Source organism: Manis pentadactyla, chromosome 4 (assembly GCF_030020395.1).
Source record: "Manis pentadactyla isolate mManPen7 chromosome 4, mManPen7.hap1, whole genome shotgun sequence".
Classification (NCBI taxonomy): Eukaryota; Metazoa; Chordata; class Mammalia; order Pholidota; family Manidae; genus Manis; species Manis pentadactyla.
Genome location: NC_080022.1, coordinates 165,257,811 through 165,326,522, shown reverse-complemented (window position 1 = coordinate 165,326,522; position 68,712 = coordinate 165,257,811). Strand labels below are relative to the sequence as shown.

The window sequence follows — 68,712 nt, the reverse complement described above, 5'->3', positions numbered from 1 at the left end:
CTAGACTGGATTGTCCTTGGGAAGGCCTGCAAACTCCCCTGCCGACTGTTCTCTGGGAGAGCCCCTGGGACCCCCTTCACAGGAGGGAGCACCAGCTTCCCTGAGAAGGTCATTGTTGGCTATAGCCTACACAGCCCGGGGCTGAGGGCAGGAGTCATTACAGAATGGGGCTCCCACATGGTGATGGGGACAGTGGAGCCTGTAACAGAAGTCAGGTGTCAGAGGCAGCCAGAGGTCTTGACTCTCAAGAGCCATGGAAGTGGTTAATAGGATGTGATGTTCCTGGAGGCAAGATAGATGGGCAGACAGAAAGAGTATTGCTTAACTTATTTAAAAATAACCAGCCACCTCCATAAAAAGCCATAATCCCTTGTCCAGCTCCCAGCTACGGCAAGACCCAGAACTTACTGAATAAAGCAGGTCTCTGCATCACCTGGCAGATGTGTAGGTTAAGGCTCCCCCTTGCCCTCTCGCAGGAAGAACTGGGGTGTTACTTGAGTGATCATATACTGGGGCAAGAGGACTACCCAGACACTGTGAGAACCTTTCGACCCAAAGTCCAAGCTGACACTGACACCCAGGGATCTGAAGCATCATCAGGTCCCCTTGTTAGAGTGAAGGCTTTTGGGTCAGGTACTAAGTAAGTGCCACCCTAGTCCATGGCCAGCTTTACAGTGGGTCTGTCAGGGCCACAGACCCACTGGTAGTCATTCTCCTGGTCTCTCGGTATACAGTTGGAATAGATGCAGTGAGAGCTGGCAGAATCTTTGACTCGGTCCCTTGGCCTACGGCATAAGGGCCATGACAGTGAGGCAGGGACAGCAGAAACCTCTGAAACTCTCCCACCCCTGCCAACCAAAACCATGTCTCATCCTGGGATGGGGGGTGGGGCGTGGCAGAGATTAGTGCCCCCTTGAAGACCTAAAGACAGGCTTCTGTCATTTTTCCCATTTAGTTCCTCAGTCTGACCCCTCTGTCATCCACCACTGTTGAATCATGCCTCCCCTTTTGATTGCATCTATAGCCACCTTGGCTTGGAAGGTGGGGGGCTTATAGCCAGCTGACAAGAAAAAGACCATGGATGATTTGGTATGTGGTGAAAGCCACTGAGGGACTACAGCTGCGCCAGAGCTCTACCCACGTGGCCCTGTCATTCCGATGGGCGGAGATTCAGGCGGTACATCCGGCCCCCCGCTTTGCGTACAAAGAGTAGTGGTCTAACAGCAGAACATACGTGGATGTGGTGGCGGGGCTGGAGAGTCAGGGACTTGGGGAAACATTCGAGATTAGGGAAAGGAAGTCTGAGGGAAAAGGCATGTGGATAGGTCTGTGGGAGGGGGCGTGAAGAGTGACAATGTTGTATCACGTGTTAATGAGAACCAGACAGGGGCTGGGGGAAGCCAGTCCCACCTGGTCAGAGAGAAGGGATAAAGGATGCTGGGAGGCAGAGACCCCAGATGCCTGCTACAGTGACAAATTTCTCTGGGGAACACATAGCCAAGAAAAATTTTCCTAGATTCTTATTTCTAAGATGGGCTTGAGAGATCATTTCATCCAGTTTCTCATCAAAAAGATAATTAACCAGCCTCCATTTGAACACTTTCAAAGAGGCTGCTCATCACCTCTCCAAGCAACCTGATTCCCTTTAGGGCATTTGCAACTGTTCATCAGGTTTTCCTTCTGTGGCAGGCTGGGGGTTTCTCTTTCTACTCTCCGAGGAGGTGGGTGCACCTCCTCCTCCCCCACCTCTAGGCTCCATGCCCAGCTAGGATATAGAAGAAAGTATTTTGGTAAGGTGAAGAGAAGTGACAGAACCTTTCGTTAGCAGAATCATCCGGTGAAGTTCTGCTGCAAGAAATGATCCACTTTAGTAAGACAAAGAACTATTGGTAAAATGTTTCATCTGGAAAGAACTAAAGCCCTCTCCCACTCACACAAACCACCTCCACTTCCATTGAGAGAAAACCCAGAAAGAACCATTTGGCTGAGAGCCTAGAATGGGGAAGCAAATGGATAAAATGACACAGGGACTGGATGAGGGTGTGGGGTATAGGGGAGAGGAAGAGAACAAGGAGGAGCCAGAGAGGGAGATTCTGAATGGCCCCTGGGTCGGGCTCAGTGGAAAAAGGAGTTTTCTATACTATTCTTGAGGCTCTGACTGTACGGTTGATTGTCTCATGACCAGGTTTTACCTTCCCACCCTCTCAAATGTGAAGGGTTATACTTACCTTTACCTTAAACCAGTACTAATTTTTTCCGAGTATAACCCACAGCTCTAGATAGAGCCAAATTAAGGAGAAAGCCAGCATGGCAGTTGCCTGGGGTGAACCCCTGACATTAATGAGAAAGATGATGCCAGCTAACTCGGGTTTCTACAAGTGGCTCCTTACATAAGAGACAAGATGTAAATTATCCCCATTCCTGCCAGAGTGGGCAATGCCCTTGGGTGCAAATTTTAAAATACTGTTTATCAGCCTCAAATAATTTCTGTTGAGAATTTCTACCAACATGTAAATCAAAGGGACAGCCATAGCCATACCACCAACTCTAAAACCAGCCAGCAGCCTCTGATACACTTCCCTGAGGACAGCAGCTGCAGTCAGCTGAAATTATGAAACCAGATCACACAGGGGAGCACTGCTTCCCCAGGAGGAGAGATTTATTTTATTGTCTAATATGCCTCCCAATAAATTGAATGGGTTTGGAAAAGAGCATGTAACAAACTTATGCAATAAATCCCTCATTCTTAACATAAAGGATTATATATACAGATTTTATTAACAGAGCATGTGTTTCTTTCCATCTGCAATTAACAAGCATTTAGAGAATGTTGGTTTGAAGGGAATCCCACATCTCAGTCCCCCTGACCCCTGACCTCAATAGCTTGAGACACAAATGAGGCCACGTTATCATTAATGCCCAAACCACAGAAGCTCTTTGCTTGGCCTGTGGTACCTGACACGCTTGGCCACCCCCTCACCAGCATCTCTGAGTGAGGGGCCTCTCTGTGCCCAAGGACAAGTCACCCTGCCTCACCCCAGCCAGCCAGTGCCACATGATTCTCTGAGCTGTTTCTGGAGCTGCAGTGACCAAGGCCTCTCCTGATGCCCCCAGGCCAACTGGTCTTTGCTGACCCACCCAGAGCCCTCGGCCATGAAGGCTGCTGAGGTCTGTAGAGACCTGGAGGTGGAGAAGCGGAGGGAGACTGGCTCCTTCTCAGCAACACACCACGTCCTGTCCTCGGGCCTCCAGAGGCAGAGGGGTGTTCAGAGTCACCCCACATCCTTCAGCTCATGGCCTGCACCTTCTCCATCAAGGCTCTAAACCAGTTCCTTGGCTGGGCCAGGGGATGCGGGCCATTCAGTTCCCTTCTCCTCCTGTCTCACTTCCCCCTTCTCCTGATTTTCTTCCATGCTAATGTGCACGTGTGTGCATGCACACACATGCACATATGCATACACACACACACACGAATGTAAGTTCCATGAAAACAGGGGACTTTTCACCCATTTTATTTACTATTGTCTCTAGTGCCCAGAACAATGCCTAGCACATAATAGATGCTCAAGAAACTTTGTAGAATGAATGGGAAAAAAGTGAATCCAAGAAACCCTTCAGCCTCCTCCTTTAACACAAAAGCCCATGCCCCTGTGTGTATCATTTCAGACAAAGAGAACCCACAGGGTCCCCAGGCCTCCAATTCTACAGCTCAGCCAGGCTCAGTTGGGACCCCAGCGTCATGAGGATGCTGTCGCTGTCATGTCGTCAGCCTGCCCTGGCCTCAGCAGCTTGGGCCTCTAAAGTGAGCCCAAAGATCATTTGAGTCCATCCACTCAACTGTAGGAGGTGTGGCCTTCCCCAGTGCTCTTGGGATCCAGGGGCAGTGTGGACATGCTCCCTTACACCATCCTGTGCTCCTGCTGCCTCACCCTGCCATCTGCCCCTACTGCTGCCCCACTATCTCCACCCACCCACTGCCCACTCCAAGCCCGTTGCCTGCCTCCCTCAAGCTGACCGTCCTCATCCCCAGCCCTGCCCAGACCCTTCTGAGAGTTTGACACAATAGTAGGAGGTTAGGTTCTAATCACTATAAAGACTTTGCTGAAAGCTTGAGGGAAGATAAGGAAAGCAGAAGATAGAGGAACACTTCCTACTGCCTCTCCATGACCAGGGCCCATCCTCCAGGGCCTCCAACATCTCTCTGGCCACCCGGGTGGCTGCTGTGTGCAGGGCAACTGCCCTCAAGCACCTGATCTGGCCTTGGCTACCACTCCAACCTCATTTCCTCCCCTTGCTCATCCACCTGCTGCCCCTTGAGGCTTTACTCTGTCTCAACAATGCACAGATTCATTCCCACTGCAGGGCTTTTGCTTGTCCTGGGACACACCCCAGGATCTTTGCCTGGCTGGCTTCTTCTGATGGTTATTTCCTCTCTTAATGTTGCTGCAGGAGGCCTTCTTAGACACACCACCTACAATAACCACCCAGGCCCCTGATGCTACCTCAGTCTGTTTCATGGTCCTCATAACATCTACCACTATTTGAATCTCTCTTATTCATTGATTTTTGCTTATGTATCATCTGTCTCTCTTCAGTAGACGGTAAGCCCCATGAGAGCCAGGACTTTGTTCCATTCTTCATATATCCCAATGCATAGTAGGTACTCAGTTAAAACCCACTGGATTTGAACATTGACTATTCTCCCTACTTGGAGCCCTGGTCCAACAACCAGCAAGCCCAAAAAGAGGTGAGCTTTTCCCTCCTCCCAGCTTCAGGTCCACCTGGGTGGCCCTGGCCCTTCCCAGCATACCTGATGGTGGAACTGCTGACCTCCCTCAGGGGAACCCCACCCAAAAGAGCTATGGTCTCCCCTTAGCCCCAGCCAACCCAGACAGAATTCCCAATGTCAGGACATTCCCAAGTGACTGACGGTCATTTAGGGTTGAAGACCATTATGCAAGGACATCAGCAGGCTGGTCAAAGCTCAGCCCTGCCAGGTCCCAACCAGTTTCTTTTTAGTCAGTCAAAGCCAGAGTCAGGCCTGTGAGAGCTTCCTCAGAGCCTCTGTGCCCCTGGTCCATGCATGCATGGACAAGACATAAACACACATACACGCAAGCACGCACACACACGCCACTAGACACAGACCATCGAAATCCATTCTGAGAAGCTCCTTAGTCTGTGGACTGAAGTCCAGTTCTGCGCAAACATGCACCCCATTAACACTTGGAAGTAGACCACTTCCCTCTCTCTGGGCAGGGAATGGGGAGGGACAGGTGGGAACTTGCCAGTCATCCATGTTACTCACATTTCCTCCTGGTGTTTTCCCCGGAACAAAAATCAGCCCTGGTGCAAAGGTGAATTCAAGCATCCTCCAGCACTGGCCCTACTCTATAGGAGGCAGTGTCTTCGGGTCCAGCCCTCCAGCTTTCAGGCCTGCAGGCCCTCCTCGTCGCCCCCTCACAGCACCACCCTGGGCCCTGATGCCTGTGAAGTGCCGCTCACCTACACTACCTCCTCTGCCTGCACAAACATGAGGGAGGCTTGATTAACAGGGAATGGCGTTAGCTGATTTAGCCTCTTTTTGATAATTTTAAAATATTAAAAGCACAGAAGATGGCTCTTTTAAGTGTTTTCACAATGAGAAATCAAAGGGGAGGAGGAAAGCTTTTAAAATCAAAATAGACCAAGAGTGGAGCACATGCCCAACAAATGCATGAATGCACACTGATGACGGGTGTTGCAGTGCACAGGGAGCATGGGGGAAATGTGTGGTCCTCTGCCTGGATGAGGGGTGCGCTCAGGACTAGGGGGCTGGAGGGAGGCTGGAAGCTGCATTTAAAGATGAGGTAGTGTTCGCAGATCACATGTTCAAGACAAAGCAGGAGATGCTGGCTACCCAGGGAGTCCTCCTCCCTCAGAAGGCAAGGGCTAGAGGCCAGGCTGGCCTGAGGGATGATGAGGTGAGAGTGCACCCCTAACCTTCCCTCCAGCCTCGGCATACCTGCGGCTTTCAGACCACCCCAAGTGTACTGTGGATGACTGGCTGGTCACACTTGGCACAGCCACCAAGAAGCCCTGAGAAGCAGCTGGTGGCTCCCTGAAGCAGAAAAGCAGACCACCACCCTGCCAAGAAATCCCCAAAACCTTTTACTAACTTATTTGCAATGGTTATATTTTCTTGATAATTTTAAAATAATAAAACTCGATTTTTTCTGTTTCTAAAAATTCATCGGTGGAGGGGGCACGAAGTCTGCAGTACTCAGCTGTGGCTGTTCAGCTCCTGCTGCGTCCCCCTCCTCCAGGACTGCCTGATGTCTGAGATCATTCCCTGCTGTGTGCTCTGTCAATTTACCTCAGTGCCTGTGGTCTGAACCTGAATAATCCTCGGAGAAAGATTCAGGCAGGAACTCTTAGCAACCTCCCACCCGTGGCTTGGCCCCATCCTGACTCGACGTGTTGTTGGGTAGGCAAAACGTAGTATCCTTTTCTCTCCCTCCTAAGTGGAGGGCCATTTGAGAAACAGGTCACAGGAATTGGGCAGCTGGAGATCAAAATGTCATGTTTATCACTGACAAAAGGCACTGGAGAAGGTGGCTTTACCTACTTAGACAAATGGGCTCCCTAGTCATTCACACTTGAACTAGACAGACTTTGCCATCAGCCCCTGGTAACACTGCTGTCTGCAGGGCCAAGTCAATCCCTGGCAGGCAAACAGCAGCCCAGAAAACTCTCTCGGAGGAGCTGAGCCACATTCATCAATCCGATAAGACATCCCCCGAGGAGTGAGCAACAGTCACTGTCCCTGGCTCGGCCCCACCGGGCTTCCAGCTCTAATCTCACCTCCACATGGAAAAATGAAACCAGGGAAACAAGGATTCTACCCTGTCAGCCATACTGGGCAGACAGGCTTTCCTCTGTGACAAGGAGGCAAAGGAAAGCTCATAGGATTTGGGAGGATTCTGCAGCTCAAAAGATAAACATCCCTGAAGGTTCTGAGGAAGCTGCCTCTCTGGGGTTAAAAAAAAAAATTTACTGCAGGACAAGTGTTTTAAAAATCATCTGAATATTTGACTCGAATTCTCAGAAAGATTCCAGGGGCTCTGGAAAAGATCTAGAAACTCGAAAAGATCATAATAAAGAGGCAGAAATCTGAGAGCAGTAACTAGAGCAGGGAGACAAAACCCGCAACAGCTGGGTGCAAACCCACACTGTAGGCTGCAAATAGCAGACAAGACACTGAAGGGAATATAATTCACACGGCCAAGGGGAAAACAATAACGAGATGAAAAGGAAAGAGGCAAGCAGTCAGGCACAGGGGATACAACCTGGGAATAACAGGAATTCTGGAGAGAAACAGAATAGATACTGCAAAAGCAGCAATCAAAGACAAGGGAGGAGAAAACTTTCCCAGTGTACAGGAGGAACTCAGTTGGAAACAGAATATGCTCTGAGTATGATGGAAGAGGACCACATTTAGACACACAATGGTGGAATTATCCAAGTAGACAAAGTTGACAATGAAATACACACACGCACCCCCAGGAACAGGGATTTCAAGTAGACAGCTTTTACTTTTCTTTTAATATCCTTTGTTCTGTTGTGGTGTGTTTTTAAAGTATGTGCATATATTTACTTCATTAAAAACAAGCTTAAATTGGAAGGAGGGTTAAAAAGTAAGGATCTTATAGATAAATGAGGAAAAAAAACAGAGCCAAAATTAAAATGATCTGAGATTTCTCACAACAGCCAAAGTAAATGTCATTTTTTTTTACCTCATCGTTAGAAATACATTTTACTTTGCAATCCATAATATACATATATATTATTAAAACAGGGTACAGGATATTTAAAGAATTAAATCTACCTCTTACTTAGATCTTCAGACATTCATGATACAATAATTGCCCTTACTACATTCAGTGCACTTTAATATTTCCTACTCTTGTCTAAAAATGCAGTCACAGTCTGCTAAATTGACCTGCACTGTGGAATACACTGATCTAGAAAAGCCTAAAGGAAAAGCCAGGCTGTCATTCATGGACGAAGGCAAAACAGAAAGTTTCTTCCATGTGTGGGAGTTGGTTAAAAAATAATGGCTCCAGTGTACTCTGTTTGAAAAATCACAGTCTCTACTTGAAAATGTATGCTAGGGCACTAGGGAAAAAGTCAGATGCAAAAATTCATGAACAAAAACAAAATCCAACTTGAAGCACCTGCTTAGAAGTTTAGGGAAGAGAGAATTCTCACGTAGTCTCAAAAGAATGTGAATTGTTTTTTAAAACAATCTTCTGGCAACATCTGTTAAAAATTAAAATGTACATACTCATCTCACTCTTGGAAGCCTGTCATACAAAAATAAAGACACCAGTATATAAGGATAAATGAACCGAGGTGATTCTTGCAGAATATGTGTCAAGGCAAAAGAACTAGCAATGACCTACACATTCAACAAGTTAATGGCTTAATACATATGGTGCCTCTACATTCAGGTAATAAACATCATGTAGCTATTTCTAATAAATTAGCTATATATGTATTAACCTGGAAAACTGTCTATGATAAGGTGAACCTAGAATAAAATGATGATCTTAAAAGGCAGGTAGTTGAATAATTTCTGTAGGATCCCATTTCTCTAAAAAATAGAGTTGGGGGGTGGAACTTCTTAAAGGGTTTATATCTGCATGTATTTATGAGAGCAGAAAGACAGATGTGGAAGGAACAAAGCAAACTGTCAAGGCTGGTTAATTCTAAAGTGGAATTAACTTTATAATTTAACGTTAATTTAAATTAACTGTAATTTAAATTAAATTAAAGTTACTTTAATTTAAATTAAAGCCAGGGGGAAAGGGAGATCGTGGGCTGTTCTGAAACACTTTTGAACTGACTTGTTGCAATAAATACATCTTCCTTTTGAAATTTCAAATCTAATTTCAAAAATGATCTACTTGGTAAAGGGCATTAAACTTAACTTATAACTTAAAAATTATGTTATACAACTTAAAGCTAATATACATGCATTACTCTAAATAACTGGTTTTTAAAAATTGTTTTAAATTGAAGATTCAAAGGAAGCATTTATTCCTTTTAAAAGAGATTAGCTATTATAAACAAAAGTGACCAAGTTTATAATCCCAGATGAAATTAAGAAAAAGTGGGAATGCATGGGGAAAAACTTAAGTGTCCACAACAGGGAATAAAACTTAGTTCTATGTAAACTGCGATCAACGAATACCATATCAAAAACATGTGAAAACCTCTAAATTAAGCACAAGTAGATTTAATAAAGAATTCTAAGTCTTGCCCTCTAAATTATTGAGCAGCACAGTAAACTGTCTATACAAAACTAAAAAGAATATTAACAGCAAAATGTGTGTTAGGTCTAAAACTAAGGCCCAATATTAAATACTGCCCTGCCATGTGGTGAAATTAGGAGGTCCTTGAATGGCCTACCCACAGGTATCTCTCCCCACTCTGCACCCCGGATAAGCTTCAGCAGCCAAACAACTCTATCAAGGAACAGGTCCTGCTTATTCCTGAGAAGCAGGTTGCAGTTCCCTGCTAGCTTGCATTATTATTTAAACAAGCCAATAACTTCCTTTCATGAAAACCAGGAGTCACCTCACCCATTTGATACTATAAAGCCTGCCTCCCACAGCCCCTAGTTGTTCACTCTGTTCCTGAGCACAATCCCCATAGGACCCTGCATAATGGGGTGTTGTTCCCTCCTCCCCTGGGCAGTGAGTATATGTGACTAATAAACTGCCCAGGATTGGGTGTCATGTGGTTCGCCATCCCCATAACCCTAGGGCAGAAATGGGGTGAATAGGAGATGATTAAAACACAAGAAGATGTAAAAAAGCAGATAGCATCAAATAAATTGGCAAAAGCAGTAGCAATCCTGGTACTTCTGTAAGAGGAAAGGAAAATAGAAAATTTTATCAATTCATAGAAGGTAGGAAAGGAGAAAAAAGGTAGAGGATAAAGGGTGGTAATCAGAAAGTACAGCATAATAGTAAAAGAAAGTCCAAATAAATCATTAGTAGCAATAAATGTGAACTGATCAAACACACTTAGGAAGACACAGATGATCAGACTGGGTGAAAAATGCAAATACTGTTCTGCTGTTAATTTTTCTTCAATGATGGAAAAAACCTCAGTTTCATATCTGCAATATTATTTCCATGCCATTTTCTTTATTCTTTTCTTCCGGAAGTCCTATTGGACATATTTTGGAATCTCAATCTGTTCTCCTGTTCTTTAGACTGTCCTCTCTTATTTTTAATCTCTTTGTTTCTCTTTGCTACATTCTGTGTAGATTTTTTAGAATTATCTTCTAATTCACTAATTTTAGCTTCAACTACATCCAGTCTAAAATTCATCCCATTGTTTGAAATGTTTTTACGACTATATTTTTTTCTGAGATTTATAATTGCTTTATTTCACATCAATGTGTTCATTTCATTTTCATCTGCATTGTTTCATAATTTTTTGCCAAATGACATCTTCATTTATCTCTTTAAGCATCCTCATTTTCAAGTCCTTGCCAGATTAGTCCAAAAAAATGAACTTCATCTTTGAGCTCATATTTCAATTGAGTTGGTTGTGTTTTTTAGCATCTGATTTCTTCATATGCTTTGGAATTTGGGTTTCCAGGCTCATTATGCCTGGGAATTTTTTATATTGCTTTGTGCTGTTTTTCTTTTTTCTTTCTTGTCTGGTGAGTTTAGTTTTGTGGTTGCCTCCACACAGCTAGTCCAGAACTGGTCTTCTGATGGCAGCTATGAACATATGCTCTTCACTGATGTGAGGATCTTGCAGTCACTGGGTTAGCAGATGTTTTGACCCAGTTCTCAGCTGTCAAGCTGTCTTTGCTCTGCTGCTCCCTTAGGCCCATGGTTTTGCCCATAGCTTCTAATGGTTGGTCAGTTGCCATTTTTTTCCCAGCCTACTTTCTGGAGTGAGGGGGCCTAACTGCAGTCCCTGGCTTCAGCCAGAGTCTGGCTCTATCCTCATCCCATGTACATTTTAGCTTCCGCTAATCCAGAGACCCTTGGCTTTGGCTCTACTCATCACTTTGGTTTCCAGTTACTTCTCTTTTTTGCCCACTGAGATATTATCCTGTTTTTTAGACTGTTTATGTGTTATTTATGTATTTAAAAATTTTTTATTTCATTTTGATGTGTTTGGATAGTAGAGAGTATGTCAAAGCATGAACTTTCCAACCTTCCTGTTAACATTTAAGTAACTTGGAGGCAGAGTTTTTTACTTCTCACAGTGCAAACATACTAGCAGAGAGAGTTTGGGGGTGAAAGAGATGAATGCTGAGACTGCCACCCTGGGAGTCCAAGTAATGAACATTTGACTGGGCTTAGTAGGCTGGGCAAGGATGTGGACCAGATTAGTAAAAGCCCATATGGACACCTTCTAATTATGGACCAGCTTTCTACAGCGACCCCATGTGGCAGTAAGATGATTTGCAGGAGCAGAATGTTCCACACGAAGTGCTTTCCTGCTTGGGGGTGGAAGCCCAAGAGACACCCCATTTGCCAAGGGCATGTGCTCACCAGTCCTCTTAAGGGACTCAGAAGACCAGAGAAAAAGCTCATGTTGCTACATGGACTCTCTTTCTATGCAGCTGGCTAAGTAGAAAAATGAAAGCGATGCAACCCTTTCATTTTGGAACAATTCATACCGTTGACATACAATATAAACAAAATAACTGAGAAAGAAAAATAAGATGTGGTAGAGTGTTTAAATGCTTGTCCAGAAAAAGATTCATAAATATCAACATTGTTCCTTCCCCCCAAAAAAGGCACAAAATTCTGAATAGACCAATAACCAAGAAGGAAGAAAATAGAGGTTACCAAAGAATTGACTCCCTAAAGGACTCCTGGTCTAGATGCTTTTGCTGGCAAGGCTTCTGTAATGTTTAAGGAACAGCAGTATCTTTTGTTGTAGAAATTATTTCAGAACACAGAATAAAGAAAGCATGCTCCTCAATTTTTGTTGTAAACTGACATAATTCGGAGTCGATCTACCAAAAAAAAAAATGAAAAAAGAAAACCATGGACGACAGTTTGCAAACGTGTCTGTAAGAGCCAGACATAATATAAATGGGTGAAGTTGATGGATTGTAAAATGACAGGAAAAAGTGGGAGCCATAAGAACTGGAGAGTATGTACCCCTTCATCAGGGACTCAAAATTAAATGCTTTAAAATCCTAGGCTGGTAAATAAACAAGTCCTTTGAGTCACCAGTTTGCAGTTTCTGGTATAGGTTGATCTCTTTTCTAAACACCAATGTAAAAATCCTAAATAAAACAGTGTAAGTCCAACTCAACCTATATTACAACTTAAAAAAAACCCTACTAAGACCAAGTTACATTTCTCTAAGTGTTGCAAAAACATCTCAATATGTGGATATTATTTAAAAAATAATCCATTATCTCTGTAGGTCACAGTAGAAAAATCCATATGATCATTTCAATAGATGTTGGAATTTATTTTCTGGTGAGCAGAAGCCCAGAGATCCTGAGCTGGTTGGGTGTGGGATGGCAGAGGCTGTACCAATGCTGCATCTAGGGATAAAGCCAACCCCAGGCCCAGCAGACAGCCCAGTGAAGTGTCAATCCAAGGAATGGGACAGAGAAGCAGAAACCAGATAAAGGTGAGAAGACAAAGCCTGGGGAGATGTTTGGAGGCACAGCCTGTGGGCTTTACTGCTGTCCTGAGCCAAGTTGAACCCTAGCTACTAAGAATACATTTGAAAACATTCAGCATCCATGCCTCATAAAATAATGCCTAAAACTAAGACTCTAAGAATAATGCTTTCACATAAGAAAGGATGTATCACACAAGCAGCCCATTTAAACTTTTAAAAAATGCTTTCCTGTTCTGATTTTCTCAGGAGCCATTTTGTATTTTCAAGACTGTTTACAATAAAGGGAGGGGGGAAGCATAATGGAAGTTATAAGGGAACCTGAAGACGAGACAGTGGGAGCAATGACCCTTGCATTTCATATGGTCAGATCTAAAGGAATCTATGCATGTCATACCCCAATTACAGATTTGTTAAAAAGGATAGTAAAATCTAACTGGATACTAATAAAGTGACTGGGAATTAAGTGCTAAATAAAGACTTCCTCATAAAACAGACAATATCAAACTGAACATGGATTAAAGGCATAAATGTAAAAATGTAAAATAAAATTTGTAGGAGAAAATATATGAGACAATACACTTTATCAGGAATTGGGAAGATCTACTATATCAGATCAGAAAATGAGAAGCCACAAAACAAGAGGAATATATTTGATCCCCCTAAAAGCTAAAAATTTTAGAAAGGTCTGAAAAAGTTGAGGGAAACTTTAAAATTTAAAAAGATGAAAAACTCTTTAATAAAAACTGATAAGACACCTCAACAAACAAAAAGCAAATAATCCAGTTAAAAAATGGGCAGAAGAACTGAAGAGACCATTCTCCAAAGAAGAAATTCAGATGGCCAACAGGCACGTGAAAAGATGCTCCACATCGCTAATCATCAGAGAAATGCAAATTAAAACCAGTGAGATATCACCTCACACCAGTTAGGATGGCCACCATCCAAAAGACAAACAACAACAAATATTGGCAAGGATGTGGAGAAAGGGGAACCCTCCTATCCTGCTGGTGGGAATGTAAATTAGTTCAACTATTGTGGAAAGCAGTATGGAGGTTTCTCAAAAAACTAAAAATAGAAATACGATTTGACCCAGGAATTCCACTTCTAGGAATTTACCCTAAGAATGCAGGAGCCCAGTTTGAAAAAGACATATGCACCCCTATGTTTATTGCAGCACTATTCACAATAGCCAAGAAATGGAAGCAACCTAAGTGTCCATCAGTAGATGAATGGATAAAGAAGATGTGGTACATATACACAATGGAATATTATTCAGCCAGAAGAAAACAAATCTTACCATTTGCAACAAAATAGTTGGAGCTACAGGGTATTATGGTCAGTGAAATAAGCCAGGCAGAGAAAGACAAGACCAAATGATTTCACTCATATGTGGAGTATAAGAACAAAGAAAAAAACTGAAGGAACAAAACAGCAGCAGAATCACAGAACCCAAGAATGGACCAACAGTTACCAAAGGGAAAGGGACTGGGGAGGATGAGTGGGAAGGGAGGGATGAGGGGAAAAAAGGGCATTACTATTAGCACACATAATGTAGGTGGGGGGGCACGGGGAAGGCAGTATAGCACAGAGAAGACAATTAGTGATTCTATAGATCTTACTATGCTGATGGACAGTGACTATAATGGGGTATGTGGTGGGGACTTGATAATGGGGGGAGTCTAGTAACCACAATGTTGCTCATGTAATTGTATATTAATGATACAAAAATAAACAAAACTGAAAAGAAAAAGACAAATAATGCAATAGCAATAAACTCATGAAAATTATGAAGAGGCAATTCTGGGAAGAACAAATCCAGTCAAGAAACTAATTAACAGACACTCCCAGTAGAGAACCACAATTTAAAAAGCCGAGGAAGACATTTCTCACCTATCAGATTAGTAAATATTAAAAACAGCAAAAAACACCTGTTGCTGGAAAAGACGCAGGGAAACAAAGCTTTCATTGCTGTTGGAACTGTGAATTGCCACAGCATTTTGGGAAAGCAATCTGGCAACAGCTATAAAAATTTTTAATTCCTTTTTCTCTAGTAATCCCGTTCCTGGGAAACTCTACCACTAGCTCTAAAGGCATCAGATCAGTGCACAGAGATGTTCCTAGAGCCATGTTTATTATAGCCTTGTGGTAGTGGCAAGAACTGGAAACCAAGTAAATGTCCATTCAAGGCGAGAGTAGGATATTATGTAGCCATGGAAAAAGAATGAGTTAGACCTGTCCTCTCCCACTTGAGGGAATTTCTACTATGTATTTATGGTTAAGGTAGAAAGCAAAATGCAGATAAATGTATGTAATATAATTCAACTTTTTAAATATAACACTCCTTCCCCTTCCAAAAAAAGTGTGTGTGTGTGTGTGTGTGTGTGTTGTGTGTGCGCATGCACATTACAGAGAAAGGTGGGAGAAAGGAAGTTAGGAAGGAATAAATGAAGCAAGCAAGCCAGCCAGCCTGTTAACATAAAGAAGGGGAGAGAAATACTTAATAAACTAAGTTTCTATATTTAAAAACCACCTGTGTAATGTGACCCTATCCATACAAAATTACACATACACACACACACACACACACACACACAAAGAGATGGTGGAAAGGATGGTCATCAAAATATTAATGAGGGTTATCTCAGGGGGTGGGATTGCAGGTAACTTACTTTTTCCCTTCCATTTTTGAAGTTTGAAATGTTATACATAAAAATATACAGTATTTATAAAATTAGCGGAAAATCAAGCTATTTTCATTGTTGGGTAGGGCGGAGTATTGGCAGGTAGGTGTCCCTAGAGGACATGATTTAAGGAGCACACAAGTTCAATATTTAATTAACATATCAATTGTTGGCATGTCAACTGATTTCCAAAATCCTTGGGGGGTAGATTCTCCTAAGTAGTCAAACTTGTCATCTGAAACAAAGTTTACAATTCTCCCATTTAACTAAAGCTGAAGAATGGAATGGTCATAAAAACCAGAGGTAAGAGACAAAGGAGGTTTTACTGAAGTGCCATCAAATAACTGGATGTCCTGTACTCATCACAGTTTGGAATTGCTTCACCAGGCTAAATCTCCTGGCAACTTAAAACCCCTTTATCATTGCCTTTAAACTTTTTTTAAAAAAAACCTTTTCTTTTTCCAGCCCACTCTGTAGTGGTTCTTAAAATCTTCATTTTAAATCCTCAAGCTTGGTTTTGCTCTTTGTGTTGCTTCCTTCTCGTGGTGTTTGGTGTCACCTACTGGGCATGCACCTTGCTTGTGAGCATGGCTTTCCCCCTTGTCCTCTTCCCTCCCTCCGCGGACCTACCAGGTTCAAGAGAGGGCTGCAGGTGCCCAGACCTTGTCTGTATGGTGCTTGATCATGCCAGGCTCTCACAAACTGTTGGGGTCAGCTGATTAAACAGGAAGTTGGGCTTCACCTGCCCTTTCTTTTGCAACATATTTGAGCATTGCCGGACGTCCTGTATCGGGCTAAGAAGTCAAAGGTGAATAAGGTATAATCACAGAGAAATCACACCAGCTATGTGATCACTGCTCGACCGTACAGGGCTGGGGAAGCACTTGGGGAGGGTGCCATTGACAAGGCCGGGGAAAGGAGGTGGGGAACAGCTGTTGGACTTGGCAAAGGGAACAGCATGTGCAAAGGTCTAGTGATCCTCCACATGTGGTCCAAGACTAGCAGCAGCAGCATCTGGAAACTTGTTTAAAATCTAATTCTCGGGCCCTACTCTAGACCTATCAAGGCAGAAAACTCTGGAGGTGGAGACCAGCAATCCCTTTTATCAAGTCCTCCAGCTGATTCTGGCACAACCTCGAATTTGGGAAGCAAGGTTCGGTTCTAGCACAGGCCTGAGGATCCTGTGGATGAGAAGAAGAGGAGAAAGAACACTCGGCTTTCTATAATGCGCGCTGGTGCAGAAGCTGGTGCAGTGCTACAAGCTGGCGATCGCCACGGCGTCGGCCATCCTGCTGCTGCAGGGCCTGGTGGTGTGGAGCCAGTCAAGGGGGTTAGACTTTGCCCCATAGGTGCGGCCTCTGGGGTTTTTGAGCAGGGGCCTGTGGCACTAACACAATCTCTCTCAACTCGGCGTTTCCGGGAGCCCTAGCATTCTCTGTGCGCCCTGGGACCCAGAGGTTATCTGTTGATAATGAGTTACCTTACATCCCACGACACCAGGCGGCGAGCAAAAGAGAGGTCGGGCCGGTACAATAAGTGTGCCGTCCAGGAGGGGAGCACACGCAGGAGCTGGGCACGCACAGAGATGGGAACTGCATTGGCGGGGACGCAGACCCGTCCCCAGAAGCCCGCTCCGCGTCCCAAGCCCACCGCGGCCAGGGGAGGCGGTGCTGCGGGCCCAGACTCCGCCCCGGGCCTACGGGGCGCGGCCTTAAGGGCCCGCGAGCCCCGCCCTTGGCCCCGCCCCGGCGCGCAACCAGCCCGCCTCCCGTAGGGGGAGTCGGCTCTGTCCGCGCCCATGCGCGCGCTCGCGGCCGGGTTGCAGGGCTGGGCGCGCGCCCCGCGTCCCGGGCAGGAAGATGGTGGCGAGCGCGCGGGTGCAGAAGCTGGTGCGGCGCTACAAGCTGGCGATCGCCACGGCGTTGGCCATCCTGCTGCTGCAGGGTCTGGTGGTGTGGAGCTTCAGCGGCCTGGAGGAGGACGAGCCGGGAGAGGTGCTCCGACAGCCGGGCGGACAGGCGGGCAGGCCGGGCGCGGGGGCGCGCGTGGTCCTGGCGGGGCGGCTGGCGGCCCCGGCCGGGGAAGTGGGGCACTGGACGCTTACGTACCTGGCGCGGGCGGCAGCCTCGAATGGGGCGTCGGACTTCGGGCGCCCCCTTCTCTGAAGGGCCCCGGGGAGTGCGCGCGGGGTCCGTGCGTGGCCCCGAGGCCCGGGCTGCGGGCAGGTAGGGGGCTGGAGCTGGAGGAACGGGTCTTGGTGGGGTCGTCTCTGGCCCGGGAAGCAATGAAGGTCAGGCGCACGGAGCGGGGCCGGGAGGCAGGGCTGGGTCTGAGGCTTCTTGGAGGTGGGGAGCCCCAGGCCAAACTTTCTGAAGTTAGGAGGGGGCGAGGGTGTGCGCGCGGTGGGCGGAGGAGCGGGCCGGAGGGACCCCCAGCAACCGCGCCCAGCTGCGCCTGACGGGCAGCGGCTGGTGGGGAAGTGGAGCTCGGAGCTGGAACTCAGTCCGGCAACTGCGGGAACAGGGACTGACCCCAAGGGAGAGAACTGGAATATCCCCGAGGCGTGGCTTTCTCAGTCAGCGGTCTGAACAACCTGCGTGGGTCTTTAGGAGGGTATGGCGGAGGGAATGAGCTGGTGAGTTGGCCTCTGGACCTTTGAATTGGAGAGAGGCCCCTCCTGGCTCTTAGGAAATGGTTTAGGAGTGCCCTGGCCGTAGAGCAGGGGTAAACCCATCCTGCTCAGTTACTGGGTCCCTGTCCCGAGGGTCTCAGTCACCGTTGGCTGACCGTGGTTCCAGCCGGAACCCCAGACATGTTCTCCCCAGTGTGGTAAGGAAGGGTCCAGTCCTGGGAGGATAGGCCAAGCCCTACCCCAAAGCTGTGGGCCAGGGGGCAGGTCTTCCCAGCCCCCACCCTCACCCCTTGGTTCTGGTGCCTCTGGGGCCCTGAGTCAGATGCTCTGCTTGCCATGTCCTCTTGGGCATCTTCCCATGGTAATGTGAAGGCCAAGGGAGCCCCAGTGTCCACTTTCCCCTCCTGCACCCAGGCAGAAAGGAAGACCTAGTGTGAGGACTGGGAGAACCAGAAGGTTGGGGTGGTGAGGGGATCTGGGACAGTCCCGTGCCACCGTGACTCCACATGGAGCTTAGGGTAGTGGTGGGAAGAGGCTGGCTCTGTGACATCTGAAGCAGGTGAGCTTGTTCTGTGTGGACCAATAAGTAAGAGGAAGAGGAGGAGAGTGTAAGAAGATTCTTTGGGCAGATGAGACATTCTAAGATGGAATGGGCTGCCAAGGCAGGTTGGAAGCCCTCAGACCCTGGAGTATGTGAGCAGAGGCCTGGTGAACACTCAGAAGAGGCATGGCAAAATGAGGCTTCTCAGAAATCAGTGGCCGTGGCCCTGCCCTGCATGGCTCTGTGAGTCTCTGGATGGACTGAGAGATTGTCCAGGCCTCAAGTCCCTGCTGCCCAGCCCACAGCCTGGGGAGGAGCTGGGATCCACCTCCTCCTCCAGCTTCCTGGCAGAAGCTGATGGGGGAATCCCTGGACTGGAATGGAAGAGGGTCCTCAGTGACTGCAAGGTTGTACAGTTCAAGCAGCCGTCAGTACTTAGACCCTTCAGGAGCCACCTTACCGGACTTTGGGTTGCCAGGCAGAGCTTAGGAAGATGGGCACTGAAGTTGGACCCCACTTCACCATCCTATGTCCCTTTCTAGCTCTGCTTCTAAGTAGTGCTGTGACCACTAGCAAATCACCTGCCCTGTTTCTGTGTCCTCATCAGTATTTGCCCTCAAGATGGGGATAATATTAGCACCTCTCTGGTTGGGTGATTATAAAGATTAAGTGAAAATGATGCCAGTGAAGTATTTGCAGGAGTTCCTGGCACATGCTAAGCCATCAGTAAATAACTCTTTTTTATCTCAGCACTGCACACTGGAAGTAGGGATTCATTCACTCAGTCAGTCAGTCAACAAATATTTATTAAGTCCTATTTTGTACCAGGTACTGTGCTAATACTGCGGGTACAGAAATAAACAAAATAGACAAGGTGTCAGCCCTCATGGGCAGACAGTCTGCAGGGAGAGACTGACAGTGGAAAGGAAACTTGTAGCATAACAAGAGGGCTGGTTTAGGTCAGGTGGATGGAGAAGGCTTCGGCAGGAAGTGGCATGTGAGCTAAAGAATCCAGTCATCATGGGCACGAGGTGGGCAGAGTTTGGCAAAAGGCCCTGAGGAGAAGGAGCTTAGCTAGGTGGCTTTGAGGAATGGAAAGGAGGGTGTGGTGTGTTCCCTAGAAGGTTCAAGAGTTAGTCCAGGGAACATACTAGCAACTGCAGTGAGGGGCTAGGGTTTTACTCTAAGTGCAATAGGAGAGCACCAAAGGGGTTTCAGCAGCAGTGGGATCAGATGTACATTTCAGACACATTAGAGGGGCTAGAGTGGAGACCAGGGACGAGCATTAACATCCAAAGAGCCACTTTATGGTTTTTAAAGCTTTCACATCGTCTTCACCACTTACGTTAAACACAGTCGGAGAAGCCTGGAGGTGGTGGGGTCGGGGTAAGTGTTTCTGTGTTCTCTGACTCTGGGGGTCAGAGCAGGAGTCTGGGAGGAGCTGCAGAGCCAGGAAGTGGCAGAGGACTCTGAATGCCTCCTCCGTGGAAAAGAGGAGACCTCTGAGGCCAGAATGCTTCCAGGCCAAAGGTTAGAGGGCCAGTCCCACCCTCAGTAATCAGAGGGGACCCTGACTTCAGGGACTACAGGGTACAGCTTCTCTAGGCACATAAGTATGGGGCCCTGCTCATGTCCATGTGAACACACTGCCTGCTGGGAAACCCCCTCTCCCAATTCCCCACTGCTGTCTCCCGGCCCCCAGCCTCCTTTGGGACTGTCCTTCTCAGGGTCAGCCAGCTCCCTGCTGCAGTGCAGGGCACCAACCAGCCCATCTTCTCCCACATCCTGTTCCCCACCACAGCCAGCCTGGCCCTGTGCCCCATGCCCTGCCCTCTTGACCAGCTTCCTGACTTGCTGATACTGGCTTCCACGTCGAGAGCCCACACAGCTCCTCTGCCACCTCTACAAACTAAGCTTGAGCATGTCTTTCTCTGCCCACTGTGTGACCAGGTCAGACACCACCAGGGTAATAGACACTCGGCTCAGTGGGGCTGTGTTCACCTTTCCTGGGGGCTACCCAGTCCAGGGTGCCCTCCCCAGTGTGGGTGCAGAATGAGGTCTGCTCTCTTCTCCCCACTCTGCCTTCCCTCCTCCCTGCAACTGGAGACACTCAGTAAATATTTCTCAGAGGTCTGCAGGATAGCAGCATTTATTGAATGCTGGACCTATGCAAAGAACTTTACTTCATTCATTTATTCATTCAGCAAGTATTTACTGAGTGTCTCCAGTTGCCAGGGAGGAGGAGGGAAGGCAGAGTGGGGAGGAGAGAGCAGACCTCATTCAGGTGTTGCTTCTCAGAATAGATGCCTCCTAGTTCTCATTGGACACCCCTCTAGAGGTTAGAGGGCTCACTGGGTACTGGGCACAGAGTGCATGAATGCTAGGGTGTAACGATAGGGCTCTGGCCCTAAAGTAGCTGTGAGACTGACATGTGAGGTGTGTGCCATGCTCTGATGGGAGGGGGGAATGTTTTAGGGAGGGGATGGGCAGGGAAACTCATCTCAAGAGAGTTCAAAGTGTCTAAGGGCCTTTGTCACTCTCCTGACATGACATTTGACTATTTCCTACTCCTCTTCCAATAATAATAATAATAATTAATTAATAATAATAATAAAAGGATAGCAGCATTTATTGAATGCTGGGCCTATGCAAAGAACTTTACTTCATTCATTTATTCATTCAGCAAGTATTTACTGAGTGTCTCCAGTTGCCAGACATTCTTCTGGGTTCTAGGAATACATTAGTGAACAACAAAAAGCCTTGTCCTCATGGACATTACATTCTTGTAAGGGGAGAGACATAGAGTAACACATTATAAATAAATACATTATATGATGAGAGAAGGTAATAAGTGCTATGGGAAAAATAAAGTGGAGATTGAGGGAGGGCTGGAGTTTTAAATACAGTAGTCAGGGTGGGCCTTACTGAGAAGATGCCATCTGAGCGAAGAACTGAAAGGCAAAGAACAAGCTATGGGGACATCAGAGGAGGGCATTCCAGCCCCAGGGACAGTGAGTGCCGCCTGGCATGGAGGGAGGCTGAGGAGGCCCTGGGCTGGAGGAGAGTGGGCATGAGGAGCGGTTAGCAGGAGATGAGGTCAGGAAAGGGAGGAGCAGCGGGAGGGGGCAGCCAGCCGCAGCTCACACGGCCTTTGTAGGCTCCTGTAAGGGCCGTGGGCTTGACCCTCAGAGGGGAAGCCATGCGTGATTTCAAGTGGAGGAGTAGTGGCAGAACTTGTTATAATAGGAACACTGGCTGCTGGGATGAGAACAACTATCCCGAAACTGGAGTAGGAGTGGGGAGACCAGGGCTCCAGGCCAGGGTGGCAGAGATGGGGGCCGTGAGGAGCGAGTGGACTCTGGCTGTGTCTTGAAGGCAGCCCCAACGGGACTGATGATAGACTGGGGGTAGTGTGGGAGGAAAACGCGTCAAATATGACTCCCAAAAGTTTGTGGCCTGAGCAACATGAGGACGGGAAAAACTGATGCAGAAGCAGGTTGGGGAGGAAGATCAAGAGTTCGCTTTGGGACTTGTGGATTTGAGAGGTCTGTCTCCCAGAAGAGATGTCAAGGGGGTGGGCAGTTAAACACCTATGGGTCCAGGCAATCCAGGCCAGAGAGGGAAATGGGGGAATGGGGCTTAGAGACTGAATGAGATCAGCTGGGAAGCTAGGACAAGGAAGGCCCCAGGGTGGCCTTGGGAGATAAGGAAGAGTCAGCCAAGGAGACTGATAAGGAGTGACCATGGAGGCTGGGGAAACAGCAGGAGGGCATCCTGAAAGCCCAGTGGTGGGGCGCTTCAAGGAGAGGCTGTGGTCCAGTAAGTCATGCTCCCGAAAGGCTAGCCAGAAGAGAGGTGGTAGCACTTGTGGAATGAGGGGCGACCCATGGAGTGGGCTTACAGGGAATTCAAGAGAGGAATGGGGCGGCTGGTGAGACAGCCCTTCCTGGCCGCACTATCTCACACTCTATCTCATTTGACACTCACGCTTCCCTCCGGTATTTTACAGCTGAGGGAACATGCTCAGAGAGGGAGCTGCCAGGAAGTGGCTGCACCAGGAGTAGAGCCCAGGTGACTCCAGAGAGGTCACACCGGGCCTCTTGCTCCTCCATCCCTTCCGTGTCTCATCCCCTCTGTGCCAGCTATTCCACCGGTGACATGGGCTGACATGACTTCTCTCCCCATGGAGCTCGGTCTGCTGGAGGAATACATTAGTGAACAACAAAAAGCCTTGTCCTCATGGACATTACATTCTTGTAAGGGGAGAGACATAGAGTAACACATTATAAATAAATACATTTTATGATGAGAGAAGGTAATAAGTGCTATGGGAAAAATAAAATGGAGATTGAGGGAGTTTTAAATACAGTAGTCAGGGTGGGCCTTACTGAGAAGATGCCATCTGAGCGAAGAACTGAAAGGCAAAGAACAAGCTATGGGGACATCAGAGGAGGGCATTCCAGCTCCAGGGACAGTGACAAATGGGATGGCTTCGCACAAGAGGACTTGGTGATGGATCTTGAAGGATGGGTGAGATTTGGCCAAGCAGGGAAGAGGGAATCAAGATAGGGGGACAGTGAGAGCTGAGGAGGAGCCTTTCAAGTGACTGGGCCATCTGAGGAAGAGTCTGGGTTTGAGAGAGGCAGCAGGAGCCCAGAAGCACAGTGCGGCAGCCATGGAGGCACGCCACTCATATTCTGCTTCTAGAATGAACCTGCCCTAGGGAGTGGTTAGTTGCCAGCCTCCAACTGTGGGTGCGTTCAGGCTCGGCCTCAGCCTCCCAGCCACAGCCAGGCACTTCTGGGCAGCCCCTGGCCGGGGACTGAGTGTGGTGGTGGTGCAAGGGCTCATGTCTACGGGCTGTCTGCGTGCCGGAGTTTCCCGTTAGCTGCCAGGGCTCTTCCTGAGCCGTGCTGCAGTCTGAAGCTCTTCCTTCCTCCCCTCCTTGCCCCGGTGTCAGGCTGGCTTGGCGGTCTGGAGGCTTTGCTGCTGACTTCTGCTCCCACTCGCCACTGTGCACAGGTGTTACGCCCAATGAAAATCAGGACAGTACTCTGACTGTCTTGGTCTCTGCCTCCCAGAGAACCCAACCAAAATTAGGGTGTCTGGTTTCTCCAGCCCACCAGGCAAGACCTTTTCATGGTGTTGTAGCCTCTGTGATCTCACATGGAAATGCTGTAGTTTGCAGAATGCTTTCCTTCTGTCTGTCCCAGCCAGGCTTGGGTGGGAGTGCTGGGTGGACGCTCTTGTATCCTCTGCAGGGTCTCTACACCCTTTTCTTGTGATACATGTGGCCGTTCATTTTCATATACACTGAGAAAGAAAGTGGGGTCTGAGTTCACGAAGTGCCCTGTGGTCTGTGATAGCGGGTACATGGGTGTGATGGTGTCATGGCGGGAAGACATGGCTTCCTCGGGTGGCTGGTTGGGTTGCCTCCCAGCAAAGGTGGAACTTCTCTAGGTAAAGGATGTTAGGTGGTTCTGGGCTGGAGGCCAGCGGGGAGCTAAAGGAGCAGCAGGAGAGCAAATGTCCCAGTGACCCGTGTCTGCCTCTTACAGAAAGGAAGGCAGAGGAAGCCGCGACCGCTGGATCCCGGCGAGGGCTCCAAGGACACCGACAGTTCAGCCGGGCGGCGGGGCAGTGCAGGCAGAAGGCATGGACGCTGGCGGGGCCACGCTGAGGGCCCAGGTGTGCCCGTGGCCAAGGTGGTGCGGGCAGTAACCAGCCGGCACAGAGTCAGCAGGCGGGTCCCACCTGCCCCACCCCCGGAGGCCCCAGGCCGCCAGAACTTGAGTGGGGCGGCAGCCGGGGAGTCGCTGGTCGGGGCAGCTGGCTTCCCACCACATGGAGACACAGGGAGTGTGGAGGGCGCCCCCCAGCCCACAGACAACGGCTTCACCCCCAAGTGCGAGATTGTGGGCAAGGATGCGCTGTCTGCCCTGGCTCGGGCCAGCTCCAAGCAGTGCCAGCAGGAGATTGCCAACGTGGTGTGCCTGCACCAGGCCGGGAACCTCATGCCCCAGGCTGTGCCCCGGCACTGCCAGTTGGCTGGTAAGAGACAGGCATGGGTGGAGAGCTGGCAGCCCTAGGAGGTGGCATAGCAGGGCTCCCCACTCCCATTTCTCAGAGGAAGAAAGCTCAGGGGTCCCACTTCCCTGGCCAACTTGGTGATAAGGGCACAAAGTGGCAGAGGCAGCCTGGGACCCAGGAGCACAGGGCTCCAAATCTAGGGTTCTTCCTTTGGAAGCCTGGCAGCCCCCTCTTCCCATGTCGCTCCCACTCTGTGACTTGGGGTGGGGGCCTCGCTGATGCTCCCGTTCTCTACTCTCAGGGAAGATGAGTCCTGGTGTCCAGTGGGACGAGGTTCGGGCCCAGCTGCCCGTGGATGGCCCCCCAGTACGAATCGCCTATATGCTGGTGGTTCATGGCCGCGCCATCCGCCAGCTGAAGCGTCTCCTCAAGGCTGTCTACCATGAGCAGCACTTCTTTTATATCCATGTGGACAAGGTACTGTGGGGCGGTGGGGGAGGCAGGGAGGAGACTAAAGGGATCTGAGTGAGCAGAGCAGAAAGGCCACCAACAGACGGGTCTCTGGCCTGCTCAGGTGGGCCAGAGATAGGGGAACAGGCCTAGGATGGGGGAGCAGCCAGCACAAGGTGACATGGCCAGTTAGGAGCTAGAACCCTACCCTGTGCTCTCCCTTCCATGACAGATGCACTCTGTCCGGGGTTGCGGAGGGGTCGGGAGGCTGTATGCTGGGGGTTCACTTACAGCTCCTGATATTCACCCCCCACCCCATCCTGCAGCGCTCCAACTACCTGCACCGTGAGGTGGTGGAGCTGGCCCAGCAGTATGATAATGTGCGGGTGACGTCCTGGCGCATGGTCACCATCTGGGGTGGGGCCAGCCTGCTGAGGATGTATCTGCGGAGCATGCAGGACCTGCTGGAGGTGCCTGGCTGGGCCTGGGACTTCTTCATCAACCTCAGTGCCACCGACTACCCAACCAGGTGTGGGGTGGTGCTCTGAACCTTCCAGATGAGTGCAGATGGGAGGAGGATCCCATCTGGGTTCTCGGGGTTGGAGGGTCCTAATGGACTCTGTCCCCCCACAAGCCTTATTCTGGGGTCAACCGAGCCTAGACATGGTCCCTTGGCCCAGCCATATTTTAAGGGAGGGCTTGGTGAAAGACGATATGAGGATTGACAGTGATGAGAGATGGAGAGCCAGAGGTCTGTACCTGGGGGTGCTACGGTCAGACAGCAAAGGGTGGAGGAAGGACAGGGTGCTCTTCCTAGAGGCCCTCAGGTGCCCGCCACCTCGCAGCATCAACCGAGGTTAGGGCACAGGGCCAGGACAGCCGCCAGTGAGAAAGGAAGGGGCCAGCGGGTGCAGGGGGTCATGCTGGAGGGTGTCTGTCCTGGGCTGCCAACTGAGCAAGTCCCCTCGCACATGCTGCTCACACCCCGTTTGCTCTCCAGGACCAACGAGGAGCTGGTGGCTTTCCTGTCCAAGAACCGAGACAAGAATTTCCTGAAGTCGCATGGCCGGGACAACTCCAGGTGAGATGAGGGAGGAGGCCCTGGCTCTGGGGTCTTAACACAGCCAGCCACAGACTGCAGAGTGCTGGTTCCCAGGCAGATGAGAGAGCTTGGGCCCCATCTGCATGACCCTCAGCCATGGCTGCTCTGCTACCCACAGGTTCATCAAGAAACAGGGCCTGGACCGGCTCTTCCATGAGTGCGACTCACACATGTGGCGCCTGGGCGAGCGGCAGATCCCAGCAGGCATTGTGGTGGATGGTGGCTCTGACTGGTTCGTGCTGACACGCAGCTTTGTGGAGTATGTGGTGTACACAGACGACCCGCTTGTGGCCCAGCTACGCCAGTTCTACACGTACACGCTGCTCCCAGCTGAGGTGGGTGAGCCAGGCCGCACTGAGGCCAGGAGGGTACGTGTGGTTTGCCCACAGCCCACCCGCCACCCTGCCTTGCCGCCTACAGTCCTTCTTCCACACGGTGCTGGAGAACAGCCTGGCCTGTGAGACCCTCGTGGACAACAACCTGCGGGTCACCAACTGGAACCGCAAACTGGGCTGCAAGTGCCAGTACAAGCACATCGTGGACTGGTGTGGCTGCTCCCCCAACGACTTCAAGCCGCAGGACTTCCTGCGGCTGCAGGTGCTTCCCCGGGCCCCCTGGCTAGGGCTGCCCCCAGCTGTTCACCTTATGCTTTCCAGGGTCAAAAGGATTCTGGGTGGGCTGGTCAGAGGGTCTGGGGGCCTCCCCTGGAGCAGCCTTCGGGGCTCTGGGGTTACAGTGGTGGCAGGAAAAGCCTCGGGAGGCAGGTCTGTGGGCAGTTTGGAAGAGGCCCACTCCCCAGCCATGCTCTCTGGGTCCTCCAGCCCCTTCACCCTCCTTGCCTCTCCCACTGCAGCAAGTCTCCAGACCCACCTTCTTCGCCCGGAAGTTTGAGTCCACCGTCAACCAGGAGGTACTGGAAATCCTGGACTTCCACCTGTATGGCAGCTATCCCCCAGGCACACCAGCCCTCAAAGCCTACTGGGAGAACACCTATGACGTGGCCGATGGCCCCAGTGGGCTCAGTGATGTCATGCTCACTGCTTACTCCGCCTTCGCCCGCCTCAGCCTGAGCCATGTCGCCACTGCTGCGCCCCCACTGGCCACCGCACTCTGCAGGTGAGACCTCCTGACATACTGCAGACCCTCAGGGTGTGGTGCCCTATGGAGAGGCCAATCAAAAAGGGACAGCCCCTCCCCCTGGGGTGCACCCAGTCTGAGGCAGAGAAAAATGCAGATAAAGATGGCCAGAGCCAGGCATATAGGAGCTGTGGGCATGAGATGTGGGGCAGAGGATGTGGCTCCTGGGGATGGGATGCCCCACAGCCCTCTCTCCCTGGGACTCCAGGCCAAGTCAGGTTTGCTGATGGCCTCTCCCTTTCTCCCTGCTGGAACCTTCTTAGGTTTGAGCCCAGGGGCTTGCCGTCCAGCGTGCATCTCTATTTCTATGACGACCATTTCCAGGGCTACCTGGTGACACAGGCGGTGCAGCCCTCAGCCCAGGTGCCGGCAGAGACACTTGAGATGTGGCTGATGCCCCAGGGGTCGCTGAAACTGTTGGGGCGCAGTGACCAGGCCAGCCGGCTCCAGAGTTTGGAGGTGGGACAGGTCCTCCCCTTGCTTTCTCCTGACCCCAGCAAAACTCAGGGTAGTGGGAAGAGATGGCAGATACCAAGAGAGGGGTAAGGACAGGGTAGGCATTGGCAGCCTGGGTGATATCCTGTGCATATGCCTGTGTCACCTTTGCATCTGCACACTGAGGAGACCCTGCCATGGGGTACACAAGGATGCATAGTGAGCAGGGAGGGGACTGTAGTTCTACTACATCACAAGCTCAGACTTTCAAACTACAGGGATTTTCTTCCAGAGGGATTTGGACATTCCATCCAGGCCATGGTCTAGGCTAGGCCTTTGAGTGTCTCCACCAGTCTGTTTCTCAGGCCTTGGCTTCATGTGAGGATGGTCTCTGGGCAGGGCTGTGAACCTCATCTTTGTCTTACTGCCCCCACCACTGCAGAGCAGGTCTTAATGGGAGCCTAGAACCAACTTCAGAGTTGGGAGAGATAAAAAGAAATCCTAGTCCAAGCCCTTCATTGTGCAGAGGGGGAAACTGAGGCCCAGAAGGAGACCGTGACTGGCCTGAAGTCACACAGTGAGTTAGAGTCAGCATCAGAGTAGAGAGAAGGACTTTTCCCCCAGGCTTCTGCCCAGCTGCCTCCCTCCCTACAGGTTGGCACCGAGTGGGACCCCAAAGAGCGTCTTTTCCGGAACTTTGGGGGGTTGCTGGGGCCACTGGATGAGCCTGTGGCCATGCAGCGCTGGGCCCGGGGCCCCAACCTCACAGCCACCGTGGTGTGGATCGACCCCACTTATGTCGTGGCCACATCTTACGACATCACAGTAGACACAGAGACTGAGGTTACACAGTACAAACCCCCACTGAGCCGGCCCCTGCGGCCGGGGGCTTGGACTGTTCGACTGCTTCAGTTCTGGGAACCCCTGGGTGAGATCCGATTCCTCGTGCTGCCCTTGACCTTCAACCGCAAACTACCTCTCAGGAAAGGTAAGGATCTAGTTCCCAATGATGTTAGATGCCAGAAAGAATAGGATTCATCAGGCCGGTGACCCCAAGAAGCTAGCCATCAGAGCTCATCCCCATCCCTAGAGTAGGGGAAGGGGAAAGCTGGGGCCTTGATGGTCTATTCCTTAGCATCCTGGGCCCTGCACAGTCATGTGGTAGAAAGGGAAGTTTGGAGTCAGGCAGACTTGGCTGTGGAATGTAGCCCTGACACTTTAATTAGGCTTTATTCTTGGCAAATTCCTTGGCTTTTCTGAATCTCAGTCTTACTATGTTTAAAGTAGGAGTAATACAGCTGCTGGAGACTCCTGGGTACGTGGAACACAAATCCATTTAAAGTAGCTCAAGTAAAATTGTTGGAGAAATTATTGGAAGAATGCAGGGGTCTCCCTCAGAACCCAGGAAATGTCTCTGGTCTCAGTGGAACCAGAAGTGCTTTGTCTGTCTCTCTGGAGCCATCTTGTCCCTCATCCTGTGCTCGTGTGGCAGGCTCTGGCTTCTCAATACATGATACGTGGCCTCTCAGTGCAATAGAGACTGACCTGAGCTTCTTGGTTCCCAGGATCCACATGGTTGGGACCTCGTTGGCCATCCCAGTCCACTGTGTGGCCAGGTAGACAGGGTCACGGCCCTCTCCCCACTTGGCTGAGGCTAAGGGAGCAGACTCAGAACACAGGCATAGGCTGCAGGTTCCCACGAGGAGTGCCTAGGACAAGTTACTACCCTCTGGGAGATACTAGGGATGAGTATGTGGGTAAAAGTGGCTGGTATGCAGTAGGTGCTCAAGATAGGTAGATGTTTTCCTTCTTCTGGCCACATCCTGTCACAGGGAAGGTAGGTCAGAGCAGGGGTCACCCAGAGGATGGGATACTGGGGCGGGGCTGTGGCAGAGCCAGAGCAGGTGCGCCACCCCCTGCTTTCCCTGGACTTGCAGCCTGATGAAGGAGGCACCAAGGAAGAATGGAGGCAAGGTCTACAGCAGGCAGGCGTTGGAACTGAGGCTTGAATGAGTTGGGTTTTTATATACAGGGAAGGGTATTCTAAGCTGAGGGAACAAATCTGGCAGGTACCTGGTACATGATGGGATCAGAGAGCCAAGGGGAGCAGGATGCAGGGGGGTGGCAGGAAGGAAAGCTGGTGAAGTTAAACAGGGCCACACAGCTGGAGGGCCTGAGTACGAGGCTTCTGGCGGCTCTGGGAACCACCAGAGTGGTTGAAGAGGAGCATGCGTAACACACGCCAGACCGTCATGGGGAAGTTACCTTGTTTTCTCAAGTGCCTTCAACCCACTTAATCCTCAAATTGAGAATTCAGGGATTACTGTCTGGGTTTTATAAAACTAATAGGTTTATAGGAAAGTTCCATGGATTGGCCCAAGGTCACAGGTCACTCAGCAAGATGCGACACAGTGGTAGTTGGGACAGGAACTGGGTGCCCAGACCTGACGCCCAGGGTGTGGTGTTCATGGAATCCACTGGACAGGGCATGCTTACTGCCTGCTCTGCACCCCCAGATGATGCCGGCTGGCTGCACGCCGGGCCACCCCACAACGAGTATATGGAGCAGAGTTTCCAGGGCCTGAGCGGCATCCTGAACCTGCCTCAGCCAGAGCCCGCGGAGGAGGCTGCCCGGCGGCACTCAGAGCTCACAGGCCCTGCCCTCGAGGCCTGGACAGATGGGGAACTGAGGAGCTTCTGGTCTGTGGCTGGACTGTGTGCCATGGGCCCCTCCTCCTGCCCCTCTCTGGAGCTCTGCAGAGTGACCAGCTGGAGCTCTCTGTTCCCTGACCCTAAATCAGAGCTGGGGCCTGTCAAAGCAGATGGGCGACTCAGGTAGCAGGCCTCCAGCCAGCGCCTCCGGGGAGATCCGGGGATTGCACCTTACAGACAACGGAGGGGTGTCTCCTCCCATAGGCCAGAACCAGAGGCCCAGGCAGTACACTCATGTCAGGCATCCAGAACCCGCACAGACGGCAGGGAGAATGGACGTGGTATTTACTACTGCTCGTGGCTCTGCTAGAACCAGAGGTTGGCAGGAAGGTGGGGAGAAGGGTTCCAGTTTCCACATCCGGCTCTTCCTCACCTTTCCTTCTAGTTTTGTTTTGTTTTTTAAGGAAAATGGGTGGTGGGGGAAGGAACTGGAAACACAAAATGTGCAATAGGGCTTAGAGTAGCCCCAAGAAATGGGCCACGGCTCTGGGGGAGCCTGATGAGCCCATCTGCTGCGCTCAGAGGAGGCTGGGCCTGCCTCACCCTCCAGGGCCTCATCCCGAGCCTGGGCCTGTGGTGCTTCAGGCTGAGGTTCTGCAGGGGTGTGAGTGCTGTGGCAGGCTCTGAGGCCTAGAGGGAGCACTCTGGGGGACAGCCTCCCCTCTTTTAGCCAGGGGACCACAGAAGAGGGGGTGGGGCTGGCTTTAGGGCTTTCCAGCATAACCTGCCACTTTATGGGAAAGGCAGAGCACCAGGGCCTACTGAGACCAGTGCAGAGTCTCCCAGGTACCCAGAACTGCAAGCAGGGCCTGGGCACCCGCCCTGGAGGGGCGAGCCCTTGGGAGCAGTGTGGGAAGAAGACTCTCTCAGGGCTCTCAGAAGAACCTGGAGCAGCATTGTGCCTGAAGCTCAGTGTGAAGTTGGAAATATGCAACAGAAGAAATATATCTCTATCTCTCTAAGCTGAGCCTCTGTGTCCTTCCTCCTGGGTGTTGGGAGCCATCACTATTAGGCCTTCTCCTAAAAGTCTTGGTTGGTAATTTGGCAGCCATGAGGAGGAGAGGGTCTCATTACCCCAAAGTGGCAACAGTTCAGAACCAACCAAGAGCTAGAAGGGATGCAAGAACCTGTGTAATCCAGCTCCCTTGGTTTCTGAGGGGTAAGCAGGCCTAGAGAGGCTTAGAGACTTCCTCAGAACCACCCAGTAGGCCAGTAGGAGAGCCAGTTTAGTTCTTGAGAGTCCTGACCCAGTGCTTCCTCCCCTGCCACAGGCCATGGCAGATGCTGGCTCCTCTACCTTTGGCATCACCAGGGCCCATCCCAGAAGCCCTCCTCACTCTGCTTCCCACCCAACGCTGAGTTACACAGCACCCTCAAAAACAGGCAGTCCCAGCTATGGTCTGGTGGTTACTGGTGGAGCTTGGCCCTTTATGGGCAGGAGCAGCAGTGGGTTGGTTTGGGACCTGGGAGGACATATGGGAGAGGTTTGTCCAGCCTCTCTCCTTAAGCCCTTTCTGTCTCTCCTGCCATTGTCAGTAAATGTGCAGTGTCGTCAGTCCTTCACACCTTCCTTCACATCGGAGTGGGGGAGGTTTCATAGACGTTCACAATCACCCCGTCTATCAGTCACACTGACCTGGGCAGCTCAGCATGGGGCACAGAGGTCTCAGTTCCCTGCCAAAGCTGCCATGTGGCAAGTTTTCCTGGTTGCCAGGAGAGGGCACCCTGCCCACTGATAACAGCGGTGGAGTTGGTTGGTAGCCACAGTGCTGACCCTGCGTACAGTATCATTTAATCCACACAACCCTTTAAGGTGGGCACTTTAATTATCTTCACTCAGCACACTGGGTGACTGAAATGATGCACCAAAGTCACAGCTGTTTGCTCTTGGCAGCAGGCTTCACCTGCATCCACACTTGCTCCGTTCTGCCCTCCTAAGGGCAGGTAGTCAGGAAGGAGCTAATAGCGAGAACTCCAAGGGAATACTGTTTGGGTTCCGGGGCTAAATAACTGTTCTTTCTGGTTCCTAGCTCTTCTGTTTTTGATGGCTCCTATTTTAGTGAATGTCTTAAACTCTACTCTTGTTCTGTACAATTTTTTATTTTACATCTACTCTTAGGTCAGTAAAAAGAAAAATTAATAATTGGGTTCAGCATATTAGGCACAGGCTGTAAATAGAACATGTAGACTCTGTTGGCTAAGGACTCAGATCCACCTGCAGGTTTCACCCAAGCTGTGGCTATGCTACTGTTAGCACAACAGTTTTCAGAATCTTAATCTTTGAGCCTAGGCAAGATGCATTCTGTTTCAGCCCCTGCCACTGCCACCTGATCACACCAAGTTAGTTACTCATTATCGTCACCTCCTGTGAACATGAGTTTGCACTTTTAGTCCAGTGGCTGTCATCCTCCTGAGAGTTCTGCGTTAATTGGTCTGAGGTGGCGACCTAACAGTGGTGTGGGTTCAGAGTTGGCCCAGGTGATTGCCAGAGTGAGAACTACTACCAAGAACAGCCCCAGGCCCACTGCTCTGGCAGGTGCATCTTGGCTGCATGAGTTAGAAGCTTTGCAGGACCAGGCTTCACGACTCCTGACAGGCAGAGGGCAAGCATAGCGGAGGAAGCCCTCCTCTCCAGTCCTCTCCCAACCCCATTCAGGTTACTGAGGCCATTGTGAGTAGCTTTTCTGCTGATAGCATTGCCCACCCTTTCTGTAGAGTTAGCTCAGCCTGGAGGCTTGGGCCTTTTGAGTCTTCTTTGAAATGCTCCCCTGGCTAGGCCCCTGGGGCCAAAACCAGGATTCTGACCAGGCTGGATGCAGGGGTGGGGGTGAGCTGGGCTCCTGCAGCTGTACAATAATTCCTTTGGAGGACTGGGAAGCACCTGGGCAGAGAGGCTTTTACATTTTGTGGCCCGCATGCCTGCTTTCCAGGGCAACCATGGACACCTCAGCTCCATTATAGGTGACAGTCAAGACCAGCGGCGAGCCAGTTGGCATCTAGAGCCTTACCTGGGCCAATGGGAAACGGAGGGGGCAGAGTCAGGCTGGGAGGAGATCTGGGACTGAGAAGCGCGGAGATCTGAATGAGTTGGAGCTCCCCTAGCTGTCGGATTTAGCAGAAGCAGAGCCTGTTTCGGCCAGCCCCTCCTGAAGGTTGTAGAGACCCTAGTGGCTGGCTGCCAGGCCTGTAGAGGCCTGCCATCTATGGGACACTAGGTCCTGGCATAGTATCAATCAGAACAAGCAGGGGTGGAGCTGAGAACCGGAGAGCTGCTCACAGATATGCTGGCTCTAAATGAAGTTGCTCTTCCGGGCCAGGGTTCTTGGGAGGACCCAATCGTGTGGCCCTGTTGGCTATCTTCAAGGTCACCCAAGGCCAGTGTCCTTTCTTGGCACCCCTCTGCCACTGCTGCTCTATGTGCAGAGATCACTATGGACAACAGCCTCCTGGCCATAGTTGTGGCCACTGGTGAGTACATACCGCTGTCCCAAGTCCCAGGGTTGGGGCAGATGCACCCTTGAACCCTCACCATAGGCTGGAAGCCCAGCCCCTTCACAGTCACCTAGAGCAAATGGGGAGAATGTTATATATGGTTGGCCTATAATCCCCAAGGCCCCTGCTCTGCCAAGCTCTATGATTCTTGTCTACGACGGTGGAAGCGGGGTTGGGCACCAGGAAGCTGAGTCCTGATTCTGAGGGCCTCCCCCGCCTCCTCACGTCTTGTTTCAGAGGGTGTCTGCCCCAGCCATGTTACTTCCACTCCCTGAACCCCCCACACATTGCTTTTTCCCTGGGCTGAAGAAGGCAGGGTAAAGCTGCTCTGCTCTCCCTGGTGAATCCACCTGATTGATGTAGCAGCAAAAAGGGACCTGCCTGCACCCCAGGTCCCCCAGCTGTCAGGCTGATACTAGACCCACCCAGGTCATTTCTACGTAACTTCTGGAGGGGAATTCCAGTCTGGGAAGGCATGATGGGCCCATGCAGGCCGGCTGCAGGCTGAACCCCTGACGGTCGCTGGGGGAGGGTCGTTTCATCCTGAGTACTCATCATGGCCACGCCACCACTGCTGCTGCGCCAGTGGGAGCCCCGGTGCTGCCAGGTCCTCTGCTCCTCCACTTCCTCCAGAGCCCTCGCCAGTCCGTGAGTACCCCTCCCAACAACCCCATCCCAATGCCCGTCTTCCCCAATCCCAACAAAAGGGTACCTGCTGGCTCTCCAAGGAGAAACAACTGTTCGGTATGGAAGGGGCCTTCAGAATCGAATCTGTGGACTTGGCATCTTTCAGCCTGGGCTCCCTCAGGGCCAGGGCAGCAGTGCAGGAAGGGTTAAAACATCCTTGCCAGCCTCCTTCCTGGCCACTGTTAGACAGAGCCCAGTGCCGAGAGCTGCTGATGAAGACAATGGTCTCTTCCCACCTCTCCAAGCAACTGGAGACCCACCTCCCTAGCCCCCAGGGGAAGGTCCAGAGCACTGGCTTCTGGGGGTGGAAACTGACAATGGCAGTACCATCAGTCCTCTCACTCCAGGAACGGGCACCATATGGGATCCTGGGTATGGAAAGCCAAAGAAATCTGACCTGCAGCCTGCCCAGGCTCTGACACCCTGCTCTCCCCAACTCTGGGCAGCAGACAGGATGGAGATGGAGAGCTGGGGATGGGTGGTTCTCTGATTATGCCTCCAAAGGTCACCAGAGCTGACTGCCAGATCATGAGAGCAGGCTAGCGGCCAGACAGAAGAGGAATCTCTTTACACCTGAGTGCATTCCAGAAATGCTAAGGGTCTGAGCTATGTGCCTTAGATTCAGTACAGAGAACTAAAGTCATGGGAAGGACATGGAGACAGAAGGGTTTGGGCTCTGCTCTCTTGGCACTGACCCTAAATCCTGAGCTTCACTTTGAGTCATTCTTCATGATCTCCAGGCCTGCCCCACTCCCCACTTTAGCACCATGGGACTCCCCTCCGAGGTCCAGGTAGTGGAAACATCCATCCCAAGAGTCCTGGGGGATGCAGGCGAGGGAGGACTCCTGGGGCTGCCACCTGGGAATGAGGGGAGATGTGTGCTAGGGGTGGAGCCAGCCAGGGGCCTGGCATGGCTAGGGGAAGGATGGGATGAAGCCTAGAATTCCAGGAGAGGAAGAAGGCATGTAGTACCCTAATCTCAGGCCCACCCTGGGGAAGAGGGTCCAGATGGAACCTGGAGAAGAGCTGTGCATGCCTGCCTGACTTCCTTGGCTTTTCTTAGTTACAGGGTTATCCCCAGGGGAACAAGGTATTCTGCATGGGGCTACCCAGCAGCTACCGGCTGCCCCTGTTGCGGCTGGCTCGCCCGCCCAGCTGTGAAAGTTCGTAAGGACAAGCAGCAGCAGATTCACCAGCTGACTGCACAGTGCTTTGGGCTCTGGGACTGCAGAGAGGTCAATGTTCAGCACTCCCAGCCTTGGGAGCCCTGGAGACCTGAGCTTTTTCTGTATTATTGTTACACACAATGCCCAGTTAGAGCCCCTCAGGCCAGCACAAGGAAAGGACACCTGAAGTAGAGCCCCAGGATTTGGCTGGAGTCCCCACTTCACCTCTTTGGGTAGACCCCAGCCCGGGAAGGCCTGCCCTGTGACTCAGGGCGGGCTCCCACAAAAGGGTTTCTGTGAGGCCAGCAGCTCTAGGACTCAACTTCTTTCCAGGAAGTAACATCACTGAGAGAGGGGATGGAGAGAGCAGTAGTCCAAAGAAAGGTCATGTGTTTAAGGGGTTAGGGGTGGGGGCAGGGAACGGCTAATGCCTTCGCTCTCTTACCCCTCCAGCTGCCACCAAGCTACAAGGAGGCCCTAAGGTCACTGCCTGCACCACCACCCAGCCATGGCTCTGCTCACCCACTGCAGGAAGCAGTCCCCTGCCCTGCTCAGGGAAACACCATGGCGTAGCAGAGAACCTCCTCCTCCACTTTGCTTCTCCAGGAGAGTGGCAGGGACACACTGAGCCCAAGGAGACGCCCCAACCCATCTCCCCAGCTGGACCTTGGTACACGAGATCCCACAAAAGGAAGCCAAAGAACCTCAATAAACTCCAGATCACCTTCACCATGATCCGCAGGAGGTGGGGAATCAGGTCTGGCCAAGAGAACAAAGTGCCAACTGTAAGGCAGACCTCCAGAACTGCAAGACTTTTTTCTGCCCTCAATCCCTGAACTCCTGTTTTCAGGACAGAGAAGAGTCCTTGGAAGGAAGCCGCTGGACTCCACAAGCCCCTCTCTGGGGCTGCAGCCAACACCACCTACCTCCAATGGCCAGAAGACCTCCTGCCCCACCTGAGACCTCCCCAGTGACAAAAGCCAAGCCTCTAAAGGTCTTGGGTTGGGCTGACAATGAAGGCTGGCCCCCAGCCTACTCTAGGCCCAGGCTGAGGATCCCTGGAGCCTGATTCTTTGCTGCTGTTTGTGGTTTAAGATAAATCAGGAACCAGAGAAGAATGTGAGCTTGGTGGCTCTCTCCCAGTGAATAGGCAGAAGCCTATTCATCATCCATTCTGCCTCATCACTGGAAGGACCTTAGTATTCCACGGCAGACTGGGCCTCTCTGCCCTGAACCCACAGAGGCAGGGAGGGGTCTGCCATGTAGCCATTTCTGGGGCTGGCACCACAGCCCCCTCTAATATGGCTTCAGGAGAGGAATGTGACAGTGTTGTTTCCTCTACTGGCCCCCCACCTCACTCCTCCTAGATGGCCCTCAGCCTGTGTGGGGTCCAGGAGGTGAAGGAGCAGTGGTGCCCTTAAGCACAAACCCATCTCTTCCTTCCTCTCTGGGGATGGTGCTAAAGCAACCCCCTCAAAGTCCTCTCTTCTCATTTCCTCACTCTGATAGGCTTCTTCCTGGTTTGAGGCTGTCCATTGGAGTGCACTGGAGAACATGAATAAGGACCAACAAATCAGTAAACAGCTCCATCCCGAAAAGCATAGACTTGTGACCCCAGCTAACTTTATTTTTGGTTCCAGGTCAGGTTTCCCAATGGGCTTCCCACCCAGTCACCTCACAGAATCCTTCTGCAATCACCACAAAGCAGACTTGCCATCACGCCAGTCCTTGACTTCTGGTACCACCCACTCATGTCACCTGGACTTCAAAGTCTCTGTCCAATGGCCTCAACCAGGAGTTCAGAGCATAGCTACCAGTTTGAAGGTGCCCTCAGGCTTAGCAGGAACCACGTGGACAAAAGTCTTGTAGAGCACAGCACCCTTAGGCAGGCTGGTGACCAGATCCATAGCCTCTGAGTTGTTGGGACTGGGCACGTAGACCTCCTTAGTGTAGCGGACTACCCCCTCCTCCAGGGCACACAGGTGCTTCTTCTTCCCCAGCCCCACCTGCAACACAGAGCTGATCAGCCGGACACCCAGCCAGGTGGTCCATCCCAGGGCTTCAGGATAGTCCTCAGAGGATTCAGGCCCCTGGGGGAGAGTTCAGAAAGCTCTATTTGGGTTTCCCTTTCCCACCGCTTGCGCTTGGAACTTCTTTGCTTTGTACTTTACTGACTCTGTGACAAAGCAGGGGAAAGAAATCTTCAACAGCCAATCCTGGTAGTTGCTCAGTCCCTGATAGCTGATACCTGGACCCATGTCTGTGCAGTGGCCAGAAGCCACAACAGAACGATGCCCAAACCAGGCCCAGGAAAATGCCCCTCATTTCTGCCCCTGGGAAGTTGTTACATTAAACATTAGTTTGATGTGCATTGACATATATTTGATACACATTTTCATCTATACACATTTTCAAACTATAAAGTTTAAGCTTTCTGGAAAAGTACAGAGCAAAGCTATATAGATAATGCATATGCCAATAAAACAACAATGCTATCAGCTAATACTTATATAGTGCTTACTTTATAAGCACTGTTACAAGTCCTGTTACATATATGAACTCACTTAATTCTTACCTTGTTAAGTGGGCACTATTTCTAACTGTTTTTCAGACGAGAAATACCAGCTAGGAGATTAAATAAACAATGGGCTCTATAAACATTTTAGCTTTTTTCTTTTAGAACTTGATATTGAATGTGTGGCAGTTTTTACCCAGGTAGTCCAGCTTTATTCAGTATTTCTCTGATTAAAAGGATGGGCTCTGGGGTGAGGATGCCTGATTCAAATGCCAGCACTACCATTTACTATTGTATGATCTTGGCAAGTTACTTTTCTTTACTGTGTGTTAGTTTTTTCGCCTGCAAAATGGGGGTAATATTAACTACTTTACAGGGTCACCTCAAGGATCAAATGAGTTAACAATCATAAAGAGCTTAGAATGCCGCCTAGCTTGAAGCATGTTAACTTTTACCATTATTATCATTATTGTCTAAGTTCCAAGAGTTAACATAGCCACATGTCCAATGTCTCAAGTTCTAAAAGATAAAGCTACTACAAATACAATCGGTTCACATAAAAATTAGCATTTATGAAATAATTACAGGTTCCCATCAGTCTTTCTGTGCCTCCTGAAATTGCCAAAAAGGGGCAGTGGGTGGTGGTGGGGGGACTGATTACAAACAAAAGAAACTGAACTGATATTTAAAATAATGTGAAGAGTATAGTATAGATATGTGTTAACAAAGAACTTGGTACATCAGAAAGTAACCCCCAATTTGCTGAAACTGAAATCCCTGCCTGCTATGGCCCTGATTTCTAGCACACATTGGATTCTATTACATTCATGCTTTCTTTCAGTCACTTATTAACTTTATGCAAGGGGGGACGAATTATTAAGGGAAAAGGAATAAGTTGAAATTACTTTTGCAAGATTCAGAAAAATATCTTGAATCACCAAGCATCTCCTCCTCCAAGAACTGGGGGTTAGAAAGGAGACCCAAGAGAACAAGAACAATGCTTCACCCAAGGCAAAACACAGTGTAACTGGGAGGCAAGAAGACCTGATTCAACTCCAAGCCCGGGCACTTGGGCCTCTACACTAAGTCTCTGGCATTTTAACTGTAAAATGAAGATGAGACCTACTACCTCACAGGAATGGAGTAAGAATGAAATAAGATAATGTAGGCCCAGGTATCAGCATGATGCTTGGCATTTGATAAGTACCCAATAAATGCAACTGTTCAGTTACTATTACTGTGCTTAGGAGCAGAGAGGTGATCCTACCAAAGAAAAAAAGGGGGAGGGCCACAGGGCAACTCACGTGGGCACCTGGATGCCAACGGAAGTGGCGCTGAGTTGCAAGGATGTTGCCAGCATGAACATAGTGACCTAGAAGAGAAGTCCACAAGTTCACTGACTGGGCCCCGTGATGGGGCAGCACAGCAGACTGCTAAGAAAACATGACAGCCTTCTCTTTCCTGAGAAGCTGTCTCGGGAAAGTTTCTGAGCTTTCCCAAATAGTGTGCACCAACCTCGAAGCCTGCCCCTTGATAAAACCAACTCCCAGATGGTCCCATGAAACAGCGCCATCCACCAACCAGCAGCCTCCTCTCTCCAGTTGCATGGCTAAGGCTTACAGTTATTTGCTCTTTCTCAGTACCCACCCCTCACCCCCGTGCCCCACCTCAGGTCTTAATCTGCCTCTTTAATCTGGAGCCAAATGCTCTGGTGAGCCAAGTGGAGAGTATAGGGCCAGGAACCTGCATGGTTTCCCGGCTCTTCAAAGGAACCCAGGGACAACAGGGTAGTGACAGCTGGGAAACAGAAGCCAAGGTGCACCCTCACCATCCATTTTCTTGATGCCAAAGTGTTTGCCTGGTGACTTTCCACCAAGGTTTTTGGAGCTGCCACCTGTCTTCTTGGATGCATATCTGACAGCAAGAGCTGCAGCCTGAGGTGGGCTCAGCAGGGCTGTAACTACAGAGAGAACAGAAATGTTATACAGAAAGGCACCCAATCAGACTCTCTTTCTCTGCCTCAGTAGTCCATTGGCTAAGCTGAGAGGTGGCAGGCAGTAGTGGCTAGGGAGGTGAGGAAGATATGGGTGCAGAAATGCCACTTGACTGTGTTGACTTTCAGGCAGTGTCTGGAAGTCCTTGGCCTTCTCCCATGACGGGGAATAGATCATTCCTTGTATTTCCAGGGTGTAAGCACTGCATGAGATGCCTGTGGGTGGCTGGGGGCAGGGTGGATGACAGTGAAATATTACAAGAAAAAAAATAATAAACACCATGTGCCCTGGGTCCTGACACATCAGTCCTGTTGAGGAGAGACAAACACCAAAGAACCAGAAGCCAACAAGAGGATACCACAGAGCTGCTTGTTTCAGCTTCACTTACCACATGCCCTCAAGGCTCCATGCACTGTGGAAAGCCAGACCACAGGGCCCATTAACAGGACACCCAGAGACTCCTGCTGTGGCCTCAGCCACCACTTTCTCAGCCAGCCACCTATTTACTGCACACCAGACACATGTAAACAAAAAGGCTCTCTCAGGGTGGCTCCAACAGCCTCCTAGCCATTTCACTGGCAAGCCCATTAAGCACAGGTACAACCAAGAAGACTCCCTGCCCTGTTAATCTCTACAGATTCATTCCAAAGTGTTCAATGGCATTTATTTTAAAAAGGAAAATGAACTAATATTCATACTAACCAAGATGAAAGCACCTTGCTATATGACAAGCCCAGGGCCGGCAGTCCTTGCCTTCGAGGTCTCCAGACACAGCCATGGTTAATCAGGGCCATGCCAAGAGTCTTTAAGAAGCCTTGTGGGTCTCTGAAGACTAGAAGTTCAGAGTTCCTGGAGCCTAGGTTTCTTAAGTTTTAATGAGAACAGAGACTAGCTGGGGCAAAGGACCAGAAATAAGGACTTAGAAAGACAACATGTTAAATGCCCAGCGGCAGGATCCACCTACCCTTAAACACACCTACTCATTTGTTCATTCACTCACTCACTAAGCTTAGGAACTGCGCTTATTGCTTTACCTACATTATCTTATTAACAAGTTTTTGCCCTTCACTCTACTCTCATCTTCCTCCTCCAAGTAAATGATATTAGCACCTATGCAGTTGCTCAGGCAGAAATTAAGGAGTCATTGCAGATTCCTCACCTTTGCTCACCTCATGTATCCAGTGCACCTGCAAGCTCTGTGGATTCTGTCTCCAAAACAATCTCAAATCCATCCATTTCCCTCCAAGTTCACTGATCCTACCAACACTGGGCTAAATCACCTCTCATCAGGGCCACTACTACAGCTTCCCATCTGGTCCCTTGATTTCCTCTCTTACCTCCCCTTTAAGAGCAACGGTTTGCTTTCAAAAATGTAAGATTGGATCAAGTGCACTCTCTTGCCCTTCATTTTCCTACAGGACCAGCTAGGCCTCTCATCACCCTTCAAGTCTTAAGACGTTACCTCCTCTGAGGATTTCCCTGACTACCCAAACCAGAAAACAGACACACACACACATAGTTCTGCTTTCTCTACAGCAATTGTGTAAATTGTCACAATTTACATTTTACGTATGTGCTCATTTATTGACTTTTCCACTAAAAAGAACCACCCAGAGAATCGAGCCTTTCTTTACCTCCTATGCTGAAACATCTACCACAGTGATTGGCACAAAGACCTCTCAACCCGTTGAACGAATGGATTAATTTTTCGAGCTCCAGTGTGCCAATGTTAGCAACCCATTTTTATAGATGAAGGAGTCCAAACAAACCCAGAGAAGGAAAGAGGCGTGTCCAGGTTGCTAGCCGCTAGGGAAGCAGGGGAAGGACACGTGCTCCCCGAACAGCACCCATGGCCCGGAGCCCTAGATGTCACGTGTTCAGCGACAGCCGTCCCTCTAACCTCGTGGGCCCTGCACACTACCACCACGCCGTACCCAAGGCTCTCCGCAGGGAACGCCCTCCACCCGCCCCCCCCAGACTCCTTGCAAGGTCTCCAATCTGCCTCCACCCCTCGCCCGCAACAGCCACAGGGTTCATTACCAGGCGCCCGGGTCCTCAGGGCCCGCACCACCGACGCCATGTTTGCTGTACGGCCGCTTCCGGTGTCAATAACTGCCCCCTCCCCCGCTAAGGCCGATCTACTTCCGGGTCTTGCGTCGAAAGAGGGGCAGGGCAAGTTGCAGGTAAGCACCCCCGGTGCAGGCGGGCGGGCGGGCTAGCGGCTCAGGGCACTCCTCCTGAGCCCCGCTCCGCAGCGGCTTGCTGGCCGGGGTCTTCGGGGCCTCTGCCCGAGACCGTAGCGTGCCGCCGGACCGCCGCGCCCTGGTGGCGGCGGAAGAGGCGCGGAGCGTGCCGCACAGGGGTCGGCTGGGCTGTCTCCCTTATTTGGCCAGTCATCAGAGGCCCACCTTGTGGACAGCGATGAGGTCCCCCCCACTCATTCATCTTACTTTACTGAGAGGTTACTGTGAGGCAGAAACTGTGCTAAATGCTGTATGTAGATACTTGATTTCATGTACTTCTCACGACCTTACTGTTATTATCCCTATTTTATTAGAGAATGAGCCCCAGAAAGGTAACATGGCCAATTCTGGATCAGACCCCCAGTGTTAGTAAAGATTTGTTCAAAGAATGATTCGCGAACACTAACTAGCAGTTACACTCCTTGGTATATATGCAAGAGAATTGAAAACATGTCCCCACAGAAACTCGGACATGAATGTTCATGGCAGCCTTATTGATAATGGCCGGAAAAAGGAAACTAACCAAATATCCATCAAGTGATGAATGGATAAAATGTGGCATATCTACAACGGAATATTATTTAGGTACAAAAAACAATGAAGTACTGACACATACTATAACATAAATGAACCCTGAAAACATTATGCTAAGTGAGAAACTGGACACAAAAGGTCACACTGTATGATTCCATTTACAGGAACTATCCAGAATAATCAAATCCATAGAGACAGAAAAAGGTCTGTGGTTGCCAGGGGCTGAGGGGTTGGGGAAATAGACAGTGAATGCTTAATGGCTATGGGATTTCTTTTTTGGGGTGGTGAAAATGTTTTGGAATTAGATAGTAGTCATGGTCGCACAACCTGTAGATACACTAAAAACCACTGAACTTAAAAATTAGTTTTATGGTATGCAAATTATACCTCAGTTTTTTATTTTTAAAGCATGAGTTTGGCATCTCTATTTCAAATGCAGAGATCAACAGGGGGCTGGTGTTGAGCCTTGTTACTATCCCATTAAAATTTTGTAATAGTAACTTCCACTTTGTTTATACCTGGCCTTGACCTAGGGATTTGAGGAGAGCTCATGTTAGACTACAGACAGAGCTGTTCTGAGTTCCAGATTGAATGTGTTGGGACCATGTCCTGTTTCTCTGTTTCTCTATTTCTCTGTTTATCATATTTATTTCCATATAGCTTAGATAGAACACATCTTATAGACTGAATTCAATGCTACAGTCTGTGTCTTATCTCTCTTTTCTTCTTAGGGAATTAATTTGCTAGCATGTATCAATGGCTCTAAAGAAGTCATCACTGTCAATGGATTCCAGTGAGAGTGACTCTGAGGAGTTGCCAACATTTACTTTTCTAAAGAAGAAACCATCTTCAACAAAAAGGCTGCAGCCTCAGAGGGAGGAAATTGTAGTGGTTGACACCTCAGATTCTGAGACTTCCTGTCCTCCATCACCAAGGTTGAAAGGTCAACCACCTATCCTTCATGCAGCTGAAACCGTCAAACAAACAGAGCCAGTCAGGGTGCTAAGCAGTGGAAGTGAGGTTGAGGAGGAAATTATTCCCCTGGCTGAGAGGCTTACATGTAAGTTTTTGTCCCACAAGCAGCTGAGCCCTGAGGACTCTACCTCCCCAATTAAAAGTGTTTTGGATCATGAAAGTAATGGAGCATCATGTGACTGGAAAAAACAGCCCTTTCCAAAGATCCCTGATGTTCCCTTCCATGACACCTCTGAAAGGTGTGCATCAAATAACAAGGACCCTGTGGTAGACAGTCCATGCCCCCAGCTTCCAGCCCACCACACCACCTGTCCCGTCCAGAGCAACAGCTTTACAGTAACCAGAACAAACGTTGTGGTCTCCCCGCCTCAGAAGAGAACCAGGCGCAGTCAGAAGGTTCAGAGGAAAGGCTCCCAGGGATGCCAGCCACGGGGACAAGCAAGCCAGAGGGAAAGCACCCTGAGACAACAGGAAAGGAAGAAGAAGGCCGCACTGGTTACCAGGCTGAAAGCTCTCAGGCCAGAGGAATGCTTGAGGCACATTGTGGTGGTGCTGGATCCAGGTCCTCTGAGCAATTGTCTTCACTCCATGCTGAGTTACCTGCCTCCTGGACCACCCACTGACGGCCCCTTTCCCATCTGTTGCAGGGCTTTTACAGATGGCAGGTGGGGGCCAGCTTCTTGGGGCGCTGCAGTCCATGGGGTGCTGCTGTGGGATTGAGGCTCAGGCTGTGCCTGGCAGCATCACCTGGAGGAGAAGGCCTGGGCCCACTGAGGTAGGGGTTTTCTGGCACATGTCTCTCCTCCTCCTTAGAGTTATAGGATAAATATGCTTTCGTTCTAAAGGCTGTATTAGGGTCCCAGCAGGAAAATAGATGGCACAGTCAATTTAGGATAATTTGAGGGTGATGTAATAAAGGGACTGTTTTCCAAAGCATCACGATGGGACAAGGAAATGATAGGGACAACACAGTGCCTCAGGGTAGTAACAGCATTAACTCAGGGTTTCTCACCTCAGGAACTGTTGCATTCTAGGTCGGAGGGTTCTCTGTTGCGCTGGCCTGTTCTGTGCTCTGTAGGATGCTTCGCATCATCTCTGGCATCTACCTCCTAGATGCCAGTGCACCCCTCCCCATTGTGGCAATAGAAAATGTCTGCAGATGTTGCCAAATGTCCCTTGTGGGGAAAAATTGCCCCTGGTTGAGAACCTCCAGCATAGCTGTTACCATGCCTAGGGCCTGAAGGGATGAGGGGAGGAAGTGGTTACCAGGAGAGAGAGATGTAGAGAGGACCCACCTTGAAAAAAACTTGTCTCCATCAGGGTGCATAGCAAAATCTTAGTGACCCCATTGCAAGGAAACCAGGGAAAGAAATACCCTGACTTTTTTTTCCTCCCTCCCTCCAAACTCCTGTGTTCCCCAGTAGCCAAGCCCAGCCAGAAGACATGCAGACCTTGTGATGTGGTTTGTAGAGATCTCCCTCCTCTGGCTGAGAGCAGAATGGGGAAAAGTGGAGAATGGGTCTGTGGGGCAGAGGGAAGAATCAGCACAGGATTACTAGTTTTAACTGGGCTTTGGGAATGGGCAGCTTAGGTGTGAATCCCAGCCTCATGGCTTTATTGCTGTGACCATGGGCAAATCATTTCATCTCTTTGTGCCTCATATGTACAATGAGGACACTGTCACAACCCTTTTCAGTTCTCCTGCTGTGGGGACAGAATGATACAATCACCAAGCACACAGTAGGCATGCAGTAAATGTTCCTTCCCTGAATGGCTGTGCAGTGACTAGGACAGCTCCTGTACCTTCCACTCCTATCCATCAACCCAAAATATGCCACCGCTCATTTTCAGGAGTCTGTAGGTGAAACATTAAGATATTTGTCTTCTCTTGTTTGACTCGTATTTTTCTCAGTAATTTGGGGTATTAGCCAACTTAAATATTCATATATCCTTTCAAGGCACTTCCACATTCTTAGGTTCTGGTCGCAGTTATCCTATAGGGAAGGAGTTCTAATCACCACATCACAAGTGGGAAACTGAAGCTCAAGAGATGTTGAAAGCCTTGTTAAGGATTACACGTACTAGTGGCTCCTCCCGCACTCTGCTGTATTATGGGTCTTGGCTTTTGCTAATAGGGACCTGATCAGAAAGCTCTCTGCCCAGGGCCTGCTTCCAGTTGCTCCTATTATGCCATACTGCTGTAGAATCGTTCACTGTGAGGTGGCCCTGGCTTGCTTTGATTCTTCCCTAGCTATGGGGAAGAGAAGGTGCTTTCACAGACTGACTTTTCTCTTGTGGTTTGTGTCTTTGTCATACAAACCCTGTATGTTTGTAAGGGCCCTTCAGCTCATAGTTAGCATCTACTTTTAAAGCTCAAGTTACTTATTTGCACCAAACCCTTCGGAAGAGTTTCCTTTCCCTCCATTCCTCTATTCAAAATGTATAGAAATATTGGCAGTTATTTCTCAGCCCATTTCAACTCACTGTTGTTCTTTTCCTATCACCACCTCTGAGGTGCAGTATACCCCGTTTGAACAGTTGAGGACTGGGGAGGGACAGGATCAGGGGTTATTGCTTCCTGCCACTGTGACTTCAGTCCAGAGGAGAAAGGATGATGCAAAACGGATTAGGCTGATGGGGGTGAGTTCACTGACCCAGAAGGTTTGGGTCTCTCGCAGGTGCTGAGCACCTGCTGATCTGCCTCCCTCTGCTGGGTTCTGGGTCCTTTGGCAGGATGGAGAGGAGGGCTGGGTGGAGGAGCCCATGGTCCTGGTGGTGCTTCTGGCAGAGGCGTTTGTGTCCATGACCTACAACTTCAAGCAGGTGGGTAGAGCCGGAGGTTGGGCAGTGAAGCATGGGAGAGGGGGCTGACTCTAGGGAGCAAGTATTAATGCATTTCTGCCCCTTCATGCAGGGAAGTCTCGGCAGCATGGAGAAAGGGAAGGAAACACTTCAGAGCTTTGTAACTGACATCACAGCAAAGACAGAAGGTAAAGCTCTGTCCCTGGTGATTGTGGATCAAGAGAAACGCTTCAGGTATGGATTTGTTCTCAAGACTTAGCATTAAAAGGGGTAGCTCTTGGGCCAATGTGAAGTTTTTCAATCTCAGGTCTGGGTCCGTCTGCAAGATAGTGTCCTTGTCAAGCCCAGTGGGGCACTTTGGTTGTCTTCTCATACCTCTTCTGTCTGAGCTCAGCCTGGAGCTGCTGTCCTTCTTTGATTTTTTCCCCTGCTGCAGTGATCTGAATCCTCCAAAGAGAAGAAAACAGGGAGTGGCAAAGAAAGAACAGGTCAAGGAGAAGAAAAAATGGAAACTGTCAGAGGCCAACACTGGGCCCATGGTGTCCAGGGTAGACATGGAAGAGGTAAGAACCTCCTGTTGCCTGCATCAAACTGGGCGCCCACTCATCTCACCTGATTTGGTTTGCTGTTGGTAAGGAATAAAGTGCCTGCTGTCTGCCTTGGTGCTGCATAGGAGAGAAGGGGCCCAGCAGGGAGCTGGGTGCAGCTTCAGTGAACAGTGAGAACCACCTCAAATTAGGCTCTCTCTGCCCTTCCAGTCTATCCTGCTTTGGGTTTCTAGGCACTGGTGGATCTGCAGCTACACACACAAGCCCAGGCTCGAATCGTGCAGAGCTGGGAAGAACTGGCTGACTTCGCCTGCACATTCACAAAGGCTGTGGCTGAGGCACCCTTCAAGTGAGTGCGCCCCATAAGTCCTGCATCTGTTGCTAGGCCTTGTCTGTTACAGTGCTTCTGGTATGCAAAGATGTCCCTTTTCCCTAAATTTTCTGCCAGCCTGTTTGTCTGAGAAGCTTGAGGCAGAAATTGCTCACTTCACATCAGGGGTTCTTAGAAAAAGCCCTCAAACCCTGTCCCTTTAAATGCTCTGCTTTAGCTCATGTGTAAGCTTGTGCCCTGCAGGTTGGTACTGGGTCACCAGTGGGCCACCTTACCAGGATTCATTACAGATCGGGTCACAGTGTAATAAGAAAGGAGTAATAGTTCAAGGAGTGTCCATACTCAGCCTTTAAAATAAAGGACCTCAGAGACAGTCCAGTCTAAGTCCCTCATTTTATATTGAGGAAACTGGGGTCTGAAGAGACTGACTTGTATAAGCTCCTAGCAGGTTATAACAACCAAAACCAGACTCCATATTGCCTGATAGCCAGTTCCTTGTGCCTGACCTGTGCACACTGCCTCTGGTCAGTACAACCCAATCTCAACATAAACAGAGTGGACTAGGTGTCATTTTTAAAGGAACCATCAAGTAAACCTGCTTGGGAACAAAGCCCTCAAATAGGCCAGATGTGACACTGTGCCCACTTGTCTGAGGCCAGTAAAGGGATAGGTGCAGGAGTAATGAATGACTTGCAGCTCTTCAACGGTGCTATTCACAGGAAGCTCCGAGATCAAACTAGTTTCTCCTTCTGCCTGGAGAGTGACTGGGCCGGAGGGGCAAAGGTGGACCGTGCTGGCAGGGGACTCGCACTGGTCTGGAGGAGACAGATTCAGCAGCTGAACCGGGTCAGTCTGGAAATGGCCAGTGCTGTAGTGGATGCCTACCCCTCCCCACAGCTGTTGGTCCAGGTATGGTGGTCCAGATGTCTACACCCAGCAGGCCCAGATGGTTTTCAGGGACAGCATTGGTGGGGGCCCAAGAATGCCTTATAGGTCAGCATTGCAGGTCTGCTCAGAGCCGTTAATACTGACCCAGGGAGGGAGGACGGGTTCTCACCCCGCCACACACACACTTACTGTGCTCTTGTTCATGGACAAGGAATGACCATGGATGATGGGGTACTGAGAGGTCATTTACCACTTTCAGGCTTATAGGCGGTGTTTTTCGGAACAAGAACGCCAGAATTTGCTTGCAGACATAAAGGTACGCCGTGGGGAAGGTGTGACATCTACCTCCCGCCGTGTGGGACCAGAGCTGTCCAGGCGTATCTACCTTCAGATGACCACTCTGCAGCCAGATCTCTCTCTGGACAGTACAGACTGACACTAGCCCTCAGGCACAAGGACAGATGAAAAGCTCCACCTTGGAAGAGACTGAAGTGCCTCCTGGAGCACAAGCTTGGTCAGGCCCACAGCAGACTCTTTCCTGGTGTCATTCTTTGCAAATCTCCCTACTTTCCACTTGGGACGAAGCCTAAGACTTATAGTTCCTCTCTTATCCTAGCCAGCAGCAGCTGTGCACAAACCACCCCTGTCCCACCCAGCCCTCAAAATACAAAAGAACATAGACCACTCAGACATGTATTTAATAATTATAGAAATCCAAAAGAACCTCAGCATCAAATCTCGAGATCATGAGTGAACCTCCCTCAGCGAGCTGGCTTGACTAGGCTGGGTAGGCCCCAGCCTCCCTCACCCCTGCCGCTGCCTCAGCCAGCCTCAGAACGGGGGCTGGACCCCTATGCCGACCTCCATATTCTCTTAATCTCCTTTTGTGTACTGTGTGTTTAGTTTCAATAAAGCATTTGTACCAGTGGCTCTAGAGCTTGGAGGAAGACTAAAGGAATGTGTAGTGATTCTGAGTAAGGTGTGGGCCTCTGCAGGAGGGCTGTTCTTGGGGGAGAAAAGAACAAGTCATTTCTTCCATTATCAGGACAGTCACAAGTGGCAGTCCATCCAAATGGGCCACTAGGACTAAAAAGCTGGACCCCATCCTCTGTCTGAACCATAACAGGTACTTGCTCTCCCTATGGAGAGGCAAGAAGCTTGCAATCTGGAGTTTTTGGTGACTGAGCACCATGACATGACCATTTCTGATCCCTTCATCCAGCTGCTGTGAAAAAGAAGAGGCAGAGAAGGCTAGAAAGCAAGAAAATGCTTAATCTGGCAGACGAGAGTGGACAGTCCTGCCATTAATTGTGCTAGTCATTAGTTAATGCACCACTTTTAAACTCCATGATGCTACTTGCTTCCTTTGAATGTATAGGTGTAACTACAGGTCTAGATTCATATAATTCTAAACCTCAGCCTATGAAGCTTGAGTTTTCAGGCTGCCTTTGAGGTATTTAGTCACACTAACTACTGACAGAGCTGTTGAAGACAATGTGGCTTTGCAAGGGTCCGCACCTCCTTGTTTATTGACAATGGGGGAGTTAATGCTCTCAAATCAAGGCAAGGAGCCTGGACTGTCCCCATTTCATGGGTGCCACATGACTTAGCCCAGGACTCCACAGAGCTGCCCAAGACCTTCATGGCTGTGAGATTTCTACTTGTGGGTCAATGAATCTGTCTACCACCAAAGAGTCTATACTCCAGCTGAGAGACTCAATTCTGGTGTGAGTTCCCTTCTTTCAGGACATTATAAAGGAGGCAAAATGACGGGAAGGAAAGAAGGATACCAGAGTGGGAGTCCGGTCCTGCCTCAAACTAACTGGAAGACTGTAGGCAAGTCATGGGGGGCCTGGTTCCCTGTCTGCAATTGTTATATTGGCCTGGATGGTCTTGAAGCCCCTTTCACAGCCTGAGATTTTATACGGTCATTAAAATGTCTCAGTGCCTGAGGTCCTTAAGAAAATAGCTATGCCCCTCCCCTCAATTTAGATCGCTGAGTATGGTGATCCCTGTGTCCCCAGTGACACACTGCCTCCTGATCTGCCCTGGCTACCCAGGGAGGAATGAAAGAAAGGTTTGTGACATACAAAAGTATAAATGTAGTGACAGCTGACCTGACCATTTAGTAGAAATGAGCCTTGCCTTTACGCAACTTTGTATAGCAACTAGAAAAGGCTTTTTCCTCTCCCCATCCCAAGCCTATTCCTTCAGGCATGCAGGTAACTGTCCCCACCTCCCACTTCTTCTTCCACCAGGGAACCCTGACTAAGGAACAAAGAAGTCTATAAAGAGATCTCAAGTACCATCGGCAGCCATTTGATGATGGCAGGTAGGTCTGAGCTAAAAAGAGGTTGTGTCCAGCAGAACCCAATTCCGTAGGAATCCAAGCTCCAAGGCTGGGAGGCAGCAGGGCTGAGGACAAGCTCACTGCTGGGACTCGGTCTGCAGGACCCACCGGAGGATGTCATGGCTGCGCAGGCCCCGGACCGCATTGTCGTAGACGGTGTTCACGCTGGTGCAGAGGGGCTGCTGCTGCAGCTGTGTCACCCGACAGGCCACCAGCCCGCCAGCAACACAGAGCAGTAGTGCCAGCAGCAGCTTCAGCACAGCCCAGGACCGGCTGTGCTTCCGGGGCGGCGGTCTGCGGGACCGAGAGCCGGACTTAGACTCTGGAGGGACAAATTACAAAGAAAAGTTCCGTCACTTTGAGGAGACCCACCTTCCAACGGCTGCTAGTCTCCCCCATGCAGATCCACTTGCACCCCTCTTCTCAAAAGTGCCCAGGCCCTGAAGAGAAAGCTGTTTTAAGAAGCAGAAATGCCTTCTCTCTTGGATCTCAGGGGACTGCACTCAAAATGAGCTCATTCTGGAAATCTCACGTAGCTTAGTCCACAGAGTCCTGTGTTCTCTGCAACGTGGTGAGGACCCGAGTCCCAAGGGATTGCGGGCAGGGGCTTATCAGGAGGCGTCAGGTATGGACAGGTGCTGCCCATTTGAGGAAACAGGTTCGAGATTCATTAATAGTATTGTGAATGTCATCATTCCTATGTAAGATGAATATAAAAAGAAAGACTAGAAGGTGACGTTTCATACTGTTAAGAGTGATTGCTGCTGGGAATGGGGAGTAATTGCTGCTGTTGCAGGTGACTGCCGTTTGCTGATAAATACATTACATTTGCAGTTAGAAAAAAAATTGGCTTTGAGATTTTTAGGCAAAATTTTTAAAAGCCTGACTGAGCTGCATGACCCTATCCCATTGACTTTCTCACTCAATCCTATCACCACCCTATAAGGAGGTATGATCCTCATGTTACAAGAAAATAAAAAGGTGGGGAGGTTAGGTGACCTGCCGAAGGCCAGGGAGGGCAAGCAGGAACAGGACCCCAGGCCTCCGCCCTCCCCACAGAGCTCCTCCCCTCTCAGGTGCCTCTCAGTGTACTTCACAGATGTGAAGGACTTTTACGGGTCATCTGACCTTAGGCAGTCTCCACCTTCTCCGTGAGCTTAGAATCTGAAACTTAACAAAAAGCACAACTTCATATGCCGGGAATGCTCTAAGCTGTATCTGACCAACACACCTATCCACAGCATGTGGCTCTAGGGAAACCAGCCAGGGCACTGCTCCCTCGGAGTCCTCCACTCCCCATAACCAAGCCCCCTGACTCACTCATCTATGCCTGAAAACATAAGCAAGTGTCCCTGCTGTACCCCTGCTTGGGCCTCACAACTGAGAGGGCGTACTTGGAGCCTGGTTTGTTTCCTTCTTAGGCTTCTTCTCTTGCTCCCGCTTGGTGGCTTTGAGGGCATCATACTCCTTTCTCCGGCGCTCCTTCTCCTCTGCCTTCTCCCGCTTCCGCAGTTCCCGCTCCTGAGCCTCCTTGGCTCGCTGCTTGGCCTCCCGCTTCTTCTCAGCCTCTACAGGGGAACACCCGAAGATGTTTTCCCCACAGATCTGCCAGTGTGCTTTCCCGGATGACTAACAGTACGGATCCAGCCTCCTTTCCCTTATTTCATGGTCAATTAAGATACATTAAAAGGAAATCGCTGTCTTTCTGCTCTCCAGGAAGTAAGCCCTCCCTAAAATTCAGTAAGCTGCTCTCAGTGTTGTTGAATGGACTCTTACTGAGGGGTTCCCAGCACAAACATTAGGGTGATGTAACAAGGGAGACATACAAAAGGCATGAGTGGTAAGTCTGCTGCTCCTCCAGAATCAGGTACTAATTCTGAAAGCCAGCCATTGACAGCCTCTCCAACTCAGCTATGAAGAGAAGGAAGAATGGACATGTTGACCCTCTGGGATTCCTATCTTCGCAAGCTTCAGAAAGCAGTGCGGCACCAGGAGGGCAAGTAAGAAGAGAAAGTGAGCACTCAAACTCAGGGCTGGAGACCACGGAAATGTTTTCCTGAAAAAAGACTAACAGTTTACCAGAGGGTAATCTCTGGACTTCAACTCAGGAATCTATGTGACATACTCACATTTACTTCATGGCTCAAGTAGGTTTACGTGCAGTACCCAACATACAATTTTCTGGGTTCTAAAAATGCATTTCCAAATTAGGTATTTGGAAAGCTGAAGTACATTTTCCCAAAGCCAGAATGCCACAAATGGTGGGTAAGTGTCCTTTTGGGCTTAAGATCCTATTTGAGCCATAATGTAGCTGAATAGCAGTCCTGTAAGTACTGTAGCTTTCCACTGCTTTTCTATGTACAAACAAGCGCCAAGTTCCAGCTGGGCACTGAGGATGCCAAGAACACATTACCCCCAGCCTTGAGAGGAGGTGTGCCATCAAGAAGCAACAGCGGCAGTGGTTAGGATAAACATGGGCTCCGCAGTAGCCATGCATGTGAAAGGGCCCGTCATAACTCAGGGCTCTGTCTCAGGGAGTGCCTGCAATGAGTACTACACATGTCCTGGCTCCAGCCACGGCAGTTAAGGGGCTCAGAAGTCAGCCAGCCAGTCAACGGAGCACCTACTGTGTGCCAGGTCTTGCTCTAAGTGCTTGAGACAGAGCAGTGAAGACAAGGCAGGTTTTAGTGCCTTAGTTACCTGCTTTCTAGAGGAGACAGACAATACAAGTGAACAAATAGTAAGAGAGAGTAGTAAGTGCCATCAAGAAAATAAAAAATAAAAGGGATGTGATTAAGAGTGACAGGTGGGATGGTTATTCTAGTCTGGGTGGTTCTGGAAGGGTTAAGGCAACATTTGAGCAAAGACATGAGGGATCACATGAAGCCAGCCACGTAAAGACCTGATGGAAAAGGAAACCAAGCAGAGCCCCTGACGTGAGACTGTACTTGGTGTGTTTAGGCAACAGCAGAAGTTCATGTAGCTGAAGTTAAAAGCATTCTTCTATGTGGAACAAGGCCAGAGAAGCAAGCAGGCATGGGCCATGGTGGACCTTATTGGCCATGTTAGTTTGAATTTTATTCTACATTCAACTGAAAGCCATTAGAGGGTTTTAAGCAAATAGCAGCATAACTGATTTGTTTTCAGGAGATCTCCCTGGCTGCTGTGTGGAGAACAGCCCTGCAGAGAGGACCCAAGTGTGGAGGCAGGATATCACGTTAGGAGGCACTGCCGCACTCTGTAGGAAGGAGGCTTGGCTGCAGTGGTGGCACTGATGAGGGAGGAGCAGTCACACACAGGCCTTGCTGACAGACTGGATAGGGGAGTAACAGAAGAAAGGAGTCAGGGACTCTTTCTGATTTCAGGCTTGCATAACTGCAAGGACGGTGGTTTCCTATTACAGGGGAACACTGGGAGGAGTTGAAGGGGATCTGTTTTAAGCCATGGTCAATTTGAGATGCTGATTAACCCTCCAAGCAAACAGGAAGACATGCAGCTGACTATGACTCTGGAGCTCAGCAGAGAAGGCAGGGCTGCAGAGAGATTCGTTAGACAAAAGTGATACTATACACCACCACTCTGTTCCCCACTCCTTTCCACAACTCTTCTGCTGATTCAAACTCCTGAGGCCTGAGCGTCAGCTGGCTGGGGAAGGAAGCTACCAGAGGAAGGACCAGAGGAAGGACCACCTACCTCGTTCTACTTCCAGCCGCCGCTGCCTCTCTCGCTCCTGATCTGCCTGCAGAGCCTTCATGTGCTGTAACACCTGCAACGGGAAAGGAGGGACCTCATCTACACAACACAGGAGTCTTGCCGGCATACACATTGCTCAGGAACCTCAAAAAGACTATTCAGGGTCCCACATCACCACAGGCCACAGCAGCAAGGCAGAGCTAATGGAGCTCATCTTCTTTGTATCCTAACTTACTGCACCAACCTTAGCTGGAGGAGATATCCGCCCAGGCCACTAAAGCTGTCCAGAAAAGAGTTTGTGAAACACAGTGCCACTGCAATCTGTGACGTCCTGCCATTGACACTCACCCTCACACACACGATTTCAGATAATTCTCCCAGCAACTCTGTGATGAGCAGGGGCAGCACTGTCTGTCCCCCAGACTTCCTGCCCTCCCTTCTCTGGCTTTATTAGGTTCCCCTCCTCCCAGTCCTGGGGAGCTTTCTTACGCACCTCAGTCCTAAGACCGTGAGTTCCTAGGCTGGGGGACTACTCTTCTGTCTGCAGGCTAAGCACTCAAGGCATGTGTAATGAGCGACTGACTGGACTCCCATTTCAAAAGAAAACAGAGGCTCTGAGAGTGCGGTTTGTTCACATCATGTGGCTAGAAAGTAGCCCAGCTAAGAGTACAGGTCCTCTGAGTTCCCAGACCTGATTTGCACTGTGGGCATGCTTAGGAGAATGAAGTTAAAGGCTTTTAAGTTGTATTTTTTAGAAGCTGGTATTCCTTGGATGCAGGGGACACAGTCTAAGCCTGGAGCCCAGCATGAACCTGACTCTACCACTTACTCATAATGTGACCCTAGCAAGCGACTTAACATTTTTGAGCCAATTTTCTCTATGGAAAATGGGAGATAGTCTTTTCTGGCCTGTTGTAAGATTAAATTACATAACTTGCACTGGATACTTAACATAACCCCTGGTACTATCTCCACTCAATAAATATGGCCATGTTTTTACTTTATCTTCTTTATTGCATGAATAAGAAGAAAACCTAAACTGTTCTAAATTAAGGCACCAAATTGTCTATTTCACTACTGCACTAGGTAACCTGCAGGACAGACATGCATTCAAATGTAAGTATTTTATTTCATGGAAACTTCAGACATGCAAATACTCATCATCAGAGGGGCTCAGGAGGAAGCCTGCAGAAGCAGCTCTCTCCAAGAGCCTGGTCTGAACCCACAGGAACCTTACTCTGAGAAACCCAGGACTTGAACCCGCTGGCAGCTCTGAAGGGAGTCAAGCTTACTAAAAATTGGCAGCTCAGAAAGGAGTTGCAGGATGTGTAGGAAGGTCTAGCATGATGGTGAGAGGCAACCCAAGTTCCAAGTCCCTGTCTCACTCTGAACTTTGAATATTAAATAAGCACCAACCATTCACTTGTTTTTAGCTGGCTAAACAGCTGGGAGGTTTAAGAGACATCCCTTTTTACTGGGCTACAATACATCAGGAGTTAATTATCTGAAAATGCAGCAAGTTCAGAAATGGGAGACTCCTCTAGACTGTGAGCCCCTGGAAGGTAGATTTTGTCTACCTATCCCAGCCCATGGCATATGGTAAGCACTCAGCGAATACTATTGAACTAACAAATTATTTTAAAAGGTGCCTTACTAAGAATAACCCACGCCCCCACAAGGTTAGGGCTGGTGAGACCTACACTAACTCGCAGAGACAAGTGCGCTCACTCTGACTGCCCACACCACTCCTCGCAAGGCCTGCAGGTGTGCTGCAGGAGACAGCGCTGGGGCAGGGAGCCAGGGAGCATGGCTTTAGTTACCACAGCCACTTGGAGCTTTGTCTCGATGATATATGTGTAAAGACCTTTGCACTCAATTCAAAGTATTTTTGTAGGTCAAAAACTGGAATATCAGCAATTTCATATGGTTCAATATATTATCGGTTGAATGAATAAATGGGTATGTCCATCCTGAGGGTGTCTTGAGACAGAGAAATGGAAGTAATACCTACTTCCCAGGATTATGAGGACTGAGATGAAATGTACAGTGTGCAGGACAAAGGAAGAGTGCTCAGCAGTAGCTCCCATTCATCTTCTGAACAGACATCCTACAGCACAAGGGTTGCACTCATCACTTGTGCTGTTGCCAGCTACAGGCAAACTGGTGCCTTGGCCATTGTGCTCCACTGATTTTACACTTGGGTTCTTGTATTACTGGGTGATAGAGATAATGAGCATATTTAAAAGCCCTGAGCTAATTAATAAGAAAAGAAAGGCCATTGTTCTTGATATTCATATAGAGACCCATCATACACATTTCACTTCCACTAATTCTAGCATTTAAAGTCTTCACCATGCCTCCTGAACACAGCCAGGTAAATCACCTGTGCTCTGCTGCGGCAGCAGCAATCTGTTCTAAAGCTGAAGGGAAAAAAGTGACTGTTGCTGGAGTGTTTGAGATGGGTACAGTGTAAGGCATCTTCAAGGTCACTGGCCATGTTTGCCTTCCATGCTGGCTTTAGTTCCTGACTCCTGTCAGATGGCCTGATGGAAATCAAAGTTCCGAACTGCCCAGGAAATAATCTGTTTATAGCTATAAACCTAACAAATATTAACACCACCTTTGTCATAAAAATTCCTATAATAACTGACTCAGAAAGGCCACAGCCCCTAGCCCTCTTGTCCCATTTAACCTGTCAATAGTGCCATGCTGGGTCATGCAGGGTCCTGGGTTCTTAAGAATGGAAATATTGCAGCAGAGCAGAAAATAGCACTGTTCTACTTGTAAAGTAAACACAGAAAACAAAGGGCCTTTTGTTGACAGGCTTACGGTAGACATACTTCACTGAGATCTACCTTAGTGCTTTAATCAACAAACAGCCACAGGTGCCCCGGGAGGGAAAACGAAAAGGAGGCAGAGGCAAGTCCTGGGGGAATGTGTGATGGAGACACTGGGGAGCTTCACACTTACCTTGTTGGCACACTGCTTACACTGCTTCTCATCCAAGCAATCCCCTGCCACTTTGGCCAGGGCAGGATCCAGGGGGTTATCCTTCAGGTCCAGCCACTTCAGGCTCTAAAGAAATGGGACACGGAGGCTAAGCCCAAGTTTACACAGGGAGTCCTTCAAGGGGGAACAAAATGAGCAGGGAGAAGGCCATATGAGGCAGAGCCAACAAGGTGGGATTTCTGCCAGCCTTTCTCACAGCCATGCTCCAACAGCCCCCAAGCCCTTGGTCACACTTGGCTGTGAAACACTGGTTCCTGAATTATTACCTTGAGCTGAGCAAAGCTGACAGGCAGGGTGACCAGCCTGTTGTTGAGGAGATCCAGGTGCTGGAGGTTGACCAGACGGCCAAAGTCTGCCGGCAGCTGCTGCAGTTTGTTCTTACTCAGGTCCAGCTTCACCAGGTGTGTGAGGCCACAAAAGTCCGACTAAGACCCAAAGAGAAAACTTATAGCCTTGGGCTCACACACTTGGTACAACAGTGCAGGAGCTCACAAGGCAGAGGCACCTGTGTGTAAATCCTGACTCAACCTTTTACCAGCTATTCCACCTCATGTGAAAATGGAGATACCACTCACCACTCCTGGTGGTAGGTAGTAAGCTGTGTAGGTAAAAGGGCTTAGCACAAAGTAGGCACAAAATAAGTGTGTGTTCCTTCCTCCTCACTTCTCCATCCCACCCGCCCTCTACACAGCTCCTGGGGCGATTAGAGACCGCTCCTGTCCATCCACTGCACCCTAGGTTCCCCTTTCACAGGACCTATCAAAACAGTTTGACCATCCGCTTTTCTAAAAAGATCAGGTGCCCCTTGAGCACCCAGTGCTAGTCTTGGTGGAGCACCTAGCACTGTGGCCTGAAGTGATGCTCCAACCTCAGCTAACAAGACACTGTGCTCTTTGGGGACTTGTAAAGGCCAGGGAGTCTGCACTACAGAGGAAGGCCCAAACAACTCAGACTGAAAAGTGCACTGGGGTGCTGAATGACTATCTGACTAAGTGCATGGCCAGTGTCAGGCTGCTAGGAATCACTACTGTTCTTTCATTAGACACGATATCCGTCTGGGAAGACATGGGATCTCACAAGCTCTTTCAGTGTCAGAAATAGTTCTTGATGAGCTGTAGAAAGATGCTACAGACAGTGAGCAAGGCCCAGGAGAATACTGGCAGGAGAATGGACTAATGATCCAATGGGTTAACTGCCAACTTCTGAGACTCAATTTCTGAGCCAGAGCCCAATAAAGTATGGCAAGGAGAGACATGTGGAAAAGGCAACAATGACTACAGGCCTGGCAGTGAAGCAGCACTGCTACAGAGGAGAGACCAGCCATTACCCAGGAGAGGTTGAAGGGTGGAGAGCTCAGTGCCCACACAGGTGAAGCACTGTGGACTGAAGACACTGCAAAGCATATGAAGGAGGAGAATTGGGAGAGGTTATGTAAGAAAAAATCAAACAGATATGACCACAGATTGTATGTGCTGAACAACAAAGTATCTCAAGTAATTCAAGTATTGGGAGGAAAATAACACGGTAGTCCCAAAAAGCCACATTTTTTCCTGTTCCTCATCAAAAGATGCACAAGGAGGCTGTTCACAAACAACCTCCTCCTTGGAATGCAGAGCAACTTACAAAATGGTCTCTAGCCTTTTTTATACTATAGGGAGGTAAACCATTTTTTGAATAACGTAAGGCAGAAAAAAAGGTGAGCCCAATAAGTGATTTGGCCAGCATCCTATTGACTTTAGTTTTCTGTGGCCTGACTTTCTTACTGTTCTGAAGAATGAGACCTCTACCTTGCTTCCCTGCCACAGAAACAAACCATCCCACTCCATGCCCAACACACTCAGATTTAGGTACAGCCTGCCTACAGGCCTGTCCTGAAATTATGTCTTATGACACAACTCCCCCTACAAACAGAAAGAAGCATCAGGGCTCTAGAAGGAATCTTGCTTGCTGGCCAATCTTACCGGTAGAGTAGTCAGTTTATTGCAAGACAGATCCAGTATGGTGGCCTTTGGGAGGGCAGCCTAGAAAAGGGAATGAGAACAAAATGTAAAATCAATACATGGAAGATTTAGGGACAGCTGCTAATGAAGCATTTTCTAGAGAAAATTCCTACAATTATGAAAGGCCTTTAAAAAAAAAAGAAAGCCTTGAAGTAAAAGGTAATGATAATAACTACATGTGTCAGCATTTGTTACCTGCCAAGTATTTTACTTAATCCTCACAACAACCCTATGAGATGGGAACTATTATTACCATTTATATATAAGGAAATCTAGGTATAAAGGGCAACTAGCTTGTCAAGGGCACTCAGCTACCAAGCAGTGAAGCTGGGATATAAACTGAGAATGTGTTCTAACCTCCACTCTACAGAGCCAAGGAGGAGGGAAGACTGCCAAAGGTAAATGTAATTCACTAAAGGCAAGTGAGCAAAGTGGAGGTCATCCAAAGTGAGAGGTACTGGTGGGGAACCAAATGGGAAAAGCATGGATGTACCATCTAAATTCACTCTGGCAACAAACTAGTGTAACCTCCCTCAGGCCTCAAGCCTGTTTCCTGGGTGGGAGGGTGGCAGTTGGGGGGTGGGCCACAATGCATGGAATTCCTGCCAGTTTCTTACAAGTAGGGAAGAGATCTTGCCAACCAAGTTGTGACACTTCACGTTCTTTAAGGAAGGACGCCTCAGGGCTGGGGCAACGGGATGGGATTGCCAACTTCCTAGAAGAGCCCCGTTCTGGGCCACACCCAGGTCTACCCAGATGTCTTTTTCTGCGGCCGCGTTATTCATTCACTTGTTCATTCATTCTCCAAATACATCCAGCAACCGCTCAGTAAGCCCCTACTTTGGGTCCAGCATGGAGTGAGCCCTGTAAAAGCCCCCCAAAATGAAGGGAGATTCACTCCTGACATGTAAAAAGCCCAGGGCCAGAGAAGCAGCTCCTCCCTATCTTCTGGAACTGCGCCAAAGTGACACGTGTACATCCCGGGAAGAACAGTAAGCAGGACGAGGCCTCCCCCGCTCCACTCCCCCGGAGACTTAGTCCCACTCCTCCCCACTTTGTCTTAAGACAGGGAAACTGAGGCATAGAAAATCAGGAGGCCCACACAGAGGCCAGAGCTAGTCGCGGGTGGACTCCTGGGCCTCCTGGGACTGTACTGACCAGCTCCTTAACGGGGACCTCGTTCAGGTCGCTGAGGCTCAGGTCCAGCTCGTTGCCGTCCAGCTTGTCGCGGAGGTTCCCGCCCTTGCTGCCGGCCTTGGTCATGGTGACGCCGGCTGAGCAGGTCCCGGATCCGGGGCTCCGACTGGCAGAAGGACTGAGAAGCCTCTCCTCTGTTCAGAGGACTCACACCTATCCGACAGCGCCTGCGTCCCTCGCCGCTGCTCAGGTGCGAAGCCACCGCCGCTAGTCCGCTCGCCGGCCGCACTCTGAGCCCCGCGCCCAGCTCCCACCGGTGCCGCCGCGACGACGACCACTTCCGTGTCCACGTCACCTTCCGTGGCTACTGAGACGGGCTGGGCCAGAGAGGTCCGAGCATGTGCGGGAGCGCCCCCTGACGCCTAGGAAGGCGCACTGCAGTAGAGGAGTGGCGTTCTAGGGTCAGAGGTTGCCAGGCGGAGCAGTGGCCTTCCCCGGGGCCCGGGAGGCAAGCCGGCTGGCGTCGTCGCTGGCGGCGCCCAGAGGCGAAAGGGCACGGAACTGGACGCTAGAAGACCTGGATTGCATCCAAAACTGACCTTGTGAGATCACCTTCTGTTCTCCGGGATTAGAAGCCGAAAAACTGCGTGTCCTCCAAAATTGCTCTCTGCCCTATATTTAGCAATCCCTTAATCATCATCATCCAGAAAACTCAGCCTCTGAATCTCTCTTATCTCTTCCTCACTACCCAGCCCTTGTACAGGCCGCCGTCAACTAGTGCCTGGATAACTCTGAGTCTCTCTCCCTACCATACATTTTTAGAAAGATCATCTACCAAGTCTCCCCGGTTACAGACTTTCAAACCTTGACCTTCCTTTAGGATATATACACTCTGCTCTCTAGACTGGGCCCTGCACCTGCTTCTGCAGTCTCCTCCAGAGCCCCAGTGCCTCCCTGTCTGGGATGCTGTGTCGACTTCCACTAGGTGGCCTTCACATATTTCCCTCTCCTTGAATGGCCTTGCCTTCCCCACATACCTCTGCTTAGACAATTTCTAGTGCTTCAAGAAATCAACCCTGACCACAGGTGAACCCCAGATTGAGTTAGGAGTCCCTCCTTGGGACTCTGATAATGCCTTATGTGCTGCCTTAATACCACAGGTGGTAGAGCTTGGTGGCTAAGGTGGGGCCTCTGGCCCTAGACCAATAGGGTATTCCCCATCTGCCACTTGCCATTTATGAAACCTTAAGCAATCACCATGCCTTATCTATGGATACATGAGAAATGTGCAAGTAATAATGGTACCTAGCTGATAGTTTGGGGAGGACTGAGTAAAACATACGAAGTGACTGGCACTTCATAAGTACCCAACAAATATTAGCCATAGCCATGATTCATGATCTGCCTTGTGTTTTACTTAGGGTTTTTGGGTGTGTCCTCTGCTTTGGACTATGAGGGCAGGGATTTTGTTTTTGTATCTCTGGTGTCTGAGTGTCAGATGCATGGTAATTGCTCATTCAGATGTCTATTGAATGAATGAAGCACTTTACTCACTCCATACCTCAGTTTGCTCATCTCTGAAATGGGGATCTTAAAGCTTATCTCAGAGGGCAACTGTGAAGACCAAAGCAAGTCAATGCAATGGCCTCCTCATTTAACAAAGCTTTATGAACAACCCTTCCCCCCCAGCAGCAAGGCACTGTGCTGGACTTCTGGGAACTAGGTAAGGGCAACTGGGTAATACATTAGAACTTGGCAGTCTCTAAAGCCTTTGAGCATCCATTATCTTATTTTGATAATGTACAAGAAGAGATGATGAGGCACATTTTATTGCTATCTTCTTTTGTGAAGGAAGAAACTCAGGGAGGAAAAGTAACTTGTCTTCAGTCACTAGCTGGTTGAGGGCAGACCTAAATCTTTTGATTCCAGATCCTGTGTCTTTTCACAGCACCTTATTATCACTAGCCACCAGGAGCCAACGGTCAACACAAATAATTAATATATAAGGCAGAAAGGATAAGGGCCTTGACACATACAGGTAAAATCTGTGTGTATGGAGGGCTGCGTAGGTGTATGAGTGTGATAACAGCAAGCTGATGTGTAAGAACATTCTGTGAGCCTAGGACTATGATTTACATATATTATTTCTTTTCATTGACAACAGCCTTATAAGGCAGGCATTATTTCAGTTTTACAAAGGAAGTAATTCAGGCTTAGAGAGGTCAACTATTTAACTATTTAAGGACAGTCACAGCAAGCAAGTGAATGTATTCAGAGGGAGGTGGGTCATGACCCACATGACAGGAAGGAGGAGCCCAGGAGGAAGAAAGAAATCAAAAGAGGCACCCCAGAGGAAGTGGCATTTAACTTGGACTGTGAAAAATGGGTTAGATTCAGACAGGCAGAGACACAGCCCAGCAAAGCAGGGTAGCAGAATGAGGAATTGACAGCTCTTCACTTTGAGGAAGATTTTTTAAATCCTTAAGGCTGGAAAGCTGCAGCTTCATGAGAAAGTGAAGCCTGTCATCCCTTGGTCCCTTTTCCCTTGGGAGTAATAGACCAGCCCTGAGCTCCAGCCCTCAAACCAAATGCCTCCTTGTGCCTGAATGTCAAGGTTGCTTGGGGAGCTACCAAGGAAACACAAGTACTACAGCCCTTGAGAAGCCAAAGATCAGGACCAGGACAGGATGCAGCAACTTTCTGGAAAAACCTTGGGTGTCAGGCCAGCTCTGTGCCTGCCAGCTCTGGTGTCATTTGGGCAAGTCACTCTACCTCTCCAAGCATCTGCTTCTCCTTCTGTAGATGGGAGGGTGGGAAGGACCCACAGAAGGACACATGTGAGAAAGAGCCAATTAGCACTGTGCCATTGAGTCAACCTTTCTAGGGGCAGCTGGGTCCCTTTGCAGTTTGTCCCCACAGCCGGAGATGGATTCAAAACAGGACAGACTCAAATAGCCCTTGAGGACTGAAACTCCCAAAGTACTTTTTAATGCAATGACTTCTGTTTATATAATTTACTTATTTACATAGATTTGGTTTAAATACTTCCATATATAGAGAGGTATGCCTTGTTCTTGCAAATCAGTCCATCTAAAAGTAAATTTCAAATTTAAAGCAATTGCAATTAGAAATCCCAATAAGATTTTTGTTTTGTTCATAGAACTAAGTAAAAATGATCTAAAAATGGAAATGGGGAAATTAAGTTCTTGAAGGATATAAATGTAGAAGAATGATCAAGAACAGTTTACGAAATAAAAAAATAGCCGCAAGAGTCCTGCTCAAACAGATATTAGACCTTATAATAAAGCTCAAAACAGCATATAATAAAGCTCAAAGCATTGTCCTAGGAAGGTAACAGTGGAATAGCATAGAGACTCTGGAAACAAGACACAAATGTGTATGAGCCCTTAATGTATAATGAAGATTGCATTTAATGTCAAATCCATTAAAAGGGGAGTGGTTGGATACATTTCAGAATGTATTTATACAATGGAACATTACTGTGGAACATTATACAGCCATTAAAGTGAATGAATAGAACTATATATATTGTCTTGGAAAAAATGTTTATCGTATATGGTCAAGTAAAAAATGCAAGTCACTGAGTAAGATGAATGGCCTGATTCCACCATTAAAAAATTTTTTAATTTTGACATTATTTCAGACTTACAGAGAAGTTGCAAGGGAAGAAGGCAGAATTCCTGGATATCCTTTACCCAGATTTCCAAACAGTTAATATTTTATATATTTAACTATTTAAGAGTCTGCTGCAAACATGATGCCTCTTTATCTGAAAAAAACCTCACTGTGTCTGTCTCCCAAGTATGAGGAAATTGCGTATATTGCCACAGGGCAATTTTAAAAGTCAAGAAATTAACACTGATCAATACATACATATCCAGTCTATGGACCTTGTTCAGAGCTCATCACTTGTCCAGCATGATCTCATTTTTTAAAATAAAAATATATAAAGGGAGGGAGATGGAAAAACACATATATGTTTACATGTTTGTGTAAGCCTAAGAAAGGTAAGGAAAAATATCCACACTTTAAAGTTTGCTTACCTTGTATATTTGTTACAAGGTACATCTATTACTTTTGTAATAAATTATAACAGAAACATTTACTAGAAGTAAATAAACAATAAATGGAAGAATTAATAAAATCACCATGTGTTGGAGACAAAAGAGATCAAATCTTTCATTCTGCCAATTTTGGACCATTACCTAATCTTTCCAAGCTTGGATTTCCTCAATCATAAATTTCCATTTATTGAGGAAGCTGTATTTTTAATAAGGATTAAATGGGCAAAAAATACACAAAGTTCTCAGTCCCTAGAAGGCACTCAAAAGACGATTCTTGTAAAAACCACTTAACTCATCTCCTCTTGTATGTTCCTGCCTCCTCCTCTCTACTCATGCCATTCAGCTTAGATTGCTCTTTCCTGTCTTTCTGACTTTACCATCCTTTTCATTCTTCAAGGCTAAGTCTAGATGCCACCTCCTCCAGAAATACTCATGTGATTACCTTGACCAAAAGTGAGCTATTGCTGCTGATGCACTGTGGTTACCCCATGCCCCCGGCACTATGTCCTGCTTTGCATTACAGTTGCTGGTAGACATAAGGATGATGGCAATGGAATCCCAGGGCAGTCTGCTGGGGAGCTCCAGAGAAATGCATTCTTAGGTAATCAAAGGCTGCCATGCTTCTTTGCTGGTTCTGTCTATGTGTGATGCCTGGAACTGCTATATACCAAGACTGGCAGAGTGGCATGATGGATTAGCCTGGGTCATTATCCAGGTACCCCATATAAGTGGAATCATTCAGCATTTGTCCTTTTGTATCTGGTTTATTGCACTTAGCATAATGTCTTCAAATTTCATCCCTGTTGTATCATGGGCCAGAATTTCCTTCCTTTATAAAGCTGAATTAATACTCCATTGTGTATAGAGACCACATTTTCTTTATCCACTCATCCATTGATGGACGTTTGGACTGTTTCTGCCTTTTGGCTGTTGGGTATAATGCTACTATGAAAATTGGTGAACAAATGTCCGGTCAAGTTCCTATTTTCAATTCTTTTGGGTACAAACTCAGAAAGGAATTGTTAGATCATGTGGTATTTCTGTTTTTAATTTTTTTGAGGAACTGCTGTACTGTTTTCCACAGCAGCTTCACCATTTTACATTCCCACCAGCAATACACAAGGGTTCCAGTTTCTCCACCTACTCACCAGCACTTGTTTCCTGTTTCGTTTTGTTTTGTTTTGTTTTATAATAGCCATCCTAATGAGTGGGAGGTAGAATCTCATCGTGGTTTTGATGTGCATTTCCCTAATGACTACTGATGAACATTTTTATTTTGTATGTTTGTTGGGGGAGTGTTGCATATTTTCCTCAGTTCTTGTCCCCTCTACAGCAAAGAATTGAAGGTCAGAGACATAATAATGAAGCAAAGTTTTATTTAAAGTTACTTAAAGAGAGAAAAAGTGTGGACGACCTCAGGGAGGAGCGGCACTTTAAAAGGTTTAAGCTTTATTTAAAGAGAGCAAGTGCACACTTGGAGAAAGGGGAGTGTGAGCTACCTCATAGAAGAGTCACACTGAAAGGTTGAGATAAATTTTCAAGACTACACACTTAGAAAGTGAGGGCGACCTCAGAGAGAGGAGCGCACTGAAAGGTTTAGGGTCTGGGGTTTTATAGGAGGTTGAGGATTTTCAGGAAAGCGACAAAGCACCAGGTGCAATCTGGCCAAATTGCCCCAGAATGTTCATCTTTGATAAGACATTAAGTTTCTTTTTTTTTTTTAACTTAACACAAGAAATATACTGCTTTGATTCCTTTCTAGGATATCAGCTTCTGTCTGGAAGCATATCAATCAAGACTGTCTGCCCTGCCTCCAAGGTGGGCTGAGCCACTGTCTGTTTGATTAAAATGCAATCTTATTTTTAAGATGGAATCCTTTCTGCCTTTTACTGTTGTTTATGGCTGGGCTTGCTTGCCATTATTAATTGCCCAGATTGCAAATCACCTTATCAAGTCTAAAGGAGGAAAAACGGCACATGGGCCTGGGCCTTTAAGCATGCTAAAGTGAATCTTACAATGGTATGTTCTAATTGACACAGTGAAAACACAGGCTATGCTGAGATATTTTTCCTTATCTGGGGAGTATTTAAACTTCTAGGCCAAGTTGCTCCTGGCCTTCGAGCTTTTTATTTTTAACTGGTCAACTCTTTGAGTGTCTTTTAGTGGGCTTGCTGGCCTTATTCTCTTTCCACCCCACTCATATCTATTTTCCTGCCTAACATGTTCGTGTTGAGCATCTTTTCATGTGCTTATTAGCTATTTGTGTATCTTTGGAGAAATGTCTATTCATAAAGTCCAAAGGGAACCATTTTGAACTATTTAACCATTTCTCTTTTATCTTCTGTGATTTGCCTCTAAACACTATACTTATTCAGCCATTTCTTGCTTTGCTATTTGCTAATAAGGATTTGCACTCCCATCTCTCCTCTTCAGGTCCTCCTAATAAAATTTTATTTTATTTTTTACATATACTGGTTGCCTTTGAAACTTTAAGCAAATACTCCTTTAGTTTATGTTCCATCATCAATAGATAGGATCCCTAGACACCTCAATGTATAAGGTTAAGATATTTGCCTCCACTCCCCATCTCCTACCCCTTCCTCACTTCTCAGCTACATCTGGTGTGACTTCCCAGGCTCATAGCGTTTGCATTCTGTTCCTTAACTGTGATGAAGTCTTCTGGACTCTATTCATAGGTTGATGCTAAAATCAACAAATGGGGTTTACATTTGGAGCCCATTTTTGAAGCACAGAAGGGTAAGATATTGGCAAAGGGGAGGGACTAAGGTCTTTCTCAGGGTAACCAGTGGCATGAGCAAAATCACAGGGACCATAAACTGTGCAAGTCATATAAGGCACACAGTGGAAAGTCCCCTGGAAGCTATGAAGAACTGAGTTGGCTGAAGGTAGAGGGAGGAGAGCTGGAGGGCCTGGAGGGGCATTATGCCCTGCTCCTGGCTCCCTCAAAGTGACCCGAGAATTCTGGTCAACAGGCTCAGGGACCCACATCAGGCATCTTCAGTTTCCTTTCTCCCAGCCCTCCTCCCTTTCCAGGGAACCAGTACCTACCAGATCTCTCAAGGCTTGCAGAGATGAAAAAATAATTCCTCCTTCTACAAAGCCTTGCAACACTAACACAGAGGAGGGTCTCAGAGCTTAGGCACAGGACGAAAGAAACTAATAATCACTGAAAACTGTATCAGTTCTATGCCATCATACTCAATCCTTTCCCAACCCTCTGCCTGAGGCTGCTATTAGTGTCCCCATTATAAAGATGACAAGTGAGGCTGGAGAGGCACCATGACTTTCCCAAAGCCACAAAATGAGTGTGGGCAGAGCCTTGGCCTGTGCTCACTGTGCCCACCTTGAACTTGGGCAAGTAGCTGAACCTCTCTGGGTCTCAGTTATCTTCATCCGTAAGTATAGAGACACCTTCCAAACGCACCCCTGCCCCTTCCAGGGTGATTGTGAGGGCCAGAGGTAATGTCCTTGTAGATGTGGGCTAGTGGGAGACAGCCTGAAGCTGGTGGCTGCGATTCCATGGCACATGTGTCTGGGAATGCAGGAAACCCAGAGTGTGGAGACTGAGGCTGGGGCAAAGTTCAAGGCAGAACACATCCCCCCTCACCCAGAACTGACCCTCAAACTAGCAAGGAAAATGGAAGGGCCTGTGAGATCAGTACCCACCCCTCACTTCACAGTCCCAGAGAGTGGCAACATATTACCTAAGGTCACCAGCAAGCTAGTGGCAGAGCCTGCCAGGCAAGTGATACACCGGACTCGGATATTCCCAGCCTGGGCAGGCTATTGGAGCCAGTGGGCTAGTCTAACTAGGAAGGCATGCCTTTGCAAGCCCAGCTCCTCATCAGCTACCTGCTCC

General features: G+C 49.0%; 4 protein-coding genes across 9 annotated transcripts; 2 read left to right on the top strand and 2 right to left on the bottom strand.

Annotated features, from left to right (window-relative positions):
- The first annotated feature begins 17,136 nt into the window (after positions 1-17,136).
- On the top strand, positions 17,137-31,345 carry XYLT2 (xylosyltransferase 2). The gene is made up of 11 exons (XM_036879691.2): positions 17,137-17,338; positions 24,076-24,568; positions 24,849-25,024; positions 25,324-25,526; positions 25,998-26,078; positions 26,218-26,434; positions 26,520-26,696; positions 26,953-27,215; positions 27,500-27,695; positions 28,326-28,659; positions 30,188-31,345. The coding sequence occupies exons 1-11, from the start codon at positions 17,204-17,206 to the stop codon at positions 30,508-30,510; spliced, it is 2,598 nt and encodes an 865-aa protein (XP_036735586.2). The 5' UTR covers positions 17,137-17,203; the 3' UTR covers positions 30,511-31,345.
- A 5,984-nt stretch (positions 31,346-37,329) lies between these two features.
- Positions 37,330-42,383, bottom strand: MRPL27 (mitochondrial ribosomal protein L27). 2 transcript variants are annotated; one of them, XM_057501361.1, is made up of 4 exons: positions 42,278-42,383; positions 40,072-40,203; positions 39,548-39,615; positions 37,330-37,818 (listed from the first exon to the last, which is right to left on the bottom strand). In XM_057501361.1, exons 1-4 carry the CDS (start codon positions 42,315-42,317, stop codon positions 37,528-37,530), a joined length of 531 nt encoding a protein of 176 aa, XP_057357344.1. In that variant the 5' UTR covers positions 42,318-42,383; the 3' UTR covers positions 37,330-37,527. The 2 variants fall into 2 exon arrangements, with proteins under 2 accessions (XP_057357344.1, XP_036735507.2); XM_036879612.2 differs by having other exon boundaries at positions 37,330-37,734.
- EME1 (essential meiotic structure-specific endonuclease 1) lies at positions 42,292-49,486 on the top strand. Of its 5 annotated transcripts, none has more exons than XR_008997349.1 (9): positions 42,292-42,420; positions 43,746-44,551; positions 44,637-44,764; positions 46,723-46,812; positions 46,904-47,025; positions 47,228-47,354; positions 47,550-47,688; positions 48,390-48,579; positions 48,818-48,969. XR_008997349.1 is itself a non-coding variant. In XM_036879601.2 (9 exons), the coding sequence occupies exons 2-9, from the start codon at positions 43,771-43,773 to the stop codon at positions 48,992-48,994; spliced, it is 1,731 nt and encodes a 576-aa protein (XP_036735496.2). In that variant the 5' UTR covers positions 42,292-42,420; positions 43,746-43,770; the 3' UTR covers positions 48,995-49,486. The 5 variants fall into 5 exon arrangements, 2 of the variants coding, with proteins under 2 accessions (XP_036735496.2, XP_036735497.2); XR_008997350.1 differs by having other exon boundaries at positions 48,367-48,579; XR_005023557.2 differs by having other exon boundaries at positions 47,573-47,688; positions 48,367-48,579; positions 48,867-48,885.
- Positions 49,238-61,105, bottom strand: LRRC59 (leucine rich repeat containing 59). Its single transcript, XM_036879610.2, has 7 exons — positions 60,769-61,105; positions 59,572-59,631; positions 57,877-58,035; positions 57,572-57,676; positions 54,602-54,674; positions 52,303-52,476; positions 49,238-51,230 (listed from the first exon to the last, which is right to left on the bottom strand). The coding sequence occupies exons 1-7, from the start codon at positions 60,871-60,873 to the stop codon at positions 50,986-50,988; spliced, it is 921 nt and encodes a 306-aa protein (XP_036735505.1). The 5' UTR covers positions 60,874-61,105; the 3' UTR covers positions 49,238-50,985.
- Between the last annotated feature and the right edge of the window lie 7,607 nt (positions 61,106-68,712).

What these genes read in the sequence shown, in the direction of transcription:
- EME1 (XM_036879601.2), top strand. Translation starts at nt 43,771, where the DNA reads ATGGCTCTAAAGAAGTCATCACTGTCAATGGATTCCAGTGAGAGTGAC. An exon ending in GATCAAGAGAAACGCTTCAG is followed by an intron (nt 47,026 to 47,227) that starts GTATGGATTTGT and finishes CCCCTGCTGCAG; the next exon opens with TGATCTGAATCCTCCAAAGA. An exon ending in CCAGGGTAGACATGGAAGAG is followed by an intron (nt 47,355 to 47,572) that starts GTAAGAACCTCC and finishes TTGGGTTTCTAG; the next exon opens with GCACTGGTGGATCTGCAGCT.
- XYLT2 (XM_036879691.2), top strand. Translation starts at nt 17,204, where the DNA reads ATGGTGGCGAGCGCGCGGGTGCAGAAGCTGGTGCGGCGCTACAAGCTG. An exon ending in CTGGCCACCGCACTCTGCAG is followed by an intron (nt 27,216 to 27,499) that starts GTGAGACCTCCT and finishes GAACCTTCTTAG; the next exon opens with GTTTGAGCCCAGGGGCTTGC. An exon ending in GCCGGCTCCAGAGTTTGGAG is followed by an intron (nt 27,696 to 28,325) that starts GTGGGACAGGTC and finishes CCCTCCCTACAG; the next exon opens with GTTGGCACCGAGTGGGACCC.
- MRPL27 (XM_057501361.1), bottom strand. Translation starts at nt 42,317, where the DNA reads ATGGCGTCGGTGGTGCGGGCCCTGAGGACCCGGGCGCCTG. An exon ending in TGGCATCAAGAAAATGGATG is followed by an intron (nt 39,616 to 40,071) that starts GTGAGGGTGCAC and finishes CTTCTCTTCTAG; the next exon opens with GTCACTATGTTCATGCTGGC. An exon ending in GTTGGCATCCAGGTGCCCAC is followed by an intron (nt 37,819 to 39,547) that starts GTGAGTTGCCCT and finishes ACTCTCCCCCAG; the next exon opens with GGGCCTGAATCCTCTGAGGA.
- LRRC59 (XM_036879610.2), bottom strand. Translation starts at nt 60,873, where the DNA reads ATGACCAAGGCCGGCAGCAAGGGCGGGAACCTCCGCGACAAGCTGGAC. An exon ending in TCAGCTTTGCTCAGCTCAAG is followed by an intron (nt 57,677 to 57,876) that starts GTAATAATTCAG and finishes CCATTTCTTTAG; the next exon opens with AGCCTGAAGTGGCTGGACCT. An exon ending in GCGGCTGGAAGTAGAACGAG is followed by an intron (nt 52,477 to 54,601) that starts GTAGGTGGTCCT and finishes GTTCCCCTGTAG; the next exon opens with AGGCTGAGAAGAAGCGGGAG.